The following is a 72089-nucleotide window of genomic DNA, read 5'->3' as shown; positions in this document are numbered from 1 at the left end:
GTATTCTTGCGGACCAACCTGCTCAACGATTTCCGGAGAATACAAGTTAATTTGCAAAAGTCAACACATATAATATTGGTGAGTTCATAAACATGTTTGAGTAAAATGTTTTGTATTACTTTGTAAACACCAGAAAATCTAATATTTTCTAAATAGCGGTTTGACATATTTGTGTCTGATCTTGTATTAATGCATGTGTGTTAATATTTGAAAATGTATGAAGTGAATGATCCCAGACAATCCGATATTATCTGTTTATAAAACGTTGTGGTCTTAACACCTTAAAACTGAGTACCAGTGCATGTATGTTACCGTGTTACAAAACTATAAATGTATTCTGTAAATTTTATAATGGAGTTAATTTCTCTAAGTGAGTCGTTATCATCATACTTGATAATGACTGATCCGCCTGTCATGATGTTTTTCAGATGTCGACTTGTTTAAAGTAAGGTTTGTCACCCTAGACTGGCCTAGTTTAATTGTAGGAAACAGCTCAGGTGTGGGGTGTCACCCCCGTATATATCTGTACATAAACTCCCGCTCTCCCTCTAGGAGACTCTGGTTATAACTACATGCAACGGTTGTACACTCGATGGGTGTCAAACGAAGTGTCTCATCAGATCCTTGACTGAGTTTACATGAATATTGAATTGCACAGTGTATATTGTTTATGTGTATGTTTTAAGTTTACGAAGCCAAATGAGTATGTATGTGAATGTGTGAGGCCTAACAAGCATGTAAAAGGACAACTAAGGCCCACTAAGCATGTAATGTATATTCCAGGCCCAATAAGCATGCAAAAGGACAACTAAGGCCCACTAAGCATGTAATGTATATTCCAGACCCAATAAGCATGCAAAAGGACAACTAAGGCCCACTAAGCATGTAATGTATATTACAGGCCTAAAAAGCATGCAAAAGGACAACTAAGTCCCACTAAGCATGTAATGTATATTCCAGGCCCAATAAACACGTAAAAGGACAACTAAGGCCCATTAAGCATGTAATGTATATTCTAGGCCCAATAAAAATGCAAAAGGACAACTAAGGCCTACTAAGCATGTAATGTATATTCCAGGCCCAATAAGAATGCAAAAGGACAACTAAGGCCCACTAAGAATGTAATGTATATTCCAAGTCCAATAAGCATGCAAAAGGACAACTCCGGCCCACTAAGCATGTAATGTATATTCCAGGCCCAATAAGCATGCAAAAGGACAACTACGGCCCACTAAGCATGTAATGTATATCCCAGGGCCAATAAGCATGCAAAAGGACAACTAAGGCTCACTAAGCGTGTAAGGTATATTCTAGGCCCAATAAGCATATAAAAGGACAACTAAGGCCCACTAGGCATATAATGTATATTCCAGGCCTAATAAAAGTGAGTTTAACGTATTTGACTCGTTTGTTATTGTAATGCTCGTTCTTGTTCAATCATTTTCTAAAATGACATAAAAAGGGCCACTTTTTGTAATACTGGCATCTTTGGTCCATTGGACTAAAAATTTACAACTTAGGCATAATTTTGGTAAAAATGACATTTTAGGTCCCTTAGGTCCAAAAGATTACATTTAACGGATTGGTTTAAATAAAATAGCATTTTTACCCACTTTTGTTAAAAATGTCATTTTTGGCCCGATTTTATGAAAATTGACATTTTCGGCCCATTTAACCGAAAATTTACATTTTGATCCAAATTTGTTTGAAGTAACAATTAAGACAAATGTCAAATTTTTACAAATAAGCCGATAAAAACCATGAAAGCCCATTTTGAGACCCATTTTGTGAAAATTTACACTTTTGGCCCCTTTTGAACCACAAAAATCATATAAAGACCTATTTTTATTTAGAAATGACTCTTTTGGTCCCTTCAAACCCGTGAGTTAACATAAGACCCTCGTGTTTTGTTTATTTTGTCAAGAACTACCCCTTTTTGGTTTTGTTTTGTTTTCTAGAGTACCTTAACATGTTTACTCCTTTCACTTTGTTGTAAGTTGTAAAATATGTTTTAGTTTACTAACATCACGAATTTTTGGTAGAGTTTTCGAGATTTATGAAGTTTCACTACATAATATCAACATACAACATAGAAACACACATATTCATGCATAGACACATAGATCTAACACATTGCAACTTGTATCCTCCCCAAAAGCAATATAAAACCGAAAACAGGGGGTATGAACTCACTTTGGGGTTTGGGTCGGTTTTGATGAATAGATATGAGAGAGATTTCGGCCCTAGAAAGCTCCCTTGATTAGATCTCGAACTTATGGGGTTTCTAAGGAACATGAATCATTAAATGAAGTGTTAAGAGAAGTAAGTTTAACAAGAACATGAAGTTAAACCCCATGTGTAACACCATAAAAATTTGAACAATTTTTCACTTTGGAAAACTCATAGAGTATCATTCACATTCATAAAAAGAAAAATTGTATCAACATTGTATTAGTATAAAACCCCAAGATCAAAATATATAAACTCCAATGTGCGTGTGTACGAATCATGCCGGCGCCTTCCCGCGATCATCACTGGGACCTGAAACACATAACACATAACACTGTAAGCATAAATGCTTAGTGAGTTCCCCCAAAATACCACTCTAACACATAATTGCCACTCGAGGCTGTAACTTTGTCGACCCTTAGGTCAATGTGTCTCAGTGGGGCCCTCTAGCCCTAACTCTCTGTGGGCCCTCTGGCCCTAACTCTATGGACCCGATGGTCCTAACTTTGTAACTCTGAATCATGCATATCACATATCAAAATAAATCACAACACATAAATAACATGCAAATACACTGGCATATAACTCTAGAATACTCTGTCACATAACGCTGCATCTCAGAATCGGGGAACGCCACCCAGTACGCGGCGCATACTGGGATTACGCCCGGCGTACTCCCCAGTTTCAACCCCTTAGCTCTTGAGGTCTTAACGAGTTAAGACCCACGTCCAATTTCTGGATCTGACCACATCTAAGCCTCTTAATCCATAAAGTTGATGACTTTAAGCCTTTGCATGGCTGAACAAGCCACCAACTCCCATAATATTCCATCCTCTAACTCTAGAAGGCTTATTACTCAAGCATGACCTCAAACTAACAACCAAAATGGAAACTTTATGGTTCTAAATCACTAATATCACTGAAAAGGGACAGATCTCGGACCATGGAGCACCTTATACTTATAAAGTCTCCACCTTTGGGATTTTTAACCCTAGAAATGGCACATGAAACAACCACCAAAAGAAGAGGAAAGTTTTGAACTTTATACCTCTTAGTGTAGCCCCTTTATCTGTAGATCTTAGATCCAAAATGGCACCTCAAGCTTTAGCTTCCAAGAGCTCCTTTCCTTCTTCTTCACTAAGTCACCAAAGCACAATTAGTTGCAACAACACTCACACACACTAAGGACGATGGGAAGCTCTCTCTTAGGGTTTCACTCACTGATATGGAGGCTGAGAAATGAGCCTTAGCACCCTTTAAATAGTGCACAAGACGGATTAGGGTTTTTGCACCTAGGCCGGGTACGCCCGACGTAACTCTGGGTACACCCAACGTACCTTGGCGACTCCGCGTCCAAACTAAGCGAATGAGTACGCGCAGCGTACCCCTATGGTACGCCCAGCGTACTCACTTGCTAGGTTCCCTCCACTCAAGGACTAATCATGACCAATTGACAAAGAATAAGGGTGAAAGAAATGCACCTGAATCTTGGGGTGTTACAATTCTCCCCCACTAGAACCAGACTTCGCCCCCGAAGTCTCATTCCTCGAACAACTCTGGATGCTGCCCTCGCATCTCCGACTCTGACTCTCAAGTCATCTCGGACCCCTTCCGATGTTGCCACTGAACTAAAACCAGAGGCACTTCCTTGTTCCTCAAAACCTTGATCTTCTGATCCCTGATCGCCACCGGTTTCTCAGCATAATTCAGGCTCGCATCCACCTGAATATCCTCCAATGGTACCACTGCCGACTCATCGGCTGTACACTTTCACAACTACGACACGTGAAAGGTGTCATGAATCTGACCCAACTCTGCAGGTAGCTCCAACCGGTAGGCTACCCTGCCTACCCTCGCGATCACTCTGAAGGGACCGATATATCGGGGTCCCAACTTGCCCCTCTTATTGAATCAGATCACTCCTTTCCAAGGAGAGACCTTCAGGAGAACGAAGTCGCCGACCTGGAACTCGAGCTCGGACCGGCGCCTGTCCGCATAACTCTTCTGACGACTCTGAGCGGTCAATAACCTCTGCCTGACCTGCTGTATCTACTCAGTCGTCTGAAGCACGATCTCTGTACTACCCATCACACGCTGCCCCACTTCTCCCTAGCAAATGGGGGTCCGACACCTCCTCCCATACAACAACTCACAGGGTGGCATACCAATGCTCGAATGATGGCTGTTGTTGTAGGCAAACTCCGCCAAGGGTAAGTACGTGTCCCAACTCCCACCGAAATCCAAAAGACATGCCCGAAGCATATCCTCGAGCGTCTGAATCGTCCGCTCGCTCTGTCCGTCAGTCTGGGGGTGGTACGCGGTACTAAAATGCAGTCTAGTACCCAATTCCTCATGGAATTTCTTCCAAAATCTAGAAGTGAAACGCACATCTCGGTCTGAGACAATCGAGATCGGCACTCCATGCCGTGATACTACTTCCCTCACATACATCTCTGCCAACTTCTCTGCGGAAGAGCTCTCGCTAATAGCGAGGAAATGAGCGCTCTTCGTCAACCGGTCTACCATCACCCAAATTGCATCGACGCCCCTCGCAGTCCTCGACAATTTGGTGATAAAGTCCATGGCAATCTGTTCCCACTTCCACTCGGGAATCTCTAACGGCTACAAATTTCTGTGCGGTCTCTGGTGCTCGGCCTTAACCCTGCGACAGGTTAGGCACCTCTCCACGAACCATGCAACGTCCCTGTTCATACAGGGCCATCAATACTCCCTTTTCAGGTCCAAATACATCTTAGTGGCCTCGTGATGGATCGAGAACTTCGATCGATGAGCCTCTTTCATCAAAATGGTACGCGTTCCGCCCACATGCGGCACCCAAATCCGACCCTGATACGTCATAAGCCCCCGACTTTCGGTAACGAACTCTGATACTTGCCTTATAACCCGCTCTCTCTTCTGGTTTTCTGGTCTCATGGCCTCGGCCTGAGCTCCTCGAATGGTGTCCAACACCGGAGTCATCACTATCAATCTCATACAAATGTCACGCATCGAAACACTCTCCGCCCTACGACTCAATGCATCGGCTACCACGTTGGCTTTCCCCGGGTGATACAAGATCTCGCAATCATAATCATTTACCACATCCAACCATCTCCTCTATCGCATATTCAGGTTGGGCTGATCCATCAAGTACTTCAGGCTCTTGTGATCCGTGTATATGGTACACCGGACCCCATATAGATTGTGACGCCAGATCTTGAGGGCGAACACTACTGCCCCCAACTCTAAATCATGGGTAGGATACCTCGTCTCATGAGGCTTCAGCTGCCTCGATGCATACGCTATCACATGGCCTCTCTGCATAAGCACTGCTCCCAACCCTGATATCGATGCGTCACAATATACCACAAAATCCTCCATTCCCTCCGGAACGGCTAACACCGGGGCCTCGCATGATCTCTGGCGAAGTGTCTCGAAGGAGGCCTGCTGCTCTGGACCCCAAGCAAAAACTACACCCTTCCGGTTCAACTTGGTGAGTGGCACGGCGATCTTGGAGAAATCCCTGATGAATCTCCGATAATAGCATGCCAGTCCTAGAAAACTCCTGATCCCGTGGGTGACCTTGGCACCTCCCAACTCATCACCGCCTCAATTTTGTCCGGGTCGGCCAATATCCCTTTTTGGTTAACGAGATGTCCCAGGAACTGGACCTCTCGTAACCAGAAATCACACTTGGAGAACTTGGCATAAAGCCTCTCCGATTTCAAGACCCCTAGGATCTCCCTCAGATGCTCCTCATGCTGCTCTGTAGATCTCGAATACACCAAAATGATGTCGATGAATACGATCACCGAGCGATCCAACATCGGTCTACACACCCTGTTCATGAGATCCATGAACATCGCTGGTGCGTTGGTGAGGCCAAAAGGCATCACCACGAACTCGTAATGCCCGTAATGAGTCCTAAACGTTGTCTTTTGGATATCCTCATCTCACACCCTCACCTGATGACATCCAGACCTCAAATCGATCTTGGAGAACCAAGATGCTCCCTGCAACTGATCGAACAAATCGTCAATCCTCGGCAACGGGTAACGGTTCTTGACCGTCAATTTGTTCAACTCCCAGTAATCAATGCGCGCACATCCGGTGTGAACCATCCTTTTTCTTGACAAAAAGGATAGGAGCTCCCCACGGCGAACTACTCGGCCAAATAAACCCCTTTCCCAGTAGCTTCTGAAGCTGCTAGGATAACTCTTGCATCTCTGGAGGCGCAAGGCGCTAGGGCGCCTTGGCGATAGGCGCGGCCCGCGAAACCGAATCGATACTGAACTCCACCTGCCTCTTAGGAGGTACGCCCGGCAACTCCTCCAGGAGTACATCCGGGAACTCACGCACTATCGGAACCTCTCCCATAGACCTCATTCTCTCTGACTTAACCCTCACGTCCATCACATATGCTATGAATCCCTTACATCCCTATTGTAGACTCTGCCTCGCCCTGGCGGCTGAGCAAAATGCTGAACCGGAACGTGTACCCTCGTCGTATACCGTAAGAACTCCCCCACTAGGGTCTCGCATGGTCACCAGCTATCGCTCGCAGTCGATGATAGCTCCAAATCGGCTCAACCAGTCCATGCCCACGATAACACAGACATCTCCCATCGCAATGGGGACTAAATCGATCGGAAACTCTACCCCGAAAATCTCGAGTACACAACCTCGAATTACCTCGATGGCATACACCGCTCTCTCATCCGCTATGGAAACTCTCAGAGGTCGACTTAACGCCTCTCGACTAATACTGATGTATCGGCTAAAGGCCAACGATACAAAAGATCGACTCGCACCCGAGTCAAATAACACTAGAGCAGGTACAGAATTCACAAGGAAAGTACCTACGCGTAACATAATCTATGCACAATATCACAATATACAAAAGAATACATGAAAGAGTACATACCGGCCATGACATCGGGCACTACGCGGACCTCCTCCGCAGTCAACTGGAAGGCTCTCCCGCGTGCCTTCGGTGCCTCGACCTTTGCAGGCCGAACATCCGCAGCTCTCACCGCAGCAGGGGCCGATCCCGGAGATGCTCCCTGTGCTGACCCTCGCAACTGTGGACACTCTACCTTCTAGTGTCCAGTCTGGTTGCAATGAAAGCAGACTGAAAAACCCTTGAGTCAATCCTTGGCCATGTGCCCCTCCTTGCCACACTTGTAGCAAGACCCTGCTCTACATATCTCATCGTGCTTCTTGCCGCACTTGCCACAAGTACGGCCCTTCTGGTTCCCAGATCTCGAATCAGCGGGTTTGGCCCGCTTGGCTGCCGGCTGAGACTGAGCCGGCCGCCGATCCTTTCCCTGAGACTCAGCCTTCTCCCTAGCTTGGGTCTCCAACTCTATTTCCCTCTTCCGGGTATTTGCCTGAAGCTTAGCAAATGTCCGGTATGATGAGTTCGCCACGAACTCTCGTATATCCCTCCTCAACACACTCAAATACCGGCTCATATGTGCCTTCTCGGAGGACACGTGCTCTGGGCATAACATCACCCTCTCATGGAACTTCCGAGTAATCGCTGTAACCGACTCAGTACCCTGCTTGAGGGTCAAAAACTGTTGTGCCAATCGCTCCCTCTCCACCTGGGGAACGTACTCATCTTGGAACATAGCAGTGAACCTCTCCCAGGTTACTGCAGCAAGCTCAGCAGGCGTGTAGTGCGCTATCACAAACTTCCACCAATCCTTCGCTCCCAAGCGAAGATGGTTCAGTGCAAACCGAACTCTCAAATGCTCATGGGATGAGCAGGTAAAGAAACACCCCTCAATGTCTGATATCCATCTCATTGCTGCAATTGGGTCCTGGGTCCCATCGAACTCTGGTGGTTTCGTGCTGCTGAATTCCCGGAACAGCAATGCATCAGCACCCTACGGTCTCGTCGCAGTTATAGCTGCAGTGGCCGCAGAGGATTTCACCAAGATAGCAGTTTCGCTCACCCGACTGACCAAGAAGTCGGTGGTATTTCGTTGGGGTCCTGAGCAGCATGCAACATTTGAGACCCTCAGACAGAGATTATGCGAGGCGCCGATTCTTACCCTGCTAGAGGGAGTAGAGGATTATGTAGTCTACTGTGACGCTTCGATCATAGGTATGGGAGCGGTTTTGATGCAGCGAGGCCACATGATAGCTTACGCCACTAGAAAGTTGAAGCCTCACGAAGCTAACTATTCGACACATGACTTAGAGTTGGGGGCGGTAATTTTTTCCCTCAAGATTTGGCGACATTACCTCTATGAGGTCCGTTGTACCATTTACACGGATCACAAGAGTTTGAGGTACCTCATGGATCAGCCGAATCTGAACATGAGGCAGCGCCGATGGTTAGACGTGGTAAAGAATTATGACTGTGACATCCTTTATCATCTGGGAAAGGTCAATGTAGTGGCCGACGCCCTGAGCCGCAAGGTAGTAGCAGCCATATGTCTGAGGATGACAATGATTAATCCATTGTTGGAGCAGATTAGAGGCACATGTTGAGGGATTGAAGGAGGAGATGCAGAAGGGTGAGAGGATTGTGGGATGAGTAGCTTCCTTTGACTATGACAGTAGAGGATTGTTGACCCTTCATGAGAGAATTTGGGTACTGTACTGGGGCGGAGTATGGTAGGTATTAATGGACGAGGCTCACAAGTCTCGGTTCTCCATCCACCAAGGGGCAACGAAGATGTACAAAGATCTTTGACCCGATTATTGGTGGCCTTGCATGAAGTGGGACGTAGCTTGGTACATGGAGAGATGCCTGACCTACAGGAAGGTCACGGTGGAGCATCAGAGACCCCACGGCAAGATGCAGCCATTAGACATTCCCGTATGAAAATGGGAGGATATCACTATGGATTTCATCACTAAGCTTCCTAGGACCGCACATGGAGTTGATTCGATTTGGGTCATTGTGGATCGGCTGACCAAGAGCGTGCATTTCATACCGATTCAGAAGTACATATCGGTCAAGAAGCTATCCGATATTTATGTGCGCGAGGTAGTGGCATGGCATGGAGTGCCTGTATCAGTAGTATCATATCGAGACGTCCGGTTCACTTCCAGGTTTTAGAAGTGGTTTCATGACGAGATGGGGACTCATCTTCACTTCAGCACCGCTTTCCACCCTCAGACAGATGGGCAGAGCGAGAGGACGATTCAGACTCTCGAGGACATGCTTCAAGCATGCGTCCTAGACTTCGGTGGCAGTTGGGATACGTATCTTCCATTAGCGGAATTTTCGTATAACAATAGTTACCACGCCATAATTGATCGCCTTCCCTTCGAGATACTCTATGGGAAGAAGTGTAGGACCCCGATTTGTTGAGGCGAGGTTGGTCAGAGAGTCATCGAGAGTACTGAGGTGGTGCTCAAGACCACAAAGTTGATCCATCAGGTCCGTAGCAGACTGCAGACTGCGTAGAGTCGGCAGAAGAGTTACACCAATAGGAGGCATTCGGACTTGGAGTTTTAGATGGGTGATATGGTCCTCCTGAAAGTGTCACCCTGGAAGGGTGTCATCAGGTTCTGGAAGAGAGGTAAGTGGGGCCCCAGGTTCATTGGTCCCTTTAGGGTTTTAGCCCAGGTGGGTCGAGGTTGCTTACCGTTTGGTTCTTCCAGCAGAGCTTAGCCAGATCCACAACACTTTCCACGTTTCTTAGTTGCGGAAGTATTTGGTGGATGAGTCAGCAGTGCTACCATTGGAGGATATTCAGGTTGATAGCAGCCTGAATTATATTAAGAGACCAGTTGCGATCTTAGATCGGAAGATGAAGACCTTGGGGAACAAGGTGGTTCAGTTAGTGAAGGTGTAGTGGCAGCACCAGAAGGGTTCAGAGTGGACGTGGGAGACTGAGGAAGAGATGAGGGAGCACTATCCGGAGTTATTTTCAGGAACAGTACCAGTAGACTTCGAGGACGAAGTCCAAGATAAGTGGGGGAGAATTTTAACGCCCCATTTTTGGTATGTAATTTAAATATAGTATTTTCCTTTCTTAAGAGGAACTCGACGAGTCGGTAGCCTGACTCGTCGAGTAGAGACGAGATTTGCACGCATTTTTAGCAAGCGACTCGACGAGTCCGCATTTCGCACTTGGCGAGTCCGCCAGTCTGGATGAAACCCCAAATCCCAAGGTTTGTACCCTATTTAAACGTCATTATAGCCTCCCATCCCAGCCTCCAGCATCTCTAGAGCATTTCTCTATAAACCCTAGTCCCCATTGTTGAGCTTGAGTGTTTTTTGCTAGCTTAGAAGTTGTAGAAGAGAAGGAAGGAAAGAAGACCAATAGAAGAGAAAGGAGATCCAGAAACTAGCTTCCATTTGCTACATATTCTGGTAATAAAGTTATCACCTTGCTTATTCTTCCATTAAACCCTCTTTTATGCTTGTTTATGTTTCTCTTGGAACTTTATATTATTCAACTCGAGAATTGAACTCTCCTTAGGATGGAAACCATAGATCTGGATGTTATTGAGCTCTAGGAGCTCAATGTAACTACCTTTATGCAAGTATAGCCTTGTTCCAAACCCTAAGTGCTTATTGTTGGATGATTTTGGTGTTTAAGCCCCATTCTATTGTGCATGCACGTAAAGTTGGAAACTTTACATGTAAAACCAGACCTAGAAGCCAAGATCTATGATTTGGATGCACTAAAATCGACTAGAATCGATTGTATAGTAATGGCATGCATGAAAAACGACGATTTGTTCATACAACCCGGCGAGTCACAGACTGTACGTGTTCATATGATGAAGGAGAACTCGACGAGTTGTTCATACAACTCGGCGAGTCGGATGAAGTTAGACTCCATGTTAGTATTGAAGAAGAACTCGTCGAGTCTTTGCCAAACTCGACGAGTTGAAGGGGTAGGGGATTAGAAAGGATGATAGGGACTCGGCGAGTTGGCGGCCCAACTCGGCGAGTCCGGTCAACTAAAAGTTGACTTTGAACAGGAAGTTGACTTTGACTAGGATGTTGACTTTAACCAAGGGTAAAATAGTCATTTTACCATGTCGGCCCGTTTACTTCCGGTAGGAACGGGTCTACGACCACAATGTCGGCCCGTTTAGTTAGCAGTAGTTCCATACTTTGGTCTGATGCAGTAGTTCAGTGTGCTTGATGTCTTTGTGATTCAAGCATGTCTTTGTGTTATGTGTTCCGGACTTCGGTCCAATGCAGTATGAGGTATATGTGTGTCTGCTAGTAGTTATGATTATGTTATGCTATGTTTAGTCAGTTCCGGACTTCGGTCCATTGCAGAGGGCAAGGCCCTGGTTAGTTCCGGTCTTCGGTCCGATGCAGAGGGTAAGGCCCTGGTTAGTTCCGGACTTTGGTCCGATGCAGTTTCCGGACTTCGGTCTGATGCAGAGGGAAAGGCCCTGGTTAGTTCTAGACTTCGGTCTGATGCAGTTTCCGAACTTCGGTCTGATGCAGTGGGCTAGGCCCAGTAGTTGCTTTATATGTTATTGTTTGGTATTTGGTAGTTTGGGGGAGCTCACTAAGCTTTGTGCTTACAGTTTCAGTTTTTGGTTTCAGGTACTTCTGCTAGTAAGGTGAAGAGCTCGAGATGATGGCATGACACACACCATAGCTTAAATTTATCCTGGGAGTTTTATCGGATATTTTTGATATGTTTTGACGTCAGTTGAATTGAATCATTCACTTTTACATTTGAATACATGTGATTCGTGGTTTTACTATATGATGATTGATTCATGGTTTTGGTAATGTTTAAAACAAAAAAAAAATTGGGTTGTATTTTTGGGATGTTTCATTATAGATGAATTTTCAAGCTTTACGTGGGTAGTGTTTCTAAGAATGGAAAGTTATGTCGCTGATGGAATCATTGCTCTCATTAAGCAACGGGAAGTCCTCTATGATCACAAAGTAAAGTAATTGCGTAGTGATCATGGTACTGCATTCATAAACTCTTATCTTGAAGATTTTTGGTCTATCTTAGGAATCTCTCAGAACTTGTTGGTGGTTAGAACTCCCCAACAAAATGGTATTGTAGAATGAAGAAACAAAAATCTCATAGAAGCTGGAAGAACTGTGGTTGTCAAAGCTGATCTTTCATTTTCATTTTGGGCTGAAGTCATCAATACAACATGTTATACCCAAAACCTGTCTATTATTTGTCAAACGTCATGAGAAAACTGCTTATGAGTTATTAAAAGGAAGAAAACCAAACATTTCTTATTTTCATGTGTCTGGATGTGTTTGTTACATCTTGAATCAAAGAGATCAGTGTTCAAAGTTAGAGGCTAAAGTTGGCGAGGGAGTGTTTCTATGATACTCTAGCATGTCCAAGGCTTTCAAGGTATGTAATCTTTCAAGGAAAATTATTGAAGAAAAAATTCAAGTCATATTTGATGAGGAATCATTCATTCATGATCGAGTTGGGCACCCATAATCAATTCAGAATGAACTTACCAACAGTCCTTTAGAACATGTTCCTGAGGTCTTATCAAATGATGTTGATCCCATTGTTCCCAATATTGATCAATTAATCATTCCACAACCTATCTCTAAAGATCAACCTGTCATTCCCGAAGAGTTTGATCCACTCAATCATGAATACTCTACACAAAGCAATACAAATGAAGGTTCCAACCAAGAATCCTTCGAGATCATTATGAATCTCAAATCATTGGAGATGTAAAATCTGGGTTTCTCACTCGTAGAAAAGTCGGTAGCAAGTTTTGCATGTTTCTTAATTTCGTCTCAATGATTGAACCAAAGAATGGCATTGATGCATTGAAAGAGGCTGATTGGATTAAGACCATGCAAGATGAGCTGAATGAATTCGAACGTCATCGTGTGTGGACTCTTGTTCTCGAACCTCAAGGAAAGACTATCATTGGTACTCGCTGGATATTCAGGAACAAAATGGATGAAGATGGAACCGACATAAGGAACAAAGCTAGACTTATAGTTGAAGGTTTTTGTCAGCTTGAAGGGTTAGACGATGATGAAACATTTGCACCAGTTACAAGACTTGAATCAATTCATCTGTTTCTAGATTTTTCCTCTTTCAAATCCTATAAAGTCTACCAAATAGATGTCAAGACTATTGCAAGTAAACATGATTATGATTCAACAAGGTTTTATTATTTATTTTACATTTCTGTTATAATTGTTGTTCCAAGATTATTTTGTTTTAACTTATCATGTTGCACATTTAATTATTGTTAAGCAATATAATATACTATGAAGAACTTAATTATTTTGCAACTTAACTTATTTACTTACAAAATTCTCTCAACGGTTGGTAAATCCATAGTGGTTGTTTTTAAATGTATCCAACAGTGTGGGTAGTTTAAATAGAGCTCCCATACTCATTGTAGACAAGTATCACCAATGTTCTCAAACGATGACAAGATAATTAAAAAGATTAAGAAAAGATGTTTGGAGATCTATTGAAGAAGGAGCACATCTACATGTCCTAACATTGATAACTAACGAAGCAATAGTACGAGGAGGTTTTACTATGTCCAGATCCATAGCTGGTGATATCTCCATGATGGAAAACGGTCAGATAATTTTAGTTCCTAAGCCTTATGGGAAGAGCATGAACGAAATTGAGGCCATAAGGGGTCCTATTTATAGTTTAGGTAACTTAAGGACAAAGCAATAGTGGAATGACTAAATAATATATATAATCTCAAATCAAATCCTTTCCTTATCTACATCAGGGAGGCTTCTAGAAGCCCTAAGGAGGCTCCGAAAACCGTCCACCTCTTGGATGGTTCTAGAATTGCTTCTATTATTCAACTATTGAATAATTACAATTCACCCCTTGCATCTTTAATTAATTCCAATTAATTCCAGATTAATTCTAGATTAATTCTGATTAATAATTAATTAATTTAATTGATTTCATATTAATTTATTAATCATATTAATTAAAAAATCAATTTTATAACAACTGATCCCATGTTAATTTATTAATTATATAATAAATCAATATATCACTAATCTACTTCCAATTAATATATTATTCACATTATATCAAAACAAATCATATATATATATATATATATATATATATATATATATATATATATATATATATCCTAATATCATTTCTAGCTATTTCAAGTTATGAGGGCAACCCAAAAGGAACTTTGTTAATAATTCAAGATTATACTAATTTAGTTATTAGCTTAGACACCTAATCTAACAATCTCTCACTTAGATAAGTTTAAAACTAAATTATAGGTATAACTTCTAAGTCAAATAGCAAAGTGTGCTTTCCAAAGCAACTGCCAAACTCTGATCCGATCAGACATTGGTGCTATGATAAGTGATCAAATATTCCTTTTTTCTGCAAAATATCTTTTGGGCATGAGACATGGATCATAATCAATCTCTTCGCCCACGATTCTATTTTCCGATATCCGATTTATGATGACTAGATTCAGACTACTAATTAAACACATGAATTCAATCTGGGCAAGGCCTTGCATATGAATGTCATCATCAAATCATTAAGGAGCCCAAATATACCGCTTTTCCCGTTAGGGCAAAAGGAACAAATAAAATTTGACTTATATGTTTGTATCTTTTACTCACCAAATCATGCATGACACTATGTTTTATAACATAACGTGAATGATTTGTTTACGTAATACCAATGTACAACCGAGTTGAAATTATAACTCATATATCTCCATTTCAAGACTATAAGATATTATCGTCTTAGAATTACTTGTGATAAAAATCATGAAGTAATTCTTTGAGCGTAGGTTTATCCAGTATTCAAAATCCTCATTTTCTAAGTACTCATGAACATTATAACAACCATTTCAATTTCTAATATGTTGGATTAGTTTTCTAATCCTATAACTATAGTTGGTATATACTTGAATTGGTAGTTGCACAGTCCTTTTGGGTTGCCCTCAAAACTAGCAACTAGACATGATGACTTTTGGATAGAGATGTTGAATTTATTATTTGATTAATAAATTGAAATAAATGATATATTAATATATTATGAAAATAATATATTAATTAGATATAGTAATATTTAAATAATATTTAATCAGAAATTAGTTGGAATTAATTTTGGTATGAAAAGAATTAATTAAAAGTGTAGAGGCTAAAGTGAAATTGTTCAATAGTTGAACAAGAGGTTCTAGAACCTTCCTAGGGAAGAAGGTGGACAGTATTTAGATGGATAATCTAGGGTTTCTAGATTATCCTATGTGGATAAATATGGAGCTGGATAATTACCAATTTGAAATAATAATATTGTATTTAGATTAGGGTTATCTAGGGCATCCTTGTTGCCCTACAAATAGGCCGTCACCCCTAAGGAATTTTGGCCACTTGAAACCCTAAAGGAATAGCCGAAATTCCTAGCTCTCCCTCTCCTCTCTCCTCTATCACCCTCTTGCTTGTGTTGGGTGTTAACCACTAGAGGCGTGACACATGTGATGTTGCTCTCAAGGTTTCAAGATGACTAGGATTCATTGTTATTTCTCTATATCAATTAGTGTATGTTTTCCTAACCCTAATTATTAATTTAAAAATTAGTATATGCCTCCAAGTCTTTTCCATTTGATGTTCAAAAGTTGTATGTTCAATTAGAGAAAACATAGATCAAGAATTAGGGCTGCATGCACACATAGGTTTTTGTTTGTTATGCTCAAAACCCATAAGTGGTATCATAGCCTTGGCTTGTTCTCTATTGAATTGATTACAATTGTTTGAATCTGATCAATTAGGGTTTATGGCAATTAGATCTTTTTAGACTAAGGGATTTTCGTAGTTAGGGTTTCTTAGGCCCTAAGTTTAGAAAATAAGGAAATGGTTTTAACTTTTTCTCTTTCCCTATGAATTTCGAAATTGGGGTTTCCTTAACCCTCAAGAATTTCGAAAATGGCAAGGATTGAAATCATTGCCTTCCTCCCAAAGATAAGCAAATTTTCGAAAATTAGGGTTATCTTAGTTTTGGTAATTATATGTTTATTTTATTAATTGGATAATTATAAATTTTGTTTGAACTCTCCAATTATTTTAGAAAACTAAGGGGAGCGGATTAGGATTAAATTATCGTGATTAATTTTATTGGGTAATCCTTAATTAATTTAATAAATAAATTAAATGTTTAATTAACAGATAATTACTAAATCATTTGATTTTGAAATTTTAAATTTAAATTATTTTTTTTAATTTTTAAATATAAAATTTAAAAACCCTAGTATTTTGAAAAGTTTAAAATACACCTTATAGTATATGTAAAATTAAATGTTTAATATTTACTATATGTATAAGACAAGTCAGTCGAACACCTATTACGCCTCATTCACGAAGACGATTTATAAGTGGGGTATAAGGAATCTGCGTATAAAATGGTAATTGAATGTGTGTCCACTCTCACCCACCACTTCCTTGATTTGTCGAGGGTCGTTATTCGAACGGTTTTGATAGGAAAAATAAAGTAACTAAATTTATTTTATAAATTTCTCAATCTTATTTACTTTACGAAAAATATGTATTTGTATGCTAACCCATGAAATTGCACATTTCACTTTATAAGTTGTTAGTGGAGTGTGTGTGTGGTTAACCGACACACTAATAGGGACTAATAAAAAGTGACAATGGGTGTCCATAAATTATCATTGATTAATGGAGTGCATGTGGCTAACCATCACATTAAAATGAGATGATAAATAACATCGAGAGTACCAAGCTAATTTGCATGGTTATTCACATCTTGTTTGTGATCCTCGGTATCCCAGTCACAAATGGAAGAGAATAATCAAGATTAAACATGCCACTGAATAGTTCAATGAATCTCAAAAGATCTACGAATTTCATTAAAAAACCTAATTCGTTCGAATTTTGTTTTTTGTAGTGAAATTGGTAAATCATCATTTACGTAACTTTATATAATTTACAATTAGATTACGGCATCCCTTTTCTAAGTTGTTAGTTATCTAGTTGGATCCTAGCCTTAATATTTCATTTGGGTGTTATATTGAGGATTATTCTTATCTAACCAATACTATTTTTCTTCTCTTTCAGATGTCTACTCCAAATGATGCTTATGGTTCCTCCTTCTCTAACAACAACTTCTCACTATTGAACATTTTCCCGACAGTTACTTTTGATGGCACAAATTATAATGATTGGATGCGAAACATCAAAATGGCTCTATGATTCGAGGACAAGGAGTATGTGCTTGAAAAGGAACTTCTCAATATTCATGAAACAAAAGCTACTGTTTCAGAACTAGTTGAGTATAGGAAGGTCTGGGTCTTTTCCTTGGCGGCATAGTTCTGTCATAAGTTTGTAAAAATGATCGGATGGTAAGTTCCCAATAGTAAAGACAAGTCGGTTGTTATTGAACTAGATTTTTCTGTATTATGCTCCAACTTAAGAATGTCTTGCATGTAATTCATAAAGGAAGTCCATATGAATGAATCTCATGAGTTTAGTAGGTTTTGTACGGGCGTTAAGATTTATTCAACTTAGGATCATGTTTGTCCAAACACACTTAGCTGAGGATTTTTGATGGGATCCAGTGCATTAGTGCTGGTATGATCGCACCCTATAGGTCTACAAAGAAGGCACCCTTTCACCAAAATGTTTAAAGGTGAGACGATAATGAGTCGTTACAAAGGGCTATGTGTCACGAGTTTTCTAACTAAGTTTATCTTAGTTCATTTTGTAACGTATTTCGGTTGCTTTATGGTGTCCTGAAAAAGTTTCTTAACGAGAGCCTATATATGATAAATTCATGTATTTTAGTAGTTCTGTGCCCAAGTGAAACCTTGTAATTTGACCCAAGCTAGGTCCTTATAGTGACCAATTGATGTATGCTTAGTTACATAATAAAGACTGAATAGAACTTGGAGTCTGTTAGGTATGTCCTAAGCCTATCTTGTTAATATGATTCTAGTAATTATGGTTTCAGCGAAAATTTTGACTTCGATGCAGGCCTACCTCACATCTATGCAAGGAAAAGTTTTGATAGCAACTAGATCTCTTGATTAGTATAACCCCTTAAATCACAGTGTCGTGTTTACACCTAGAATAGAGTAGCACCAACGTGTACTCATGATCTTAATTTAAAGGGTCTCGTGAGCGGTATGGATTCACTTACGATGATCCGTCCCTTGTGATGCCCGAGGCAAAATCAATTCACCTTGCAGCTTTGCAACTCGACGCATGGCTGCAATCATCCCCTCCTTGAATGTCGTGTGTCTACCCTGTTACTCTCTTACTTCTGCCCAAGCGGGGATAAGGTCCCAAGGAGAGAGTTCGCCTCTGAAATAGTAGTCTCTTTCCGAGTCTCGGATACGTGAGACGGTGGGGTCCGTAGTAGCGCGCAACTTTCAAACTCGGTTTGCAGTCTCCCTGTGTTAATCCCCGATGTTCGCGATCCGCCGGGTCTTCGCCGGGAGGGCTCTGTCAATCGTTCCCCCGTGGTTGAGGTCATAGCACCCTCGTTGGTCTCCACATGGTGGTTGCTGTAATTGCTGTCGACTTCAACCCTCGATCATGGTTGCCCAACGGGGCACATGTTCGATGTAGTTGAAACGGTTTGCGGGAACCCTTTCTATGCATGGAGGGTTGATTTCCTCTGGTTCCGCTTCTGATTCTCCTCATAACCATCCCCCGTTTCTCTGGATGGAAAAGTGGGGGTCGTCTGGTAAGTTGGATCTTGTTATGTTATACGTGCGAGAATAGGAGTAAGAAGATAATTATTGGACGAACTATCTAGATAATTATTAGATGATCTTTATCAGTTAATTCAATACTTGTGTAGTGTATACCAATTATATGAAATCAAGACAGGATAGTCCTTCGAATAGGTAACTCGAACTCAAAATCCACAATCCAACGAGAGCAGGAAGTAAAGCAACGGTCACGGATTCTGAGTCTATAACGCCTAAATTTCATATAACCTTGGCGTATCCACTTAACAACTATTGACCTACTTGATAGAGACCTGTTTAGTTCTCATGTAGGTACTTATAGTAACACAAAATACTCCCATAGTGTTTTAAACTCATGTTCTATTCTAATGTTCTCATTGTGGTAGTGTTGGTAAGTTTTTAGACTTGTCGCCATATCACAACCATTCTTGGGTATGTGCTAATTACTCCTCGGACCAACATAGTTGATCAGGCTATGCCACTCCCAAGACTAACCATACATCCCCGAGCTTACCTATGATATTCAACAATCATTACTTTTGTTTTGTTCTAGAATGTTGCTGACCTTAGTATGTATGCATGCATGTATACTTTTAACAAGAAACTATTTATTTCTAAAAGTATAGTTGTTTTGAAAACTTTACCTGTGATATTCAATAGTTGTCACACCCCCAAACCAAGGATGGCGGAAACGTCCGGGGGGTGGCGGACTTCATGTATAGTGTAATGACCCAAATTTTCACGTCCAAAAATTTCGTTTATAAAACATAACATAGAAAACATTAACAGTTAAAACATTGTTTAGTTTAACCACTTCACATCGAAAACCAAATTGAAAACCACAACATTTGATCAACCAAAATATCAGAGTATCAATCCCAGAATAAACTCGTAACTGCGGAAACAAGAGTGTGTGTGTGACATGCTGCTACCGCGCCGACTCCTTTCCCCTGGCTGAGGAGGTACCTGAAACCAAAACTGAAAACCGTAAGCACAAAACTTAGTGAGTTCCCCCATAATACCTCATACCATGCAAGCATATAACAACAACATTCAGCTAGGAGTTACGGCCCTTGCCCACACTCGGGAAGATACGGGCCCTACCCACACTTCGCTAGCCGGGAGATACGGGCCTCGCCCACACTTGTGAAGATACGGGCCCTGCCCACACTTCGCTAGCGGGGAGGTACGGGCCTCGCCCACACTCTACTATCTGGGAGATACGGGCCTAGCCCACACTCCACTCTCAGAGAGATACGGGCCCTACCCACACTCAACCGCCAACCCATAACATACAAGTATCACACAGACAACAAGTATAAGCAACTCTATCATATTGACACATATATCATACTTAACTAAACCCAGAGATACGGGCTAGGCCCACACTCTAGTACTAGCATCTCGTCTACACGGGTCGACCTTGGTGCCTTAGACCCGTTCCTACTGGAAAGGAAACTCACCTCGAAATAACTGCTGGTCTGTGTGGGAATTGATCACCTACTACTGCTGCTGCTACTCCGGAAATCCTCCGGCTGCAATTCCCACAACATACTAAATCAAGCACTGCTAACTGTCCTTTGGGTAAAATGACCATTTTACCCCTAATCATGCCATAAGCCAAAGTCAGAGTCAACTTTCAGTTGACCCGACTCGCCGAGTTGGCTTGCCAACTCGCCGAGTCCCTGTCCAATCGACTGACCTGGGTCCCATTTCTACTCGTCGAGTTAGGCGTTGACTCGACGAGTTCTCCTTCCAAACTGATTGTTCAAGTCCTTCATCCTACTCGCCGAGTTGTATGAACAACTCGGCGAGTTCATCTTCATCCGATGAACACCATGCTGAGACTCGCTGAGTTGTATGAACAACTCGTCGAGCCTGTTCTTGATCTAAGAAGATTGCCTTGAACTCGCCGAGTCAGGGCATTGACTCGTCGAGTTCCTCCATGGGTGAGTTCGGCTTCCAACTCACTGAGTCACACCCCGTGACTCACTACTCAAACTCGACACAACGAAAAGGGGACAACTCGGAGACTCGCGAGCAGACTCGCCGAGTCAGATGAACGACTCGCCGAGTCGTCGCCATACAATCACTATATACGCGATTTTTCTTGATTCCAGTCTATTCCATTCACATATCTGGGATCCTAGAGCATGAATCACACGTAAAGTTTCCAACTTTACGTGTAGATATTCACCAATGAGGGATTTAGGGCTCAAAATGCCTCAAAAGGGTAGATCTAGATGAACAAGCAACTATGGTCCATAAAGGTAATGGATCTGAGCTCCTAGAGCTCAATCTTGCCTAGACCTAAAGGTCAATCAACTTATTACGACTTATATTGCACATACAAGCTTGGGGAAGGGCTCAAGAAAGACTTAATGGAGCAATAAGCATAAAAACAGAGGGAAAACGGGTTATACCTCAAAGAAATCACTGAGAGAACACTAAGATGCTTGGCTTCCTTCCCTTCCTCTTGATCTACTCCTCTTCCTTCTCAAAATCTTCAAGGAAACAAACTAATAAGCTTCAAACTCACAAGAAAAAAGGCTAGGACGTATGGAGAGCTTCTGAGGGCGAATGGGGTGGAGTTGGGGCGCAAATGGTCGTTTAAATAGGGTGCAAACCCTTGGAAATTAGGGTTTCATCAGACAGCGCGGACTCGCCGAGTCCAGGATATGGACTCGTCGAGTCGCCAACTTAAACGTGTCCCGGGTCCCGTCTCTACTCGGCGAGTCGAACCTATGACTCGCCGAGTCCAAGACTAAAAAAAATGGAAAATACTCAAATGAGATTTACGTACCAGGAACCAGGTGCTACAAATCTCCCCCACTTATTTTAGACTTCGTCCTCGAAGTCTGCTGCTCGATCCCGAAACAGCTCGGGGTAATGCTCTATCATTTCCTCCACCGGCTCCCAAGTCCACTCCGAACCCTTGCGGTGCTGCCATTGCACCTTCACTAGCTCCACCCTCTTGTTCCTCAAATCCTTCGACTTCCTGTCGAGGATTGCGACTGGGCGCTCAATGTAATTCAGGCTGGCATCAACCTGAATATCCTCGAACGACACTACTGCTGAATCGTCCACTAAGCACTCCACAACTAAGAAACATGGAAAGTGTTGTGGATCTGGCTGAGCTCGACTTGCAGATCCAGCCTATACGCCACCTTGCCCACCCGGGCTACAACCCTGAACGGTCCGATGAATCTCGGGCCCAACTTGCCCCGCTTCCTGAATCGAATGACGCCTTTCCAAGGCGACAACTTCAGGAGAACCAAATCCCCGACTTGGAACTCCAAGTCGAATCGACACTTGTCGGCGTAACCCTTCTCTCGACTTTGAGCAGTCTGAAGCCTGCTCCGAACCTATTGGATCCTCTCGGTCGTCTTGAGCACCACTTCGGTGCTCCCCATGACTCTCTGGCCAACTTCACCCCAACATATCGGGGTCATGCACCTCCGTCCGTACAACATCTCGAATGGAGGGCGGTCGATACTCGCGTGGTAGCTGTTGTTGTACGAGAACTCAGCCAAGGGAAGATAGGTATCCCAGCTACCACCGAAGTCCAACACGCACACCCGCAACATATCCTCCAAGGTTTGGATGGTCCGCTCGCTCTGACCATCCGTCTGCGGGTGAAAGGCGGTGCTAAAATGCAAACGAGTGCCCAACTCGTCATGAAATCTCTTCCAAAATCTGGAAGTAAAACGCACATCCCTTTCCGAGATAACCGATACTGGCACCCCGTGCCACGCCACGATCTCCTTGATATAGATGTCGGCCAATTTCTCGGCCGATATGCTCTCCTGGATCGGGATAAAGTGAGCACTCTTGGTCAATCGATCCAGGATGACCCAAATCAAATCCACTCCACGCGCGGTCCTGGGAAGCTTCGTGATAAAATCCATCGTGATATCTTCCCATTTCCACAGTGGAATATCCAACGGCTGCATCTTGCCATGCGGTCTCTGATGTTCGTCCTTGACCTTCCTGCAGGTCAAGCACCGCTCAACGTACCATGCCACATCCCGCTTCATGCAGGGCCACCAATAATCTAGACGAAGATCCCTATACATCTTAGTTGCACCGGGACGAATAGAGAACCGGGACTTGTGCGCCTCCTCCATCAAAATCTGGCGCACGCCTCCGTGATACGCCACCCACACCCTACGGTGTAGTGTCAATAGTCCTCGACTATCATAATCAAAGGAGGAAACCTGACCCACCACACGCTCGCTCTTCCGTTGCTCCTCCTTGATAGCCTCCTGTTGAGCCTCCCGAATTCGCTCCAACAGGGGAGTCACCACGGTCATCCTCATGCAAACGTCCCTGATCGGCGCCGCCTTGCGGCTAAGCGCATCGGCCACCACATTGGCCTTCCCCGGATGGTAGAGGATCTCGCAATCATAATCCTTTACCACGTCCAACCACTGACGCTGCCTCATGTTCAGATTCGGCTGATCCATGAGGTACCTCAAACTCTTGTGGTCCGTGTAAATGGTACATCGAACCCCGTAGAGGTAATGCTGCCAAATCTTGAGGGCAAAAACCACCGCCCCCAGCTCCAAATCATGCGTCGGGTAGTTCGCCTCATGAGGCTTGACCTGCCTCGAAGCGTAGGCAATGACATGCCCCCTCTGCATCAGTACTGCGCCCAACCCTGAAATAGACGCGTCACAATAAACCACAAAATCCTCTACGCCCTCTGGCAGGGCTAAGATCGGCGCCTCGCACAATCTCTGTCTCAGTGTCTCAAATGTAGCCTGCTGCTCGGGTCCCCACCGAAAGATCACGGCTTTTTTTGTCATCCGCGTCAGGGGTACGGCTATCTTGGACAAATCCTGAATAAATCTCCGATAGTAGCCTGCTAATCCCAGGAAACTCCGAATCTCAGATGGAGACTTCGGAACCTCCCATCTCATCATAGCCTCGACCTTTGCCGGATCGACCAGAATCTTGTTCCGGTTGACAAGGTGTCCGAGAAATTGTATCTCATGCAACCAAAACTCACACTTGGAGAACTTGGCATACAAGCTCTCCCTGCTCAGGGTCTCCAACACCTCTCTCAGATGCTCCTCATGCTCCTCCTGGGTCTTGGAATAAACCAAGATGTCGTCGATAAAGACTATCATAGACCGATCCAGAATCGGTCTGCATACGCGGTTCATGAGGTCCATGAACGCGGCAGGAGCATTGGTGAGCCCAAACGGCATTACCACGAACTCATAGTGGCCATAGCGCGTCCGAAACGCGGTCTTCTGCGTATCCTCCTCCCTGACCCTCATTTGATGATAACCCAAACGCAAATCAATCTTGGAGAACCAAGATGCTCCCTGAAGCTGGTCAAAGAGATCATCAATCCTTAGGAGTGGGTAACGGTTCTTCACCATTACCTTGTTCAGCTCCCGATAGTCTATGCACATCCGGTGCGACCCCTCCTTCTTCTTCACAAACAGGATCGGGGCTCCCCAGGGTGAACTACTCGGACGAATAAATACCTTGTCTAGCAGCTCCTGCAGCTGTGTAGACAACTCCTGCATCTCGGGAGGAGCCAACCGATACGGTGCCTTTGCTATCGGAGCCGCACCAGGAACAAGGTCGATCCTAAACTCCACCTATCGCTCCGGAGGTATCCCAGGAAGCTCCTCTGGGAAAACATCTGTGAAATCTCGCACCACCGGAACCTTGCTCACTGACGCCTTACCTGCCTCCCGGATATCCATCACGTACGCGACATATCCTGTGCATTCCTGCTAAAGGTACCGTCTAGCCCTCACTGCTGAACAGACTGAGGGTCCAGACTGTGGCCTCTCGCCATGAATCACTAACTCTCCCCCACCTGGGGCCCGGACTCGCACTAGCTGCTGCGCGCAATCTATCACCGCCCCATTAAGGCTCAACCAATCCATGCCTATAATCACCTTGTTCCCGCGCAACGGAATGGGAACCAAGTGTACCAAATAGCGCTCCTCAAACAACCGTAACACGCAATCCCGAAACACCATCGATGCTCGCATCGATCGATCATCAGCAATCTCTACCTCCAAAGGGCAATCCAACGTGCTCGAAGACTCAGGAAACTTCTTGCTAAGCGCAAGGGAAACAAAGGATCGGGAGGCACCCGAGTCGAACAACACCTGAACTGGAATGCCGTTCACATGGAACGATCCCGTCACCACATCGGGTGCGGCGCGTGCCTCCTCGGTAGTCAGCTGAAATGCCCGGCTCCTCACCACCGGAGCCTCTGCCTTGCCCTGCCGGCCATCCGTGATCCGCAGGGTCACTGGAGCTGGCGCCTTCATTAGCGCTGAAACTGTCAACTGGGGGCAATTGACCTTCTTGTGGCCCCTCTGGTTACAGTGAAAACACAACAACTCCGATGTTTAAATAGATGAAACTGGAGTAGTACAATCCCTGCTAAGGTGCCCTGCCTTGCCGCACTTGTAGCAGCCTGCTGATCCTATCCTACATGCTCCCTCATGCGTCCTGCCGCATTTCCCACAGCGGCCAGGTCCCCCTTGGCCTTTCGGCCTCCCATCTGATCCCCGGGACTTCTTCCCTGAAGCCCCAATCACCTTCCCCGCCTCTGCTTTCCTCTTCCGAATGTGCTCTAAATCAATCTCCCTTTCCCTCGCCCTGGCGATCATGGACTCCAGGGTAGGGCAAGCTGAAAAGCTAACATGCTCCCGGATGTCAGCCCGAAGCATATCATGATAACGGGTCCTCCTCATATCCTCGTCACCTGCATACTGGGGCACCAACAAATCCCTCTCACAGAACTTGGCAGTGATCTCCGCCACAGTCTCCGTCGTCTGCCTCATGTCCAAAAACTCCCTGGCCAGCTGCTAAAGCTCGACAGCCGGCGCAAACTCTACCCTGAACCTGGTCACAAAGTCCGACCATGTCATAGCCTCAATAGCTGAGGCTCCCAACGATTCACCCACTGACTCCCACGAATCTCGAGCTCGGTCTCGTAAACACCCTGCTGCATACCTCACCTTCGACCCCTCGGGGCAGAAGCTAGTCAACTGTGCAGACTCGATGTCTGCAATCCATCGTCTGGTGGCAATGGGGTCTTTCACCCTGTGGAAATCCAACGCACCACTACCTCTGAAGTCCTTAAAGGACAGTGTGCGAGATCCCGATTGGCCAGATGCCATGTCGCTCCTGAATGCCCTGAGGCGATCCTCCATCAACTCGATGATCCCTTCCTTGATCGACCCGAAGATAATGGGGGTCGACTCAAGGATACCCCTGGTGATCTCTGACGCGATGAACTCGCGTAGTCCCTCATCTACCGGCTCGGAACCTGATCCCAAACCTGACCCCTCTCCTGAACCGCCATCTATTGGCCTCGATCGTAGTACCACCATTCTCCAATACATAAATAACAATCATTAGTGATACTGATACTTCTTGAGGGATCATATCTACCACAAGTTTCCTGGTCTCATCTTGGCCTCCCTTGGTTCGGGTACGGATCCTCTGCTTTCAGTAGTACGGGCCCATACTACCTTCCACATCTATCCGTACCTTCTTGAAGGTATGCCTTGACTCCACCAGATCCCTTTCACTATCGCTGATCATTGCTATACTCATCCTAGGCTTTCCCTAGGGAAATCTCCGACTCTATTCTATCCAGTCCTCAGCTGTTACAGGCCTCCTTGTAATGCCAGTTAGCCATTACCTGAATACCATCACATGTGGTGAGGCTCGGATAATCCTTCGAGTAACAGGCTCATCCCTATAACAGTTAGACTCAAACGAGAGCTGCGCAATAGGGCCAAATCCAGCACTCTAAGATTATTCAACCCTGATCACATGTGACGTGACGTATTCACCTAATGGCTAACTCCCACCACTCAGAGTCCCACAAAGCACAAAGCAAGCAGCATTCGAACTAAGGGAACAATCTCAAGCAAATCCGCTCTCATAGAGAAAAACTGATCTAGCATACAGAGCTAAACTCATACTATCAGGCATAACCTAACAGTTTATCCTACTGCTGTCTACTCGATTCTAGCATGCAATTCTCATACAACTGAAACACATAAAGCAGGCACATAAGGCATCACTCCTAGATCCTTAGTCCTATTCTAGCATGTTGTTCTACAAAAGCTGATAAACATAACATAAACTTGTATGGGTACTTTGGGGAATACTTACTGGAGCTCGGCCGGTCGCGCACATCACACACTTCGTTCTTCTTCAAAACTCTTTCCTCAATTTTAGAAAACATTTTCTTTTAGAAAATCTTTTAATCCCTCGATTTGAGTCCAGACACCCCCGAAGGTGTGTCCGAATCCCTCAAACCAGGGCTCTGATACCAACTTGTAACGACCCAAATTTTCACGTCCAAAAATTTCGTTTATAAAACATAACATAGAAAACATTAACAGTTAAAACATTGTTTAGTTGAACCACTTCACATCGAAAACCAAATTGAAAACCACAACATTTGATCAACCAAAATATTAGAGTATCAATCCCAGAAGAAACTCGTAACTGCGGAAACAAGAGAGTGTGTGTGACACGCTGCTACCGCGACAGCTCCTTTCCCCTGGCTGAGGAGGTACCTGAAACCAAAACTGAAAACCGTAAGCACAAAGCTTAGTGAGTTCCCCCATAATACCTCATACCATGCAAGCATATAACAACAACATTCAGCTAGGAGTTACGGGCCTCGCCCACACTTAGGAAGATACGGGCCCTGCCCACACTTCGCTAGCTGGGAGATACGGGCCTCGCCCACACTTGTGAAGATACGGGCCCTGCCCACACTTCGCTAGCCGGGAGGTACGGGCCTTGCCCACACTCTACTATCTGGGAGATACGGGCCTAGCCCACACTCCACTCTCGGAGAGATACGGGCCCTACCCACACTCAACCGCCAACCCATAACATACAAGTATCACACAGACAACAAGTATAAGCAACTCTATCATATTGACACATATATCATACTTGACTAAACCCAGAGATATGGTCTCGGCCCACACTCTAGTACTAGCATCTCGTCTACACGGGTCGGCCTTGGTGCCTTAGACCCGTTCCTACTGGAAAGGAAACTCACCTCGAAATAACTGTTGGTCTGTATGGGAATTGATCACCTACTACTGCTGCTGCCACTCCGGAAATGCTCTGGCTGCAATTCCCACAACATACTAAATCAAGCACTGCTAACTGTCCTTTGGGTAAAATGACCATTTTACCCCTAATCATGCCATAAGCCAAAGTCAGAGTCAACTTTCAGTTGACCCGACTCGCCGAGTCCCTATCCAATCGACTGACTTGGGTCCCATTTCTACTCGTCGAGTTAGGCGTTGACTCGACGAGTTCTCCTTCCAAACTGATTGTTCAAGTCCTTCATCCTACTCGCCGAGTTGTATGAACAACTCGGCGAGTTCATCTTCATCCGATGAACACCATGCTGAGACTCGCCAAGTTGTATGAACAACTCGTCGAGCTTGTTCTTGATCTAAGAAGATTGCCTTGAACTCGCCGAGTCAGGGCATTGACTCGTCGAGTTCCTCCATGGGTGAGTTCGGCTTCCAACTCACTGAGTCACACCCCGTGACTCACTACTCAAACTCGACACAACGAAAAGGGGACAACTCGGAGACTCGCGAGCAGACTCGCCGAGTCGTCGCCATACAATCACTATATACGCGATTTTTCTTGATTCCAGTCTATTCCATTCACAGATCTGGATTCCTAGAGCATGAATCACACGTAAAGTTTCCAACTTTACGTGTAGATATTCACCAATGAGGGATTTAGGGCTCAAAATGCCTCAAAAGGGTAGATCTAGATGAACAAGCAACTATGGTCCATAAAGGTAATGGATCTGAGCTCCTCTTGCCTAGACCTAAAGGCCAATCAACTTATTACGACTTATATTGCACATACAAGCTTGGGGAAGGGCTCAAGAAAGACTTAATGGAGCAATAAGCATAAAAATAGAGGGAAAACGGGTTATACCTCAAAGAAATCACTGAGGGAACACTAAGATGCTTGGCTTCCTTCCCTTCCTCTTGATCTACTCCTCTTCCTTCTCAAAATCTTCAAGGAAACAAACTAATAAGCTTCATACTCACAAGAACAAAGGCTAGGACGTATGGAGAGCTTCTGAGGGCGAATGGGGTGGAGTTGGGACGCAAATGGTCGTTTAAATAGGGTGCAAACCCTTGGAAATTAGGGTTTCATCAGACAGCGCGGACTTGCCGAGTCCAGGATATAGACTCGTCGAGTCGCCAACTTAAACGTGTCCCGGGTCCCGTCTCTACTCGGCGAGTCGAACCTATGACTCGCCGAGTCCAAGACTAAAAAAAATGGAAAATACTCAAATGAGATTTACGTACCAGGAACCAGGTGCTACATATAGTATCACAACAACGAGTATAATAGTGCTCAAAGTAAATACAACCATCATAAATATAATTGAAAAGTTACACCAAAGTATATGTTTACATGTTTCAAAATCAATTACTTTATGATGACAAAATAAATTGTTTGACAATTTAACGTCCCATCCTCAAAGCGCTGATGTTTTCCTGTTTCACTGATTTCCTGAGAATACAAGTAGTTTTGAAAAAGTGTCAACAATTAAGTTGGTGAATTCATAAGAGTTTTGTTTGAGGAAGAAACCGTTTCCTTGTAAAAGCGATAGAGTTTGATTTCCAGAAAATCCAATATTTTCTTAGTTAAGTGTGAAAAGAATATTCCTATATTATGTGATAATGAACCCTAGAAAGACCCGTAGATTTCTTCTATAATCGTCCAGCGTATATAAGTTATATAAGATTTAAGTTAAATAAACCGTTGAATATAGTGGGTCTGCCCTAGGTCCACAACCAAACAAGGAATAGGAGATGAGGCGGGCCCACCAATTCTAAGTCGATCGAGACTAGATTCTTATACAACTCTAGCATATACGCTTAGCAATTATAGCTGAAGTCTAACAATTCTAGATGAAATATAGCTTTAATATCATAAAAACTATTTTATGTGAACCTGGAACTTTGTATTTATACCCTTTTTGTATAAAAACCTGGTACTTTGTATCTGTTCCCCTTTTTGTATAAACAGGTACTTTGTATTTGTACCCCCTTTTGGTATGAAACCGGTACTTTGTATTTGTACCCCTTTTCGTATGAAAACTTGGTACTTTGTATTTGTACCTCTTTTTGTATAAAAACAGTACTTTGTATTTGTAGCCCTTTTCATATGAAAACCTGGTACTTTGTATTTGTACCCCTTTTCGTATAAAACCGGTACTTTGTATTTGTACCCCTTTTCGTATAAAACCGGTACTTTGTATTTGTACCCCTTTTCGTATAAAACTGGTACTTTGTATTTGTACCCATTTTTGTATGAAAACCTTTTGTAATGTAAATGAACATGAACTATACCTATTATAGTTTATCAAAATGTTTGAAATGTATATGCAACCTAACTATACCTATTATAGTTTAGTATGTTTGTTTGTAGTGTATAAGAACCCTTTTCTATGTAAGTCGAATGTATAGTATAATATAACTATGTTTATCTTGCTTTGTTTTGTACTAATGGTAATGACGGAGGATTCTTACAATTCAGTGAATATTTTCTGTTATATAATTATACCACAACAAGGAACACATGTAAAATATGAAGTCATCAAAGATTTAACACTTTGCTCAACATGTTACAAAGTGTGTTGAAAGTTATAGGCTGTTAACTAGTTTTTAACCTTTCTACACTATTTTAGAAAAATCATACGAAGTCGAAAACTGAATCCATAAATTCTGAGAGTTCCTAGAATGTCTCTAGTTTATTCATAATTTTTATCATGATTTTTGGAAGCCTTTAACGTGTGTTAAAATGTGCATATTCACATACTGGTCCGGATTTGTTCTTGAAATTATAGGCTGTTTTGTAATCACCATAAATTGTAGAAAAATCATATGGAGTTGTGCAAGTAGTCATTTTAACGGTATAAACCTAAACTATTTACATTTAATACAGTTTTGAAAAAAAAAAATTTAAGTTGGCCAAAACAGTCCATGAATGGAGTCCAACTTTTCTGATGAAAGCTGTCAAAAGAATTTAGTTGTGTTCTTGGTGTTTTATCTTGTATTCCACCCCTTAAAACTTAAGAAAACATGAAAATATAGGGGTATGAACTCACCTTGTGTGATTTCAGTGGATGAATGTTGGAGAAGGGAAGTGTTCAACTCAAGAACACTTGAAGATGCCTTGAAGATTTTCGAGAATCTAACATCAAAGTGATGGAGTCTGTGTAAGAAATCGATGATTGGAGTAGAATGAAGTGTAATAATCACAAGGAGGATGAATTATACTTACCAAGAGTATAATAAAGCTTGATGATCAGCCTTGGAGTCTCGAAATAGAGAGAAAAAGTTTGAGAGAAAAGTGTTTGATCTTTTGTTGGAAAATAAGTGAATGAATGAAGTGTGAGGAGAGAGGATGGATGTTCCATCCCTAAGAACGTGGGATTGGCTGGTAAATGAGTGGAAAGGGCATTGAAGTGACTTAGGTAAGGTGGGGAGGTGTGGCTGGTCATAGAGTGGGTGTGGGGTGGTTGCTTGTGTCATAAGGTAAAGCAAAGTCAACACTCAACCTTTGTACTTCACCCATTCATTTCTTGGATAAGATTTGCACCAAAAACGTGGGGATTAATGAATTATGGGGCTTTAATTGATAAAATAAAGTTTTGGGTGAAAATCCCATGTTAAAACGATGAAAAACGAAGCTAAAATGAAGTCGTAATCGAAAACCGGCAAGGAAGGCTGAATCTGCGAGACCTCTCGGTCCTGGCCGAGGTTCGGTCCTAAGGCTGCTGGGCCCGTAGGCGAAATGAAGCGAAAGAGGCAGGAGGCGAAGGCGAAGGTGGAGTTCGGTTGGTCCGAGGTTCGGACCCGAGAGGGAGGGTTCGGTCCGAAGGTTGCTGCTCGGTTCGGTCCCTGGTGCCTGGTTTGGTTCTTCCTACTTCGGTTCCTCGGTTCGCAGGAGCTTCGAGTCAGCAGGGGGGTTCAGTCCCTTCTTGGACCTTCGGCTCTAAGAGGCTTCGGCCCAATAGAGGGGTTTCGGGTCTTTTAGGGTATTTTACTCGTTCTAACCCCGTTTAAACCGGTTTTTGACCCGGTTAAGGGCAGGATGACCCGGATGATTTCAAAAAGTTACGGGAACTTTTGAGAGAGCTTTGGGAGAGATTTCACATTCTTGGAGAGAGTTGGGAGAGATTTGACCTACATGGAGAGATTTGGGAGAGATTCTAAATAGAGAGAGATAGAGTGAAAACGATTGAGAGAGGTTTCATGTGTGACATTTGAGAGTGTCCGGTTTCGCAAAGCAAGGTCCGTAAACCCCGTTAAGCCAAGTTTAAGGATCTTACACACTCCCGATGAGTATGCTACATTATTTTATGGGTTTGGTTAATTACAAAACGTCGTTTTAGGTTTAATGAAATCTAGATATACGAACTTTTCAATTGATGATTTCTCATTAGCATAGCGATTTGTATAGTAATTTTCTAACGTAAGCCCTAGTACCCAAGGGTTAATTGAGTCGACCGGTTTGACTTGTTGAATTTGACTTGACTAGAAATTTTACGGTTGTCACTGTCTTGCACTCATTGCCCAATTGTTCTGATCAATTTATCTTAACTTATCATTTTACCAAACAAGAGACCACATTGGCTCGAATTCAGAACCTCCTGCGAACTGTTGAAACAGTAATAAAAGGAAAAGGTGTTGCCTCCATTCTTGTTGTGGCTCCTAAGGACAATGGAAATAGAGGAAAGGTCCACCCAAACAGAATTTCAAGGGAAAGTCCCAAGTTAGGTCATCAAGCAATTGACCCAAAGGTAAATCCAGTTCTGACGCTCCCCCTGCCTCCGATCCTAAAGAGGCTACTTGCTTCAACTGCCACAAGAAAGGGCATTGGAAATGAAGCTGCCTGAAATACTTGCAAGACATAAAGGATGGAAAAATGACACCAACCTCAGCAAGTATTTACACTATCTTATCTAAAAACACATCATATTCCCATTCTTGGGTCCTTGATACAAGATGTGGTTTTCACATTTGCTCTGATTTGCAGGGGCTAAGAAAAAGTGATGATGTGGAGCATGGAAGGAAGAACTTGATCATGGGAAATAGGCGATCTTCACCTGTTACCAAGATTGGAGTTCATAACTGAGTGCTTAGTAGTGGGTTAGTTTTAGATTTGATAAACTATTTCTACTCTTCAGAGATGACATGAAACATCATTTCATTTCATACTTTATCTGAACAAGGTTTTAGATATTCTTTTGATAATGACAATGGATCTATTTCTGCTTTTAAAAGTGGTGTATGTTATTTAGAAGCTTTACCTTGTGATGGTGTGTATGAAACTGTGATGCTTGTAGAAAATTTAGGTAATAGTGTTTTACAAATTGATTCGTCTAATGGTTTATAAAAAGCATACTTGTAGCATTGTCGTCTTGAACATGTCAACAAGAAACGCATCGCCCAACTCTAAAAGGATGGAGTGATGGAATCATTTGACTTAAGGTTAAATGATACGTGCAAGTCTTGTTTACTTGGAAAGATGAAAAAAATCACCTTTCACTGGTTCTTGTGAAAGAAGTGAAGGATTATTAGATCTCATATACATAGATGTGTGTGGGCCCTTCAGATCCACCATAAGGGATACAAATCGATTCTATATGACTTTTGCTGATGATTATAGCAGATATAGTTAAATCTAATTAATCAAGCATAACTCAGAAACATTTGAAAAGTTCAAAGAGTTTAGACAAGAAGTCAAGAATCAATTAGGCAGGAATGTCAAGATGCTTGGATCCGATAGAGGCGGTGGGTATCTTAGTATTGAATTCCATGACAACCTCAAGGAATGTGTAATATTTTCACAATTAACACCTCCTAAGACACCATAACTTAATGGTGTGGCTGAGAGGCATAATCAAACCATGTTAGACACAATTCGTTCCATGATGAGTCGAGCTTCACTTCCAATCTCATTTTAGGGGTATGCCTTAGAGACTGCTGCCCATATTCTTAATCATGCCCCAACTAAGAAGGTTTCCAAAACACCTCATGAAATGTGGACAACGAAGGTTCCCTTGTTAGCACATATCAAGGTTTGGGGTTGTGAAGCTTTCATTAGACGAGAGACACATGACAAGCTTGAACCTCAAAGAGAGAGACGTATTTTCAACGGTTACCCACAAAAATCATTTGGATATTTATTCTAAAGACCTAGTGACAACGTGGTCTTCATAGCATGAAGAGGATTCCGTCGCAAGAGAGAGCTCATATGCAAAGAGGTTAGTAGGAGTACTATTGATCTTGAGGAAATTCAAGAGAAAAATGTTGAAAGAACCTCTGAAAATGCTAGGGCTCAACATGAGGAAGAAATTCCAGTTGAACCAATTGACAAGTCATTACCTCTTATGCATTCTAGTATATTTAGCGTTCCGCATGTGTTGTATGGTTTCCATATAACGACAAATGGTGATACATTTATAAGTGATAGTACACTGGTAGATTTAGATGCACCTGCTAACTACAAGGAAGCAATGGCGGGCCCTAAGGTTGCCAAGTGGAAAGAGGCTATAGACAGCGAGATCAAGTCCATGTATGACAACAAAGTTTGGAATTTTATTGAAAATGTATCAGGTCATAAGACAGTTGGGTGCAAATGGATCTTCAAAAATAAGAATAAAATGGATGGAAAGGTACACACTTTCAAAGCTCGATTGGTAGTGAAGGGCTTTACTCAAACCCCATGGGTTGACTATGATGGGACCTTGTCACTAGTAGCTAAGATTAAATCTATTAGGGTGATGCTAACCATAGAGGCATTTCATGACTATGAAATTTAGCAGATGGATGTCAAATACACTTTCCTTAATGGGAAGTTGGCTGAAGATGTTCACATAAGTCAGCCAGAAGGTTTTGTCGATGCAAAGTATCCCAATAGAGTATGTAAGCTTGAGGAATCAATATATGGATTGAAACAAGCTTCTTGCAGATGGAATCTTTGCTTTAATGAAAAAGTCAAAGAGTTTGGCTTCTCTACGAGTGAATATGAATCTTGTGTATATGTTAAAGCTAGTGGGGGTATACTAACCTTCCTAGTATTGTATGTCGATGACATACTTCTTATAGGAAAGGACATTCAAACTTTTTGAGAAGTTATGTCTTGGCTTGGAAAGTGTTTCGCTATGAAGGATCTGGGAGAGGCTACTTATATTCTGGGGATAAGGGTTAAATGATAAGACCAGAAGGATAAAGTTTCCAACATTAACCGATAAGACCATCCAAAAGGTCAAAAGTTTAAACCCTAGATTTAAAGGGGCTAAAAAATGACATGACTTCCCCCATTATGCACTTAACCCAAAAGTCCATAGCTCATTTAATCCAGAACATATTCTAATACCTAATCCAACAAAAACGTTGGTGCTTTATAGACATGTCAAATGCATGTCTTGAAGCCACAATGAGCCAAAAGAGGGTTTTTTTCCATTGAAATCCCATGCATGATTCAAAACCCCACAAGAATCTAGATCCATCCCAACAACTATGTTAAATGTCCTAAAGATCCACAAAGTTGCAAACTTTATAAGATCCTAACACTCTAACCCACAAGAACATGAAGATTTATGGACAAAACATAAGATCTAGCAACCTAACATGATTAAAAAAATGAGTCTTGAACACTTACAAGGGTCCAGAAGATTGCTAACACCAAGGATGACGACTAGCTAGCTGAGTCGTAGATGGCTTCTTCTTTCTTCCTTCCAAGGCTTCAGGAACACTAACAAAGGTTGGAAATGAGATAGAGATGGATTTAGGGTTTCACACGTCTGATGGAGGCTGATGATGAGCAAACCCTAGCCCCCTCATTCATTTAAATAGGGAACAAAACCCAGAGAATATGGTTTCTGACTTGCTAGCTGCCACGTCGTGGCTTATACTACCACACCGTGATGGCTTAAATGAAACATACGGGCAAATACTGACTTGCCACGTCATGGTGCCTAACCACCATGTCATGGCGATCCTATACGATGCCAAAATTTGTAAATTGCAAAGTAACCCGAGATTCGGATGTTACACATTTTTTAGAGCTACATATTTGATTCATAACATTTACGATATCATCATCTTTTCTTAGTAATGTTACATTAAAATGATTTGTGATTCCAAAGATATCAGCCATAAAGTGCATATTAAGCAAAAATCAAATGATTTTAATGACTTCAAGAAGCGAACAACTTCATATTTACGATCACAACTACTATTCTCATTACCAAGGTCTTCAAGTACCTCACAAATTGAAGGATATATGGTCTTATATATATATATATATATATATATATATATATATATATATATATATATATATATATATATATATATATATATATATATATATATATATATATATATATATATATAATCTAGAACAGTAGTCGTCTACTCAAATATTGGTTCCCTACGATAGCGAGGGCCGAGACCGCAAGAGTTGTAGGACACAATGAAATGAAAGGGAAGAGAACGAGACAATGGATCGATTTTAATTTACATGAGTTGGATTGGGGTTTTTCTTTTAAATTTGGGTTATTTTTTAATAGAGAAAATTTGGACCTTAAAATATTTGGTATATTTATTTCATTTTGTACAGTACTCGAGTACTACAAGATATGTCCTAATTTTGTTCAACGGAGTGACTAACTTTTTTTTTCTAAAGAACTCTAAAAAAATTAAAAAATTCGGTTGGTCCAAAGACACCTCTAGCCATAGCTTAAATTTGCTCATGCACCCAACTCCAACACATCGTTGGTCATAATACCGGCAAAGTCTCCGACCACCACCAACATTAAAAGCTGAATCGAAAATCAAAATCTCCACAACGAATCCGAGTAAGAAAAGGAAAGAGGCAACCCCTTCCCCCTGGACTAGTGGGGTTTTTGATCTTTTCTTCTTTGTAAACATCACAGTCACTATTTGTTTCATCCTGCACACCCATTCCACAAACGTTAATGGTGCTGCTTTTAGCTTTGGCCACAATTAGTGGAACACCAGAAGCTTCATCGTGCTTATCATCACAATGGCAAATGATATCATTGTTGTTATTTGGATTAATTTTTTCCATAACCTACACGAGAAAAAAAAAATCAAACTCCGCCAAAAGAAATGATCAGTCGTGATAAATTCATGATCTCGTTTGTTACGTAGGTTGATTACAACCTTGAAATGTGTCACTAAACCATGGAGTAATGAAGTTAGGATCTTATGGGAAGTTTGTTTTGAATTTTTAATATTGCTAACAAATATTTTCAAATTGAATTAATACGATCTTAAGGAAACAAACAGAGTTTAATACATATCTTAAGGAAATATTTTTTATTTTCAAGTATTATCCGTAAGTTACATATAGCTCAAAGTAATATATTTGAAAGGATTTGAGGGCGATGGCTTAGATATGGACGACAATGTTAAATTGTCAAAGAACGTCGCAAAGCCGTGTACCCGTAGATTTATAAAAATAAAAGTAAAGCATATAACAAAAGCAGCAAATTGTATCCAAACATGCCTAGTTTTATTTAATTTTCATTTTACAATATAGATTATATAAATCATGCTCATAACCGAACATTTTCAATATTTTAGTATCTGAAAACTGAAGCATTTCATTTATCAATAGTGGTTTATAATTTATAAATGAACGGTGGTAAATAAACCCTAATAAAAAAAATACATATGTGTTTGTATGGTCCACTGTGTGAATGTGAGAAGATTGCTTTACCATCACTTTTATTTATAGCATATCAAACGAAAGTTTTTGTTAGAGGCCAAATAGTCACAATCAACAATCTAATGGTGCTTTTTATCATACGCGTGAATTGCTTTTTCGGTCAATATACATAATGTTTAAATTATACTAAATGTTTTTTATATTATATATTTTTCATATACTATCTCCTTTTAATTAACAATGTTTTTGCTTACTTTATTATTTTTAACTAATTATTTTATATAATTTGAAACTCCAGCATTAAATAACATTGAAGTTGAGTTGGTAAAGATTGTATGTTTTCCTTTCATACCCCTAATTGTTTATTGACCCCAGACTTTTATTTCTTGACTTTTTTTATTATCTATTTATTTTTAATATTTTTGATAAATGCATAGTGTTATTGTTAACAAAAAAAATATTTTTATTTTCGTTTGGACTTTTTTGTGTTCAGTATTGTATTATTTTTTTTGTTTGGAGTATCCATGTATTATTTTTTTTGGATTATCCTAATATTATTATTATTTTCGCTCCAACTATCTTTGCGTTGTTTTTTTATTGGATTATCCATTTGTTACTTTTTTAGTACAAACTGTTTTGTATTATTTTTTTTATTTCCGACTATCCATGTGCTGTTTTTCCGTTTGGACTATTCACATGTTAGTTTTTTCGTCCCAACTATCATTTTGTTATTTTCTGTTCTGACTATCCTTACCTTGTTTTTTTTCGGTCGAATTATCCACGAGTTATTTTTTTCATTCGTAGTATTTCTATGTTATTGTTTCGTTCCGATTATCTCTATGTTATTTTCCATTTCGACTATTCATATGCTATTTTTTTTTCAATGAGACTATATTTGTGTTTTTTTTCATTCCGTCTATCATTATGTTGTTTTTTCCATCGGATTATCTTCATGTTATTTTTTTCATTGAGACTATCTCTGTCCGAACGAAAAAAATAGCACAGAGATAGTCAAAATGAAAATATAACACATAAATAGACGGGAAGAGAAAATAACATAAAGATGGTACGAACAAAAAAATAATATAAGTATAATCCGATCGGAAAAAAGAATGATACAAGGATAGTTCGAACGAAAAATTACCCAATATTAGTACGGATGAAAAAAATAACACAAGGATAATCCAGATGAAAATATAACATATAGATAGTCCGAACCTCTATATATATATATATATATATATATATATATATATATATATATATATATATATATATATATATATATATATATATATATATATAGTCCAACCGAAAAATAAAAATACAATTATATATAAAATATTGTTTTTCTAAAACACAAATAATTAAAAGTGGTTGTTAGGTGATAACGGATACCTAATATGGGATACATAAGCAATTAGGGGTATAAAAAGACAGTTGGAAAATCGTTTAATACTCCGAACAAAAAAATAACGGGGTCAAATCAAAACACAGTTGTTAGTTTATAGCGGCAATTAGGGGTTGATACTACATCTTTTTTTTTTTTAGGATTATCCCAATGTTTTTGTCCCAATATTATTATTTTGTTTAATACTCTGAACAAAAAAAAAATAACAGGCCAAATCAAAAAAATAACAGAAAAGTAGTGGCATTTAGTGGTATTAAAAGACAATTGGAAAATAATACAAAAGTAGTGGTTGATACTCCTGACTTTTTTTCTATAAAAACAAAACACAATTTGAAAATTATTATTTTGTCCCAATTATTATTTTGACATGTTTGATAAAAGTAGTTATTAACTCATAATTGGTAGTTATAACTTTTATTTATTATAAGAATGTTTGACAAATATAACTAAAAACTTCTAAAATATATAAAATCATATCAAAAGACAATTGTTTAGAAAACATCCATATATAAAAATATTTTTAAGAAAAACTCTGAAAATGAATTTAAAAAACACAGTAACATTTTGTTAAACACTATAAGAAGTGGTTTTTAAATTTATAACATTTTGTTTAAACGAAAAGCTAAATGATCGTAATGACAAACAAAATTTTTTGTTTAAATTAGAACGTTTTGTAAAAAAACTAGAAGCTAGAAACTTATAAACGTTTCCAAATGATCCATATCAAACACCCTTTTAATTTATATATGGTTAGTGCTAAATAAACCCTACGAAGACATGTGTATGTTAGGTCCACTTTGTGAATGAGATAAGGTCCGTTTAATATTTCCGTTAAGAGCAATATTAATAAGAGCTTTTCCTAAAGGATAAATAGTAATAACCAACATCAAAAAGAGATTTTTACTATTGGAGTAATGAATTGCATTCAAAATGTTTAAATTTTACTAAATCTATTGTTTTTAAATTTTATGTTTGCCATAATAAATCCTTTTTATTTAAGAATTTTTTCTTTACTGTTAAAAATGAAGGTGGCGGTTGGCTGTGAAGAATCACCCTCTTTTTGTGAAAGTTATAAAAGCAGTTCATAATATCTGAGGAACTGGAAGTAGACGACATGTTGCATGTCATAGAATCTTAAAATGGTGGAATGTTATGCACGAGAAAGGTATTGTTCTTCATTCTTGTTTAACTCTTAGGAATGGAGAGGATACCTTCTTTGGAAGGATAATTGGTATCAAAATGTCCATCTTTCTATATATGCTCTTCCAAATAGAGAGACATATAGATTTTTTGATAAAAGACCAACGGGGAAATGATGATTAGATGTGGGATTGCAAAGAGAAATTAATCAGCATGTGGAAACTTTACAATTTCAAGAATTGAGTCTTTTATTGGTCAACTTTAATATGAATTCTAAGTCGGATAGATGGAAATGGGAGTTGTCGATGATGATCATTTTATACTAAACAATACTATACGGTTTATATGGTCCAAATTTTGTAAACACATTCTCCTATTTTGTTTAAAGAACAAGGTGGATCATAGTATGTGCTAAGAAAAGTAAGCATTTTTCTTGGCGTCTTTCAGTTTTGCAAAAGGATTTGTGAACCTAGAGACCAAAAGGATTTGTTGCCCTTTCAGTTTTGCAACCTCACTGTGATATAGATGTAGGATCACTAATTCTACTCCTAAACTAAAACTTGAACCTTCAAACTTTTGGTCATGGTACTTTTCCACCAAACTTGATATGATTAGGCCCCAAGGCCATTAAAAAGCATATCTTATGAGAAATAAAAAAATCAAGGGGAAGGTCTATGTGTATTTTTTACTGTTTGTATTGAATAACGAAAACTAATTGAAATTTACTATTGCATATATTTTTATATTAACAATTGCTTTCAGGTGTAATACTTGTAATAAATAATTCAACATAACTGACTACTTAGCGTACCTGAGGTTTCGACGATTCTGCATGTTCTGAAGATTCTGCAAGTTCCTGAACCATGCATATAAACAATGTTACATGGCAGCGTTAATAACCAAAAAATTTCAACGCCAGCCAATCTAATTGTTTACCATGCATATAAAAATAAATAAACACAAAAGTACCACATACCACTTAATTTTTAAAAGTAACTTACTTGCAATTCCAAAGCTTTTTCAAGTTTTTTTATGACCAAACCCATTGAGGGTCGTTGATTTCGATCATTTTGCAAGCATAGATAAGCAATCCCCGCAAACCTATTCAAGCTATTCGAGTCTATTTGGTTCTTCAAATCATGATCAATAATATCATTTAAATTTCCTTTTTCACAGTAGCTTTGGGCTAGAGGGGCTAGAAACCTCCGTTCATCACTTACGTTAATGAAGCCAGGTCTCCCGCATAAAACTTCAAACAATACAACACCAAATGAATAAATATCCGACTCTTTTGTGAGGATCCCTGTATCGATATATACCGGATCACAATAACCATATGTACCACTACCATTAGTAATGAGATAACTCTCATTTTCATTTGCACGACCAATCTTGGAAAGTCCAAGATCAGATATCATGGCTTTGAAGTTATGATCTAACAGAATATTTCCACTCTTAATATCCCTATGGATAACTCTATGATTTTCTGCAACATGGTTATGAAGATAATCCAAACCACGGGCTGCATCGATGCATATCTTGATCCGTTGCTTCCATGGTAGTGGAAAGATGGGATTTGCCATACTTAGGTATCTGTCGAGGCTTCCATACACTGCATACTCGTAAATAAGGATCTTTTCATTGCCTTCTTCGCAATAACCAAGAAGGGAGACTAGGTTTGGATGTTTATAGCGGGATAGCAATTGAATCTCTGTTAAGAACTCTTTAAGACCTTGACCAGAATGGCCAATCTTTTTTAGTCTCTTTACAGCAACCGGGGTTAGTTTACCGCTAAGTAACAGTTCTCCTTTATAGACGTCGCCATATCCACCGCTTCCGATAATGGTTGTGAAGTTTCTGGTGGCTATTTCAATGTCTCGAAAGGGTATTTTGAGGTGCTGTGACTTTATGATGACTGACATTAGTTTTGTGTAATACGAAAAATATGGCGCTTAAGAGTTAAAGATAAAAGAAATGATACACAAAACGATTGTGTCGGAAGGAATGATGCACAGATGCGTATGGATGATGAAACCAGGCGCAGATATGTTTTACATTAAAGAAAAGCAAACGGTTTATAAAGACATAGTGAACGTGTTGCTATGTTGCATATCCTCGTAGACTTTGGTCATAAAGAAAAAGCAAGCGTGTTTTTGCTTATTTTATTCATCTTGTCATTGGCTTGCATTTTAACGGAAACTCTTAAGAAATTTATTAGTGCCCACTATGGTCCACATGTCACAGGTACAAACTAGAGAAATCATAACATATTATAAAGACTAAATTGCACAAATGGTCCCCATAGTTTGCTCAAAATTGCCACTTTGATCCAAAAAGGTTTGGACTAGCACCACAAGTCCAAAGTTTTGATTTTGTTGCGATTTTGGTCCGATTTGATATGATTTTTTTTAAATGACGAGTGTGCCCTTCATTTTGCCTTTTCTTTATTTTTTTTAATTACTTTAATGTTTTCTGCTTAAAAGGAAAATAAAAATAAAATTAAACCCTCAACCCACCCTCTCACTCTTAGCTTACTAACACTCTCCCTCTCTCTTTTCATTTGCTACCGGAGCACCACTGTTGGTGCCACGCATTTCACCGGAGCAACCCATTTAGCCGGAGCACCACCATTGGTGTCACCCATTTAGCTACCGCCTAACAACTCAAAACCACCGCCACTCTAATATGCAACTCGAAGAACGAAGGTCCGACTCCATCTTCCTTAGAAAACCCCAGGTTTCCACCACCAATTGGGAACCCTGACCCTAGCCGCCGCTAAATCTAAACCATGACGAACGATATGGCGAGGTAGGGAGGCCCTAAATGACCGATTAGAGCGACAATTTTGAACAAATCTCCATCGTCTTTCCAAATCCGACGAGAAGGTGACACCAGACTATGGTGGTGCTGGCATCGTCATCCACAAAATCGCTGGGGCGCTGTAAAGATGTTGCAGATTTGGAGCTTCGGAGGGGGTTGAGGTACCGGCGATGACACCACCCTTTAAGTTTTTTGAAACCCTAGTCGGTTCGTGTGTGTTCTTGTATATATCAGATTTCTTATTTTGTGTATAAAATCTTCAATAGATGTATGTTTTTGGCATTAGAAAATCTTTAGGTTTTGTATGTGTTGTTATATCTTAAATTTCAGAATTTTGTCTGTGTATTCATCTGGAGAAGAGAGTGGTGTTGTTGACCGGAAAATCGAGGGTGGTGGCGGTCATAACCGGTGGTGCTTCCATGGGTTGACCGGAGTCGACATTACTAACCGGTGGTGGTAGTTTTACCGAAGGACGACGAAGAATAGGGAAGAAGGGGTCTAGAAGCAGGGAACATAATAGAAGAGGGGAGGGTTTAAGGGTTTAATTTTATTTTTTATTTTTCTTTTAATCAGAAAAACATTAAAGTAATTTTAAAAAAATGAAAAAATGAAAAAAAAATGAAGGTCAAACTCGTCATTTACAAAAACTCAAAACAAATCGGGTCAAACTCGCAACAAAATGAAAACTTTGGATCTGTGGTACTAGTCCAAACATTTTTGGACCAAAATGACAATTTTAGCAAACCACAGGGACCATTTGTGCAGTTTAGTCTATTATAAATAAATATATACAAAATGTAACTTACATTTTCTCTCACAAATTTACTGTAGCTAAAAGTGCTACATAAAATACATAGCTTACAAGCCTGATTTGTGGTTCAAATATGTTGTCGCCACTCGCCACACATCTTTCAATTGTTTTGAATTGAACTTAAAGAATTGGTCCTTACAGTTTTGTATTCTATTCTTAAATTATCCGCCTTGTCCGTTTTCTTTCAACTTTTACCTTTACAACTAACTTAACTTGTCATTTGCAACCTTTTTCCTTTTTTATTGGTTTTTTACCCTTATATTCCATAAGTTATTTCTCCTTCTCCACAATACCCTTTTTATTTTTTTACTTGCCATTTGCATCATTATAACTTTTTTTTTTCATCTTTTTTCCTGAAAATCTATATTTTTGTAAATACAATTTACAAGACCGGTATATACAATAGTATCGGCCTATATATTTTGCTAGCAACAAATACAACGATACACACATTTTATCAATACAATTGTTAAATTAAATTAAAAAACAAATTAGTAGGCAAAAAACTAGATATAAATTGTATAAAATAGTTCATAAACTCTTCTCAAATTTACTTATAATGCTTATTATGATACTTCTTTTTACATTTATGGCCTCTACATTCTTATGGATTATTCATAAACAATCTAACTTACAAAAATAGTCCCTAAAATCTTTTTAACTTTTGATAATTCATATAACGTTTCATTTCTTTTAAACTTTTTGTGTTTTCTAAAGTTGTAATATACACAAGAAAACCACAAGTAAGAACCCGCAACAAAGTGGGGGATCAAATACTAGTTTTATAACTTCTACAACTTTTTTCCGTTAATATTATTTATGTGTTCATTGTAACATGTGGCTAGTAACTTAGAATAATGTTTGGAGGGAGTTGAGGAGACAAAGGTGTTCGGCATCCTTGTTGTTGGCCTCCGCATACCGATGCATACTGTCTCACCTTCTTAGCAAAGTAAGAAAATATGCATTATTCAGCCCCTACAAGCCGAGCCTCTCTCCTCTTGACAAAGGTTTGGCACATGTCGACAAGGATTTGGACCTAAAAACGTAATGAGACAACTCAGAAAAGGATTTGTCCATCCAACTTCACCTTAACTTCACCTTACCTAATTTGTTTTACCTACTACAAGAATAATAGGCAATAGCGGCGACACTTTTAGCGGCGACATTAAACAAACGCGTTTTGTCGCCGCTAAAAGTGTCCGTCGCCGCTAAAGGCTTATGTTGGCAATCCGCGTCATTTCAACTATAACCGTCGATTTAGGCGATGTTCCAACGACTAGGAGGACGTAGAAAATCCCGCATTGTCTTCCCTCCGGTTTGTCGCCGCTAAAGGCTATCCGTCGCCGCTATTGCCTGTTCTGGCGATCCGCGTCATTTCAACCTCAGCCATCGATTTAAGCGATGGTCCAACGACGTAGGAAACCCCATATTGTTTTCCCTCCGATGTGTCACCGCTAAAGGCTGCCCGTCGCTGCTAAAGAGCGTCGTCAACAAAATCTGCTTCGTCTTCACTTTCTTCCCTGATCTTCTGTTTCTTCTTTCTTCTCTCTGCTCACCACCGTCGATCTCATCATATTTTCACTGAATTCTTCGATATTCACCCCTCTTCCTCTCAATTTTTCCCATTTTCATTTCCTTTTCTCTTCTCCGTACTAAATTTGTCTTGGTTGTCGGAATTTTGAGATCCCCCACCGTTCTCTCCGGAGTTTACTGCCACCACCACTGTTCATGACGAAATTTTGATAATTTTGATATTTTAGATATGTATTTGTATGTGTATTTGTTTTTGTAGATGTGGATATGTATTTGTATGTATATGTGTATCTTGAGTGTATTTTATGTATGTATATGTGTTTTTCTATGATGATTTATATGTATATGTGTATTTTGTATGTGAATTATGTATGTGTATGTGTTTTTATATGCAAATGTGTATTTTATGTGTGTATTTGTATGTATAAAAATACATATAAATAGCAGTGACACCTTTAGTGGCGACAAATAGTATTAACAGCAACACACCTTTAGCGGCGACTCACTTTTAACGTCGAAATAAGGCAATAGTGACGACCAGTGGAGCATTAGTCACGAACCAACAACAGAGACCCTTTAGCGGCGACAAATCGCCGCTAATACTTGAATTTCTTGTAGTGCCTGAATAAAAAAAGAAAAAAAAACAGGTATATTTGAACTCGTCAACCCAGCTGAACCAACCAAAGTTCCAGATCCAATTATAGCCTCACAAATTTTTTGTTTAGAATTTTAGTTCAATTTATACTATTTTACGGTTCTTATCCTAAAGATGGACGTAGGAATATGCAACAGTAAGTCCATCAATAACTTATTTTTCCTAAATTCTCACCAATATGGTCAGTTTATTTTGTTTTCACTACGTTTCCGAGTTTCCGGGTTTAGATTCGGTTTTACGATGTAAAGTAAACCTAAAACTATTTTTTTTTAAACCACCTCAGTTCCTTATATTATATAAAGCTGAAGATGGCTCATGTTTTGATCCCACAAATTATGTGGGACTCAAAGCTATAGTTTTAATAATGTCCCGTTATTTTAAGGTCTAATACGAAAAATAAAAATGAACCCTTATATATATATATATATATATATATATATATATATATATATATATATATATATATATATATATATATATATATATCACACGAATGGTTTCTATGGTTTAGAGTAATTTGCGTATTTGGTCCCTAATTTATTTTTTAACTCGGAAGGTCTCTATTGTTTGTTTTGGTTACGTGCTTAGTCTCTGTCTTACCTAAAAAGACTATTTGTGTCATTGATTTTTTAATTTAATTAAATAAACATACCTCCAACCTCACTCCCTCACCTTACCTTACATAACCCACTATTTTTCCCTATTTAAATAATAGTCTTTTTAGGCAAGACATGGATCAAACGCGTAACAAAAACAAACAATAGGGACCATGCGCGTAACAAAAACAAACAATAGGGACCTTCCGAGTTAAAAAAATAAGTTAGGGACCAAACGCGCAAATTACCCAAACCATAAGAACCATTCGTGTAATTTACTATATATATATATATATATATATATATATATATATATATATATATATATATATATATATATATATATATATATATATATATATATATATATATATATATATACACAAATTTCATTAATACTATGATAAATCATTAAACGCTATAAAAACAACTAAAACAAAAGAATGATAATATGATATGTAATCTTACATAGTTACATAAATTATGTCTCTTTTAGCATTTTTGGAAGACTCGAATATGGGATCGGAATGGCAGACTTGCACAACACTTGACTAATTGAGTATTTTTATTTAATAAGTGAAATTAGAATTGAAATATGAAACATTGAAACTTACAGAAAAATATACGAATCGAGTTACAGAAGAAAAAAAAGGTAGTTTGCATTTGTAAATTGCCAGGAAAAAGAAAATTGAAATTGTGTTTCTATGTGTGAATTGCGTTTGCAACTTGCCGACAAAGGGCTAAAATAATAATAATAATAAAATAAATAAATAAATAAATAAGAACTTAGTTTGATAATTCCAAACTCATGAATTGGGTTAGATAAAAGGGAGAAAAAACGTAATGGAACGACCTTATGAATTAGTTAATGGGAGAGTTAACAAAGAAATATAAAGTGAAACTCATTGGTGAAAAGGCAAAAGTATATGAAATGACTGTCAAAATATTTTTACAAATTTGTTTTGCATCTTATAGAATTTTAGCTGTGTTGCAATTATCTGGCTGTCATCATATAGATTTGGATTAGGATTATATTTATTGTTTTCTAGTTTCTAGTCTCTTAGATATTATCTTTTCTTTGCTTGTTTATGAGGCCTATATTCTTGTATTAAACCTTTGCCATTGTGCGTAATCAATGATGAGAATCTCGGAGAGAACTCCGATTTTAGTATAAATTCTGTTTTCTTATTAGTTTTGTGAATTTGCTCAGTTTGTAATGTTGATTACAAAATTTCCAACTTTTCTTATTTATATTATTAGAACTTGTTTTTTTTTTCTTTGCACAACTTCGTATACATATTTTTTCAACCATTACTTTTTATAAATATTTCAGATTTTTTACAACTTTGAGTTATTATTATTTTTTTAAAAATTAATATTTAGTACAATTTTTCTTTGCGCAACTTTTTATATTTGTTTTACAACTTTCTTCGGGGAACTCGTAAAATAAAGATATCAACCATGAAAAAGAGATAATTTTTCTTTCTACTAAAGTAGATCGCTATTGTTAATATAATAATAAAAAAAAATGTTGGCGAAACATGAGGGTGAGAACTCGAATATTTCTAATGCTTTTTTTTCCAAATACAGTATACAAATGTGACATACATTATGCGCAACTTTGTGAAATCCCTTTTTGAAATAACTTGAGCTAAATAGGTTCTAAAATACAATATACAAGTGGCAAAAAGTCCCATGAAGATTAGAAGCTTTCTTGGATGATCATGTTACTACCAACGTTTCATAAAGAACTTTTCAAGAATTATGGGTCCTTCGACTTCTTTCCCTTACAAAGATGTGAAGTACAAGTGGATAGAAAATCTAAATGAAGCATTTGAGGAACAAAAGAAAAGATTATTTGAAGCTCCTATCCTTACATTATCGGACAGTATAGAAGACTTTGTAGTGTATATTGATGATTTAGGGACGGGTCTAGGGTGTGTTCTTACCCAGAGATGCAAAGTAATAACATATGCATCAAGACAAACTAAAGGTAGAAAATACGGATCATCATGGGAAAGAAAATACGGTGGTGGATGCCTTGAGGAGAAAAGAAATGAAAGAGCCAAAAAGAGAAAGGGCATGAAGAATAGAATTAGTTGTTGGAAATGGTGTTTAAAGGTAATTAACTATTTATAATATTTATAATAACAATAGAGTCCTTTTGAGTTTCCCTCATATTAATAAACTAATTTCTCCTAAATGCTTTTAAGCATTTAGAAGAAATTAGTTTATTAATATAACATGGCTTGATAAATTAGCTAGAAACTATTTTGGAATTAGTATGGAATTAATTAATTTAAAGGGCTTAAATGCTAATTAATTAATAGTTAATTAATTGGAATATTACAAAAAAACGTAGACGGATTACTTGAGCCAAATTTTAGGCTTATCTCATAAGCTTTTGGAGTTGCTTTGGGACTAAGCAATTGTAGCTTATAAATAGGATGTTAGGGATCAAACCCTATTGATCATCCATTGGATTTGAAATTTTGGCCTTCTCCTTCTTCCACTCTTGAGGATGATTTTTTAACCCTCTCTAGGGTTTGTAGATTTTAATCATCCGATCTAGTTTTCTTTTATTATTTTTATTTTTATTTATTTATTTTTTTTTTGGTAATCCTAGTTATGATACCATTAGAGGGATTCTCGTTTGGGTCTTCTCATCCAAGCGACATAGGAAGAATAAGATCTCATGCAATGATATCATTGGCATCAAAAGAGGTATGTACTTTTTCTCATCTCTTAGTAGTTGAAGTAATAACATGAAACTTAGATCCTCTATCGTGCATTAACACATGAGAATTAATGTTATGGTTTTACTGCACATAATCATGTGTTCAGATATAGAAAATATATTAGAGATATTAGAGCCTTAGTTCAAGATTACACTATTTAATCCAATTTTATTTGAATCTTGATTGTTTATTAGTTTTTTTTCAATTTTACATTATTAGGGTTAGAAAGTATGATTTTTGTTTACGATTGGTTATCTGTTTAGCTTGTGATGTAAGCAACGGTTTAATAACCATAACCCTATAAAAAGAAATTGAAAAAGAAACCTAGAAATCATGTGAGAACAATGCACCTCCTCTAGGGTGCGGTGCGCCTTGCTCGATCTTTGTCCAAATGGAACCCTAACTTGCTGTGCAAGTTTCCTAACTTGTCTTGCAAGAAACCAATCTTAATTAATAAGGTTTTAAGTCATATTTGGTCACTTTATTTTTAGTTTTTGTTCATTTGGTCACTTAACTCTATTAGGTCTATTATTGTTTTGTGTCAAATGTGTGCTATTAAAGTTTAGTTTATTCTGAATGGGCATGTCCATGATCGGAATTATTGTGATAGTCTTAGTCCATAAATAGTGTGCATGTGACATTTACTGTTACGCCTTTTTGAAGCAAGTACAGAGTAGTTCCTCCTTGAGAAGTATTCTATTGCTGTAAATAATAATCATTCGACACACTTTTGATCAATACTGTTTTTCGTCTTCAATTCATTTTGCAAATATAGAATCTATCGATCTTTATTTTTCTCACAAACTTGTTTTAAGTTTTAAAATGTCAATTAACTTCTAATTTTTTGCCAACATGGTCACTACGACCGGAAATAATAGGTTATCATTTTTTTTTGTCTATCTAAGGTCATCAAATTTTCTTTTGTTGGCTATTCCAGGTGACTAAACATTTTTTAAGCGATCATTGTCATTAAACTTTTGAAATTGTGATCATTCAGTTTTATATTTTTTTTCCACGATTCATTTTTATAACTTTATTTTTTTTACTTTCGTTGTTACAGTTTATATTTCATAATTCGTTTTTCTGTCTGCAAATTTATTGTATTTTTTCATTTTTCTTACAATATATTTTTACAACTTAACATTTATTTTTTAATTTACTTTCTTGTTTTTCCAAAATTCATTTTTACAACTTTTTTTTTTCTTTTTTTTTTATATTTTTTCATAACAAGTTTTTAGAGTTTCATATATTTGTTTAGCCAATTAAGTGTCAATACCGAACTATATAATTATTAACCCAAGTGATAATCCTAGAACTATTTATTGCTCGCACATCCAATAACATTGCATAATTAGAAACTTTCTTATATGGAAGTTTACATATTAAAACGTAACAATACCTTACATATGTTTCTCAAAGAAAAAAAACATCATTCTTTTTTTATTTTTGTTGTTGGTGTTTTTGGAGTACTAAATTTTTGTTTTGTTTTGTTATTGGCATTATGGTTCCAAAATATGATTATTTTTTGTCAATTATTATTCAACTTTATAACAAGTATTATGGATACCGTAAGTTATGTAATTATCATTTTTTTTATGTCAGAAACATATATAGGATATTGTTATTTGTCTAATAAATAAACTGTCAGAACTCAGATGAAAAAGTTGCTAGTTATGTAATGTTACTAGATGCGTTGTAACGCCCTGATTTTTAGGTAATAATTTAAATAAAAACATTTTTGGGTTTTGGCCCTACTCAACGAGTTGGTTTTCCTACTCGTCGAGTAGCAACGGGTCGGATCGCGAATTAAGTGGCCTACTCGGCGAGTCCTTTGTTGGACTTGGCGAGTAGGAGCTGGAGAGTGAAACCCTAAGTTCCGGGGTTTGCATCCCTATTTAAAGAAGCTCAAGCCTCTCTCAGTTCTTTTGTAGCCCCCTTTGCATCTCTATCTCGTGTGTGTGTGCGCCCTTTGTGTGTTGAAGTTTGAGAGAGGATTTTTGGTGGAAAATTTTGGTGAATCAAGTGATTTTGGCAAGGAGCTAGTAAGAGATCCGATTTCTTCTTCTATGGACATCTCTTGGGAAGGTAATTGACTATTTCCCTCAGTTATTTCAGTTAGACCTCATCTTTGAATGAGTTTTAGGGTTTTTGAAAGGGGATCAAGTTGGTATAGCAATCTATGGGTTAGATCTGAAGTTGTAACTTCAGATCTGGACCCCCTTTGGATTATTTGAGCATAAAGTTCCAGCTTTAGTCGAGTGTAAGGTCCCCTTGGTCCATGAGCACCCATTAAGGGCTTGGTTTTGGCATTTGGAGCTTGTAAGGCAATTCATGCACGTAAAGTTTGAAACTTTACGTGATAAGTAGGCTTAAGAAAGCTAGATCTACAATTTGGGACCTTGCCATGGCTTATAGACGTCTGCATGTTAAGTTGACTGAAGGAACTCGGCGAGTTGCAAAGCCGACTCGACGAGTCATATGAAGATATGCATTGGACCCAACGAGTTGGATGAACAACTCGACGAGTCAGTTGAAGGAAGCCGTGAACTCGACGAGTAGGTTGAACAACTCGGCGAGTTAGATAAAGTCGGTCATGAAACTCGACGAGTTGAAGAGCAACTCGACGAGTTGTATGAGTTTTAGCCAAGGACATGGTTGCATGTATACCCGTCGAGTTGCAAGGAGGAAACTCGACAGGTGGCCTTGAGACCTGATCAGGATTCGAAGGAACTCGACGAGTCACCCTGATGACTCGGTGAGTTGGTGTGTGCTTCAAAGACTCGGCGAGCCGGCGAGTGTACTCGGCGAGTGGAGGTCAACATGAACTGTTGACCTTGACCAAGGACTTTGACCTTGATCAGGGATTGACTAGTAGGTTATGGGGTGTCTCATAAGAGTAAGAACTTATGAGTATATTGTGCTATGGTTATAGGTGGTGGAGCCGGTGTCAAGTGATCTGATAGTTGGAGTTCGCATTTCTATCGACATCTGCGAGGTGAGTCATCCCCACTATATCGATAGGGTCTACGGCACCAAGGCCGACCCTTTATGGTTTAAATCCTGGGTTAGGATGGTTGTTTTGTTATTGCCATGTTAGATTTCATCCTGGTTTAGGATGGGTGTTATTTTATTGCTTGCTAGAATTTATCCTGCTTAGGATGGTTGTTATACTAGAGATCGGTAGTTACGGTATGCTGCATAAGATTCTGATCTGTTGGATTGGAATCAGGATAGATAGTATGTTATGCTTATATGGCCAGTATATGATAGTATGCGTACATGGTTAGTTACTTGTTGGCTGGGTTGAGGCGGTCCTGCTTTGTGTTGAAGGCCAACACACCCTCTGAGCGGTCCGGGGAGACTGTAGGCCCACGCGGCGGACCAGTCATGCCGAAGGCTCGGGATAGATTCAAATAGACTGTAGGCCCAGTAGGGCGGACCAGTCCGGCCGATGGGCCAGTATGTATGTTGTTTGATTGTTCGTATGGCTATGGTTTCTGTTAGTGTGTTATTGGTATTTTGGGGATAGCTCACTAAGCCCTCGGGCTTACAGTTTTCAGTTTATTATTTCAGGTACTTCAGGAGAGAGAGGGAAGGCGAAGGCGTGACCGTACCGCTCCTTATCCTTATGATCTATTTTGGGACACTCTGATGATAAATGAATTGGAAATTTCTTGTAAAAACAAATACTATTTGACTCTTTTGTTAGAATTAAAAGTTTAAATTTGGCGTAAATTTATGGTTGTTACAAGTTGGTATCAGAGCCTTGGTTTGAGCGAATTGGAGGAACACTCGTGTGAATCCAGTCTCAAACCGAGGAGATTTTTTGTGGAAATAAGTTTTAAAAATGGTTTTCAAAATAAAGGATGGAGGATGCAGAAGGTACGATCAGCTGGAGCCTGTAAGTAAGCCCCAAAATACCATACAATTATTTGACATTCTGATATGATTAGAACAGCATGCTAGTGCTAGGCTAGGTATTTTAGGAATCGCATGATAGATTGGCCTGATTGTATGATACCTATTAGCCTAGGGTTCCTTTTTATGGGATTGACATCATAACTGTAGATGTTTAGTGTATGCACCACGGCTGTGGATAGTCAAGATCTTATAGCCTGAGAATGTCCGATTCGACCTTAGTGTAGGATCGGATATTCGAAAGTCTATCGGGTCCAGCACTATGTGCAGCCAGTGTACACTAGCGCTGCAGGGGATGATGGAAGTTTCATGGATATGCGAGTGGTGCGGAACTGCAGGATCAGTTACTAGTTAGGTGATGTCCCCTGTTTTTGCGGGATGAGCGCATATTATGTTAAATACAGTTCAGGGCGTTGTGGTGATACTTGGCACAAATATGGATAGGTGTGGAAGTTCGTAGGGGCCCATACTACTGAAAGCACAGGACCCATACGCGTATCAAGGAAGTCACAACCCCTAGGGTTTGAGGGTAATTGGTCTTCCGTCATTATATAATCTGTTTGAGACACTGAGTTTGTTTGCAGTATGGTGGTGACGAGACGTGTTGCTTCGGGATCTGGATCAGGATCGGGATCAGGATCAAGGTCGGGAGACGGAGGATTGGAGGTGTAGGAGGCACTTGAGCCTGTGGTTCAGATAGGGACTGAGGAGTTAGATGTCCGGATTCGAGAGATCATGCACGATGAGATTGCTGTTGTGTTCCAAGCGCAGCTGCCAGAGATGTTTGGGTCGATTAAGACCGCGATGGTCGAGTATTTTGATGAGCGGTATGCCGCCCTAGCAGAGATTGCTGCCGCTACAGCCACTTCGGCTGTAACATCTGCGGGGGTTGGAGGAGGAGGAGCCGACAAGGCTTTCCAGTACCGGGACTTCGACAATACGAAGCCCCCGACATTTGATGGTACACAGGATGCTATTCGGGCTATGAGGTGGTTATCTGACATGGAGGGGTGTTTCTTCACGTGTTCGTGTCCTGCTGACCAGAAGGTCAGGTGTGCCTTGAACCTGCTGAGGCTTGGGGCGAAGGACTGGTGGAGGTTGACTACTGGGTTGTATACTGATGATCAGAGGGCTGCTATTACCTAGGAGCAGTTCCGGGATATGTTTCACACCCGCTACGTTCCGCGTGTGGAATGGGAGCGGCTTGCTCAGGAGTTTTTGACCTTGAGACAGGATGGAGAGTCTGTGATGGAGATTACCCGTATGTTCGCGGAGAGGGCTATGTTTTGCCCAGAGTTTGCTTTAGAGCAGTCTCAGATGACTCGTTATCTGAGTATGCTCAAGACGGATATTCGACAGTTTCTGTCTACTCAGCGATGTGATACCCTCCTGGACCTACAGGAAGTCGCGCGGCGGCGTGATTTGGAGATAGAGATGCAGCTGAAGGAGCAGCGTCAGGCACCGACATAGTCTCAGCCGGCGCCTAAGCGGTCTAAAACCGCTGATACACGGTCCGGGGGTCATCAGAGCCACACTTGTGGAAAGTGTGGCAAGGCTCATTCGGGGGTTTGTCGAGCAGGGGGTGGGTGCCACCGGTGTGGCAAGGAGGGGCATTATGCCAGGGACTGTCGTTAGTACGCCCCTCCAACAGATATAAGGATTTGTTTCCATTGTCATCAGGTTGGTCATGTGAAGACCAACTGTCCGCAGCTTGCTGCCAAGTCGGCGCAGGGTTCTGCGCCGGCTACTGTGAGGATTGGAGATGGGAGGCCAGTCAAGATGGAGCCTCCGAAGGCTTAGGGTCGTGCCTTCCAGCTCACGATCGAGGAGGCCAAGGTAGCACCAGATGTGGTTGCTGGTACGTTTTTAGTAAATTCCTTGCTTGCTTTGGTTTTATTTGACTCGGGGGCGAGTCATTCATTCGTATCTCAGACCTTCTCTAGAGGGTTCCGTGTGCTGATAGATGATCTTGAGTGCCCGTTGCGAGTTTCGATCGCCAACGAGCATGGGATTTCCGCTTCTTCGGTCTACCGAGGATGCAAGTTAAAGATTTTCGGAGTGTCTTTCCCGATAGATTTGATTCCTATTCCCATGGGGGATGTATGCGTGATTGTGGGGATGGATTGGCTTAGTAGATTTGGCGCCATGATCGACTGTGAGGGTCAGCGGGTAGTGGTTTGAACTCCAAGTGGGGGAGAACTTGTGGTATATGGTGAGGGCACCAGGCCGGGATCAGGGTTCTGTTCGGCGGCCAGAGCACGACAGTATATTCAGCACGGGTGTGCCGGTTATTTGGCATATGTGGTAGATATGTGAATTAGAGAGCAGCTCTCTATATCAAAGGTCCCGGTGGTTAGAGAATTTGTGGATGTATTTCCAGAGGAGTTACCCGGAGTGCCTCCAGTGAGGCAGGTTGAGTTTAGGATTGATCTAGTGCCAGGTGCGGCCCCTATCGCCAAGGCGCCGTACCCATTGGCACCGCCAGAAATGCAGGAGCTATCATCTCAGTTGCAGGAACTGCTGGGTAAGCAGTTTATTCGTCCGAGTAGCTCACCCTGGGGAGTACCGATCCTCTTCATCAGGAAGAAGGATGGTTCGCACAGGATGTGCATTGACTATAGGGAGTTGAATAAGTTAACGGTAAAGAACCGTTATCCGCTCCCGAGGATAGATGATCTCTTCGACCAGCTGCGGGGTGCATCTTGGTTTTCCAAGATTGATTTGAGATCAAGTTACCACCAGGTCAGGGTGAGGGAGGAAGATGTGGAGAAGACCACGTTCCGAACTCGTTATGGTCATTACGAGTTCGTGGTGATGCCATTTGGACTCACCAACACGCCAGCAATGTCCATGGATCTGATGAACTGAATCTGCAGACCGATGCTCGATCGCTCGGTCATTGTGTTTATAGATGACATCTCGGTGTATTCCAAGACCCGAGAGCATCATGAGGAGCACCTCAGGGAGCTGTTGGAGGTGCTACGACGAGAACGACTTTATGCCAAGTTCTCGAAGTGTGAGTTCTGGTTGTGGGAGGTTTAGTTCCTTGGACATCTCGTTAACCATGATGGGATTTTGGTCGATTCGGCCAATGTGGAGGTGGTCATGCAGTGGGAGGCTCCGAGATCTCCCTCAGACATCAGGAGTTTTCTGAGCTTAGCAGGGTATTATCGGAGATTCATTCATGACTTCTCCAAAATTGTTGTACCCCTCACTCGTCTAACGAGAAAGGGGGTGGACTTCCGGTGGGTCCAGGAGCAGCAGAGGGCATTTGAGACCCTCCGGCAGCGGTTATGCAAGGCGCCGGTGTTGACACTCCCCGAGGGAGTGGAGGATTTCGTGGTATATTGTGATGCGTCCATCGCAGGTTTAGGGGCAGTCCTCATGTAGAGGGGACGGGTGATAGCTTATGCATCACGACAGTTGAAACCGCATGAGACGAGATACCCCACGCACGATCTTGAGTTGGGAGCGGTGGTATTCGCTCTCAAGATTTGGAGACATTATCTGTACGGGGTCCGTTGTACCATATACACGGATCATAAGAGTTTGAGGCATATTATGGATCAGCCGAACCTGAATATGAGGAAGCGCAGGTGGCTGGATGTAGTCAAGGACTATGATTGTGAGATCCTTTACCATCCTGGTAAAGCGAATGTGGTCACGGACGTTCTGAGCCGCAAGTCAGCTGGGCCTTCTACCCCAGCCAGGTGTATGAGGATAGCGGTGGATTCCCCACTGGTGGGTTTGGTCAGAGATGCTCAGATCGAGGGTATGAGACCAGAGAACAGGAAATTGGAAAGGATTAAGGGCGAAAGCGCCCGGTTTGTTCAGGATAGCCGCGGGCTACTGACCCAATATGGTCGGGTTTGGGTTCCGATGACCGGAGGAGTTAGACAAACAGTGATGGAGGAGGCTCATCAGTCTTGTTTTTCTATTCACCCGGGGGCCACCAAGATGTACCGAGATTTGAGTTTGGGTTATTGGTGGCCTGGTATGAAGCGAGATATTGCTTGGTACGTTGAGAAGTGCTTGACCTGCAGAATGGTCAAGGCCGAGCACCAGAGGCCACATGGTAAGTTGCAGCCCCTGGAGATACCCATGTGGAAATGGGAACGGATTACGATGGACTTCATCACGAAGTTGCTGAAGAAGGCAAAGGGATTCGACGCTATATGGGTCATCGTGGATCGATTGACCAAGAGTGCCCATTTCCTAGCCATTCGGGAGAGTCCGTCGGCGGAGAAGTTGGCCGACCTATACGTCCGCGAGATCGTCTCTCGCCATGGGGTTCCAGTTTCCATAGTTTCCGATCTGGATGTACGATTTACTTCCCATTTTTGGCAGAAGTTCCACAAGGAACTAGGTACGAGACTGCATTTCAGCACAACGTTCCATCTACAGACTGATGAGCAGAGTGAGCGGACCATTCAGACCCTCAAAGATATGCTTAGGGCGTGCGTCATCGATTTCAGTGGGAGTTGGGATTCCCACCTACCGCTTGTGGAGTTCGCCTACAACAACAACTATCATTCCAGTATTGGTGCCCTGTCTTTCGAGCTGTTTTATGGGCGGAAGTGTAGGACCCCAGTCTGTTGGGGCGAGGTTGGGCACAGGGTGATGGGTCGGACAGAGGTAGTTCTGCAAACTACCGAGATGATACAAAAGATTAGAAAGCGACTGCAGACCGCTCAGAGCCGGCAGAAAAGTTATGCTGAACGGCGCCGATCTGAGCTGGAATTTCAGGTGGGTGACATGGTTCTCCTGAAGGTCTCACCCTGGAAGGGTGTGATCCGTTTCAGGAAGAGGGGAAAATTGGGTCCCTGATTCAATGGGCCGTTCAGTATTGTTGCCAGGGTTGGCAAAGTTGCTTATATGCTAGAGCTTCCGGAGGAACTTAGCCGGATCCACAGCACATTTCATGTTTCACAATTGCGAAAGTGCGTCATGGACTAGGAGGCAGTGGTGTCGTTGGACGATATCCAGGTCGACGAACGTTTGAACTATGTGGAAAGGCCTATGGCGATTTTGGAAAGAAAGAAGAAGATTTTGCGGAACAAGGAAATACCTTTGGTAAAGGTACAATGGGAACATCGGAAGGGGTCTTAGTGGACATGGGAGCCGGAGGCAGAGATGCACGAGCATTATCCGGCGCTGTTTATCCCAGCGGACTTCGAGGACGAAGTCTAGTTCAAGTGGGGGAGAGTTGTAACACCCCAATTTTTAGGTAATAATTAATAAAAACATTTTTGGGTTTTGGCCCTACTCAACGAGTTGGTTTTCCTACTCGTCGAGTAGCAACGGGTCGGATCGCGAATTAAGTGGCCTACTCGGCGAGTCCTTTGTTGGACTTGGCGAGTAGGAGCTGGAGAGTGAAACCCTAAGTTCCGGGGTTTGCATCCCTATTTAAAGAAGCTCAAGCCTCTCTCAGTTCTTTTGTAGCCCCCTTTGCATCTCTATCTCGTGTGTGTGTGCGCCCTTTGTGTGTTGAAGTTTGAGAGAGGATTTTTGGTGGAAAATTTTGGTGAATCAAGTGATTTTGGCAAGGAGCTGGTAAGAGATCCGATTTCTTCTTCTATGGACATCTCTTGGGAAGGTAATTGACTATTTCCCTCAGTTATTTCAGTTAGACCTCATCTTTGAATGAGTTTTAGGGTTTTTGAAAGGGGATCAAGTTGGTATGGCAATCTATGGGTTAGATCTGAAGTTGTAACTTCAGATCTGGACCCCCTTTGGATTATTTGAGCATAAAGTTCCAGCTTTAGTCGAGTGTAAGGTCCCCTTGGTCCATGAGCACCCATTAAGGGCTTGGTTTTGGCATTTGGAGCTTGTAAGGCAATTCATGCACGTAAAGTTTGAAACTTTACGTGATAAGTAGGCTTAAGAAAGCTAGATCTACAATTTGGGACCTTGCCATGGCTTATAGACGTCTGCATGTTAAGTTGACTGAAGGAACTCGGCGAGTCGCAAAGCCGACTCGACGAGTCATATGAAGATATGCATTAGACCCCGCGAGTTGGATGAACAACTCGGCGAGTCAGTTGAAGGAAGCCGTGAACTCGACGAGTTGGTTGAACAACTCGGCGAGTTAGATAAAGTTGGTCATGAAACTCGACGAGTTGAAGAACAACTCGGCGAGTTGTATGAGTTTTAGCCAAGGACGTGGTTGCATGTATACCCGCCGAGTTGCAAGGAGGAAACTCGACGGGTGGCCTTGAGACCTGATCAGGATTCGAAGGAAGTCGACGAGTCACCCCGATGACTCAGCGAGTTGGTGTGTGCTTCAAAGACTCGGTGAGCCGCCGACTGTACTCGGCGAGTGGAGGTCAACATGAACTGTTGACCTTGACCAAGGACTTTGACCTTGATCAGGGATTGACTAGTAGGTTATGGGGTGTCTCTAAGAGTAAGAACTTATGAGTATATTGTGCTATGGTTATAGGTGGTGGAGCCGGTGTCAAGTGATCCGATAGTTGGAGTTCGCATTTCTATCGACATATGCGAGGTGAGTTATCCCCACTATATCGATAGGGTCTACGGCACCAAGGTCGGCCCTTTATGGTTTACATCCTAGGTTAGGATGGTTGTTTTGTTATTGCCATGTTAGATTTCATCCTGGTTTAGGATGGGTGTTATTTTATTGCTTGCTAGAATTTATCCTGCTTAGGATGGTTGTTATACTAGAGATCGGTAGTTACGGTATGCTGCATAAGATTCTGATCTGTTGGATTGGAATCAGGATAGATAGTATGTTATGCTTATATGGCAAGTATATGATAGTATGCGTACATGGTTAGTTACTTGTTGGCTAGGTTGAGGCGGTCCTGCTTTGTGCTGAAGGCCAACACACCCTCTGAGTGGTCCGGGGAGACTGTAGGCGCACGCGGCGGACCAGTCATGTCGAAGGCTCGGGATAGATTCAGATAGATTGTAGGCCCAGTAGGGCGGACCAGTCCGGCCGATGGCCCAGTATGTATGTTGTTTGATTGTTCGTATGGCTATGGTTTCTGTTAGTGTGTTATTGGTATTTTGGGGATAGCTTACTAAGCCTTCGGGCTTACAGTTTTCAGTTTATTGTTTCAGGTACTTCAGGAGAGCGAAGGAAGGCGAAGGCGTGACCGTACCACTCCTCATCCTTATGATCTATTTTGGGACACTCTGATGTAAAATGAATTGGAAATGTTTTGTAAAAACAAATACTATTTGACTCTTTTGTTAGAATTAAAAGTTTAAATTTGGCGTAAATTTATGGTTGTTACATGCGTGACAAATCATAGTTGCAAGATTTCCACTTGGGTTAACAATTTTATAGTTCAATTAATTTACGTCTAATTGGTGACGCAAATATACAAAGTTCTAAATCAATTTTATAAAAGATAAAGCAGTAAACTGGATTTTGAAAAAAAAAAAGAACAAGTTACGTTGTAAAAGTAGAATGTAGAATGTAAGAAAATATGACAAACGTTCTAAAAATGAAGTTATAAAAACAAATTATGAAAAAAAAATCATATAAAAACAAATGTAAAGTAAAATAAACTTATAAGAACAAATCGTGAAAAATATGTAAAAAATAAACAAAAGTGAATTACAAAAACAAAATTTTGATATATATATATATATATATATATATATATATATATATATATATATATATATATATATATATTAGTTGTGATACCCGTATAATATACGGGTTGATTAAAACAAAATGGTAAATACAAATGATTAAACAAGAAGTTTTATTTAAATTTGAAATTTGAAATAAGTATAAATTAAAAAGAAAATGAAAAAATTAAATTAAAATTATGTGTTTAGTTATCAGACCCGTATATTAAATGTATTAATTATAACAAAATTTTAAATACAAAGGTTTCAATTGTAAATTTATTTAAAATTGAAATTGAAGTTTGAAATTTGAAATTTAAAATTTGAAATTAATATAGTTATTATGGTATATATTCAATAATAATAAATGAAGTAAATGACAAGTGGAAAATAAATATCTCAAAATTATGACAAAATGACATGTGGCATAATGAATGAGAGTGTGACAAGTGGCAAAAAAAACATTTATTTATTAAAGAGGATATATATATATATATATATATATATATATATATATATATATATATATATATATGAGTAAATTACTGAAATCGTCCCTATGGTTTGGTCAAAATTGCACGTTTGGTCCCTAACTTTTTTTTTGCACTCGGACCGTCCCTATGGTTTGATTTTGTTGCGTTTTTCGTCCCTTACGTACATAAAGTTAGAGACCAAACGTGTAATTTTGACCAAACCATAAGGACGAAAAACGCAACAACATCAAACCATAAGGACGATCCGAGTGCAAAAAAAAAGTTAGGGACCAAACCTGCAATTTTGACCAAACCATAGGGACGATTTTAGTAATTTACTCTCTCTCTCTCTCTCTCTCTCTATATATATATATATATATATATATATATATATATATATATATATATATATATAACCGAATTAACATAATTCAAATTTTTGTTGGAAAGTATTTAATTATAATTATATATTTTTAAAACGAATAAAGTCTTTGATGGCAATGGTAGGAAAATTCAACGGAATATTATTTAGTTGTCTAATGGTCATCATATTTAGAGTTGTAAGTCTCAAATTTGCTTGACGTATCAATCGGATCCAATTGATAGTGCGGAATCCCAATCAATTGGATGATGCAAGATCAAAACAAGAAGAAGGAGAAGAAGAATAAGATGAATCTATGATGTATCCAAGATTGGAATGATGAACAATACACAAGATTCACACACACTTAGCCCTTTCTCTACTTTCTTTTTCTAGAATACCTTAGAGTACACACACTTAAGCTCCTTGTCTTGACGTTTACTCTTGTCTAATTTACATTTATATTTATACTAATTGACTAAAACCCAAGGCCCAACCTGAAAACACTTTCACGTTCATAAACAGGTTCACGACCGTGAACACCCATACAGACTTAAACACCAGGCTGTTTACGGTCCTAGACTAAAAAATATTGTTTCCTAGAAAAGTAAAGTATAAACCATATTTTTTACCCAACAATCTCCCCCTTGGTTTATAGTTTTCTTTTCTTCAACCCAACAAGCTCCCCCTAAAAATGTAGCTGGCTTTTCTTGTCAATCTTCATCTGGAGCTTGGATTTAGCGTTTATCTTTGATTTCTTCACCACTTCAAGATGACCTTGATGAATCTTCAAAAAATGACTTCATCTTCAGCAGTTGGGATTTTCTTCAAAATTTGACTCTGAACGTACATTAGGTGAGGAGGCTTGATGTACTGATTCTTGAAAGATAGCGCTTTCAGCTTGAGAATCTTCTGAGAGAATATCTGAGAGAATGAATCTTCTGGATCACTTCAGCAAGTACAAAGATAGCAGCAAATTGATTGAGGAGGCTTCAATGCAACTTATCACATAATCTTCAGGTCAGCTTCACCTTGCTTCTGGGGTTGAAAGATTTTATGTTGAAAAATGATCTTCACTTCTTGTTCCTTCGAATGAATGCTCTTTAACAATCACCAATGCATCTTGAGAAGTAACCATTGACTAAAAAAACATACTAGCATACATATCGGGTCCATAATCATCAGATTGGATTACCCACGGTATGTTGGCCTGCCGCCTCAACCCAACCGCTCTTTCTGAGCGTCCATGCATACAACTTACAGCCGGCCCACACCCGATATCTTAGTGTACAATACCCAACATGTCAGCCTCAACCTAACCCACCACCATATGTTGACATATAACAAACAAGGATCATGTAGGCACATAATATAGGCAATTATAAATCATATGGCTCACTACCGCCTACTAGACCTCCCACATCACATTACTCCACTCCTAGAAACCTCCAAGGAATGCGTAATCATAAGTAACTAGAGGTGAGATAGTCATCCAAACAGATGATCCTACTCTAGAGCGACAACCAAGCGAGGAGCATGCAAGAAATCCTAAATCAAGAGTTCTCAGGCAATGTTACATGACTACATACAACCCCCAGGCCACTCCATTACACAATAACTAGCTTGCTAGTACTCAAACTAACATACCACTGCTAATGCATCCTATAACACAAGGATATATATATATATATATATATATATATATATATATATATATATATATATATATATATATATATATATATATATATATCAGATCACTATTACCTAACAACATCCTACATACAAGGATACAATACTAACTCTACAAGGAATATGTAACTGTATGTACCTAGAGGTAAGATAGGCATCCTAAAAATGATCCTACTATAGAGCCACAAGCAAACGAGGAACATGCAAGAAAGCCTAGATCAAAAGTTCTCAGTCTATCCTATACGACTATATACAGTCTTTAGGGAATTCTTCTAACAAATGATAACCAAAACTAGTGGGTCGGCATTGGTGCCTTCAACCCATGGGTACAATGAGTAAAACTCACCTTAATTGAAGAAACTGGAAACACTGCGATGCGCTCCCTTTCTACACTGGTTGCTCCCTCAAATCCACTAACACCAAAACCAGGTAGAATCTTAATCAACAGTCTAAAACACTCAAGTTTGACCCAAAGTAAAACCTAGTAAAAAAGTCAATGGTCAATGGAAGTCAAAGAAAGTCAAAGTCTAATGTAGGCTGAGTAGGCCATGTATTCTCCATTTATATGCATGTTGCACGAGAGTCGGACCCAGTACATGTTGCTTACTCCCTAGGTACACCCTGCGTACTTACGTCCAAAATAAGTTCTTTATTTAGTGATTATTCCCTTAAGACCTTTCATCCTACACTTAGATCTAGTCCCAAATGACATCATAAATCATAAAGTTTCCAATTTTTTGAGTTTACATGGCTATAAAGAGTCCAAATGCAAAACCCTAACTCGTCCTAAGATTGTAAGCGTTAAAACTCATGCATGAATTGAAGGAAAAGATCAAAATTACATTTTTATGACCTAACACCGTTAAATACACCTAAAATGCACCATATAAGATCTAGAACAACTCATACTCAAATGTACCAACTTATGGGACAAAACGGACATAAATTTAACATCTAAGCCAAATATATCACTAGAGGCATAAAGGCACAAACTTTATACCTTATGGAGATGAATGAGGGATAAGCACTTCCATATCCATAGTTGCTTCAAGATTACAAGCACCACCACCAACTTCTTCTTTGTTCAAAGGTACCAAAAAGAACACTTTAAGATCCCAATGCACCAAATTGGGGTTAGGGTTTCAAGGAGGACGTTTGGGGGAATGGAGGTTGAGAATGGAAGGGGCTTATGAAGATTAATGTGCTTAAATAGGGCTTAAAACCCTAATTTTAGGGTTTGCACACTGGTCAAGTATGCCCAAAGTACTCTTATTTATGCCAATGTAAGTCATTAAATCTCGTTACTCCCTGCTTAACTCTTATTTACCCCCTACGTAAACGAAAGATCCACCACTTCCACTTTAACATCAAATGACTATAACTTCTTCGTTTCCACTCCGTTTTCGGCGTTCTTTATATGCATGTAAAGGTATTGCAGAGCCCCACAATCCTATCTAACTATTTTTAACTAAACACATCTCAAACTAAAATCCTTAACATATGCAAGAAACTCGATCTATAACTTTACCCTTTCTACCCTTTGGTCTAACTCACACTTCAAGGGTTTGATCTCATAACCTACATTACCACCTCCCAATGGGTCTAAAATTTACTTCCTTAAGGCCCAAATCCTTTACATGATCGACCTTCGGTCCACAATCCTAAATTAAGAAATGACCAGAAACCGGGTGTTACAAATTGCGCGTAGCGCACCCTCAAATTTCCCCTGTATGTATCTTCGATTTGAAGTTCATTTCTCACCCCATTTCCACTTAATATCTCTGACATTCTCTTGTAACGCTAGCTCCTTTACTCCCTAGTTCTCGAATACATTAGAGAAGCCCGGTGGCAATAGAGAGTCTAAGAAATAGAAGTTCCTGGGTTAGAGTTCTACCCGTACAATTACCGATTCCCTTTAGAAAACTCTTTAAGTTATGTTATGCTTATCTTAATTCAAGTATAAGTTATATTTATGTTCATAGTCTTTATTATGAACATATTAATAATATTTATTAATGATTCCAAGTCATTATACTGATTGATCATGTTACGAGAATGATGTGGAGGCTAGATGATAAATGTACCTAAAAAGCAACCCCTGATCCCCTCATATTTCACCTAAGAATAATGATTAAATGTTACGATACAATGGAATTTGTAACAACTTGGTATTGTTTTCTTATTTATTTATTTATTTTTTTGTCATTTCTTAGCTGGCATGAATTTTGGGACATCGAACAATGGAATATATCAAACTTGGTATTTTGAACACTTTTTGTGTATTTTGAAACTTAATTGTAATGCTGTTTTTTATGCCTGCATTTGAATATGATTATGGGATAATGACTTAGGAGGGTAATAACGTTTCCCATTTGTCCATTTTAGGTCCTTAATGTTTTTTTTGTGTATATTACACCATTAAGGTTCTTATAACCGTTTAAAAATAGTCATTTTACCGGCTCCTTCATGTTAAACCATTACGTGGATGATTAGTTGGCATTATTTAGGTGTTGCGTGTGTATTTATCTCCATAAATTAGGGCAAGACAAATCCCCCATCTCTATCTCTTCACTCTCACTATTCTTTCTTCGAGCAACCCCGATCAGATCAGATGGCTAAAGATGATGCATTGGTCATTGAAGTCCAGTACAACGGGCACTTCTTCCCGAGCCCATTTACGTATTTTGATCCAGATAAAAAGGAGATAAGGTACGCCGATTTCAGGGACAAAGGGTATTCTGAATTCATTGCTCACCTAGAGCTGATTACTAGAAGGATGTGCAAAGATGTATACTATTGTCCAGACGGCCAAACATTATGTCAAGGATTGGCCACATTGCAAAACGATTGTGATTATCATGAATTTCTTGAGTATCTTCATGACAAAAAGAAAGTAACTGTGTATGTGGACCATATGCATGAACCCCTGTTTGACTAAATTGAAATGGAAGAGCATGAAGTTGAAGATGATACCAACTCCAACGAAGATGAAGTTGATGTAATAGATAAAGAGGGTTGGGAACAAGAGATGGATGATGAGGAGTTTTCTATGAAAAGGGAAAGAGGAAGTATTCAAATTATTCAGAAGAAAGACATGTTTTTGAACAAAATTTGTCCAAATGATGAAGTAGAAGAAGATCCTAATGTTGAGCAACTACCTCCTGTATACCCTGTGCACAATTCTGAGCAACAATGGGATCGAATGGCTCCTATGTTAGGTATGAAATTCACCAATCCTAGTGAACTCAAACATTATCTTACCAACTATGCTGTTAAGCATGGTTATGATTTGTGGTATGAAAAGAATGATAAAAACAGTCTTCTGGTGAAGTGTTGCAAAGGTAAAGAACCTACATGTCCTTTTAGGTTATGGGCTTCTTGGATGCAAGAGGAAAGGAATTTTTAGATTAAGTCACTTAAATCAACTCATAACTGTGGTAGAGTTTTTAAAATAGGCTTAGTGACTTACAAGTGGATAGGGAAACAATTTTTCAATGTACTTCTAGAAAACCCCAAGCTTAGTTTGAGGAAGCTGAAAGCTCAAATCTCAAACACATACAACATCATAGTTAGCATTGGACAATGTAGAAATGCAAAAAGGTTTGCATTGTCTGAGATTGAAGGCACTCTGAAAGAGCATTATAGTAGGTTGTGGGACTATGGCATAGAAATCAAAAGAGCTAATCCGGGATCAACTGTAAGCATGGAAGTGGACCATATGGCTGATGGAAGTACAATGTTCAAATGGTTCTATGTATGCTTCAGAGGTGTAAGAGATGGTTGGTAGAGGGGTGTAGAAGAGTCATTGGGATTGACGGATGCTTTCTCAAAGGAATTTGCAAGGGCAAACTCTTAGCTGCAATGGGTAGGGATTCCAATAACCACATGTTCCCTATAGCTTGGGCTGTTGTAACTGTTGAGAGCAAAGAAACATGGAAATGGTTCCTTGATCTACTGATGGATGATATTGAAAGAGGCAATGGAAATGGACTTACTCTTCTCTCTGATGGACACAAGGTACTACTCATGTTTACTCTTAACTTTATAGTTTAATAATTATTTAACATTGTAAATTGGGCAGAGTTTATTGAATCTATCAAGGAAAGGGTTCCTCATGCTGAGCACAGATTATGTGCTAGGCACATACTAGCCAACTTCAACACAAGGTTCAAAGGTGAGCATTTTATCAAGCCATTTTGGAGGGCTGTGAAGGCTACCACAAAACAGAAACATGAAGCTGCTATGCAAGAGATCAAAGAATTAGATAATAGGGCATTTAATTATCTCATGGAGAGGGACCCTAAATGTTATTGCAGGGCTTTTCAAGTAGAAGGGGTATTATGTGATGCTATTGAAAATGGAATTTCAGAGAGTTTTAATGCTGAAATAGTTGAGGCTAGACATAAACCAATAATAACAATGTTGGAGGATATCAGGGTTTATGTGATGTAGAGGTTATACTATTAGAGGACTAAGGGAGAGTCTTGGGATTTAACTATATGCCCATCCATTAGGAAGGAAATAACAGATTTGAAGGACAAACAGAGGTAAGAATGTTTGTATTTACTTGTTATTTAGCATAAATATACATTTGTTCATGTGCTCTTACTTGTTTAATATTTATGTATAGATTTTGGGCAGTGTACCCTTGTGGATATCAACAATTTGAGGTGGTGTAATTGATGGGTTTTAGCCATAAGAACTTTCCTATGTGCGCATGCAAAACCCTAATGCTTGGATCTAGGCTTTCTAATTAAACATGCTTTGAATCCAAGACTTCTAATGGCTAATTAGGTTAAATAACAACATTGAAACAGATCTAGAACCATACTTTTGAGTTCCTTGTTGATCTTGTGGTCTTGGAGCTTCTAGAGTCACAAATGTCACTCCTCTAATGACTTACAAACACCAATAGCAAGGAAGATGATTTAGGAGAGAGGAGAGGGGAGGAAATCGGCCAGGGTTCTCTTACTTTAGGTGAGGTGCCGATTTCCCTTTCCCATGGGATCTATTTATACTTGTAGACTCCTTAAGGGTTACAACCTAAACCCTAATTGGATAATCTTCTCTTAAGGCTATCCAAATCCTTTCCTTAGATAAGCCATGGACGAATTTAGCTATCCTTTAGCTTCTAGAATTCGTCCCTAGTATATCTATAAGGATTTATAGTCTAAAGCTTAACTATCAAACAATTGACAGTTTATACCCCTTTATTTAATTAACCTCTTTAAGTCACCAAATTAATTCCAATTAATTCTATGACTTATATTAATCAAATAACAATATATTATTCTTTATATTATTCTCATAATATATTAATAATATTTACTCTCTCCTAATAAATCATCCTATCAAGTTGCTATGGTGAAGGCAACCCAAAAGGACCATGCACAACCGGGTCAAATACTTTCCTAATATAGTTGCAGCCTTAGACACTATTCCAACAGTCTCCCACTTGGATAAGTCTAGCAACTATATGCACAAGTACAATTCGGTTTGCAATCGTAGCTCTCAAAGACACTGTCAAACTCTGATCTAATCAATCTTGTCCTTTAGATAAGGGATCGTACAGTCCTCTGTTAGATATCATGCTGACAATCCTATGGAATAGTTAGTCAAGCATTTAGGTTTCTCGATCTCTGATTTATTCGACATAGAACTTAATCGAACACATCAATTCAGTTCTGACCGGGCCCGACACATAAGTCAAATCAAATCATCGAGCGGCCGAGATATCGCTTTTACCTTCTTAGATAAAAGTTACAGATAAACTTCGACTTATATGCATTTACTTATTCATTAACCAACTATACACAACAATGCGTTTTATATCACCGAGTTACTGATGCGTTTTCTCATTATCAATGTACAATCAATTAACAAATAACAGACCATATATCTAGGTTTTAAGACTATATGATATTATCGTCTTGCGATCATCCTTTTATATCATATTCCATAAGGTGATTCCAGCAAGCGCGGGTTTGTTCCAATGCTCAAAACTAGTTCATAAGCACTCATGAACGTTGCAGCAACCCTTTGCTATGTCTAACACCATTTAGACAATCTACACACCAATTCATGACAATCTTCATTCATATCTACTTCCAACATATGAACGATTGTGGACAATTTGAACAATTCCATTATTCCTAGTAATTTCAATTATTCTGGAAGTCAAAACATGCAAAGTGAAACAATAATTAAACAATTAACATAAGACAGTAACATTACTCATAAAAAAAACTCCTTTATTTAATCATCAAATGTTAATTACATTTATCTATTACACGTTTCTAATACTATCTAATCTATGCTAATATCATCCTTCAGCCCAATACTCCTAGCATGCTGCAAGTGCTTAACCCTACTCAGTCCCTTTGTAAGCAGATCTGCTGGGTTATCTTCTGATGATATCCTCTTCACTACGAGTTGTCCTTCTTCTACACGATGTCTAATGAAGTGATATTTTCTGTCGATATGTCTTGATCTACCATGATCCCTCGGTTCCTTGGTCAAGGCAACCGCTCCTTCGTTATCACAGAAAATCTCCATGGGCTCCTTTATGGCAGGTACTACTCCAAGATCACCGATGAAGTTCTGTAGCCATATTGCCTCCTTCGACGCTTCGCTCGCTGCAATGTACTCTGATTCGCACGTTGAATCAGCTACGGTCTCCTGCTTGGAACTCTTCCATGTCACTGCTCCTCCATTTAGGGTAAAGACCCAGCCCGACTGCGAACGGTAGTTGTACCTGTCGGTCTGAAAACTGGCGTCACTATACCCTCGCACCTTCAAGTCATCACTTCCTCCGAGGCTTAAGAACCATTCCTTCGTCCTCCGAAGGTACTTAAGGATATTCTTCACCGCAATCCAATGTGCTCTGCCAGGGTTCCCTTGATATCTACTAACCATGCTCAAAGCGAAGGCTACATCAGGGTGAGTACAAGTCATAGCGTACATGATTGAGCCAACTACGGAAGCGTATGGTACTCGGCTCATTTCTGCTATCTCAGCTTCGGTACTCGGACTTTGAGTCTTACTCAACTTGGCATTACTTTGTATCGGTAATTCTCCCTTCTTTGAGTTTTCCATACTAAAACGTTTTAGTACCTTCTCTAAGTAAGTATTTTGACTAAGTCCAATTAGTCTCTTACTTCTTTCTCTTACTATCCTTATTCCCAAAATGTAAGAAGCCTCTCCGAGGTCCTTCATAGCGAAGCACTTCCCGAGCCAGGACTTAACCTCCTGCAGAGTCGGGATGTCGTTTCCTATGAGTAATATGTCATCGACATATAGAACGAGGAAGCTTACTATACTCCCACTGGCTTTGACATATACACAAGACTTGTCTTCGCTTCGTATAAATCCAAACTCTTTGACTTTCTCATCGAAGCAAAGATTCCATCTGCGAGACGCTTGCTTAAGTCTATAAATGGACTTCTCAAGCTTACACACTCTATTCGGATGCTTCGGATCCACAAACCCCTCTGTCTGAGCCATGTAAACATCCTCAGCCAACTTCCCATTAAGGAAAGCGGTCTTGACATCCATGCCAAATCTCATAATCATGAAATGCGGCAATAGCTAGCATCACTCTAATAGATTTAATCTTCACAACTGGCGAGAAGGTCTCATCATAGTCAACTCTGGGAGTTTGAGTAAAGCCCTTCGCAACCAATCGCACTTTATATGTGTGCACGTTTCCATCCACGTCGGTCTTCTTCTTGAAGATCCACTTGCACCCAACGGTCCTACGTCCGGGTACATAATCAACCAAATTCCAAACTTGGTTATCATACATGGATTGGATCTCGCTATCCATTGCCTCTTTCCACTTTGCAGACTTCGGGCTTGCCATGGCTTCCTTATAGCTATTAGGTTCATCAAGATTTATTAGTGTACCATCACTAATATACGTGTCCCCTTCGGTAGTAATATGAAAACCATAAAACTGGGGTAGAACTCTAACTCTATCGGAACGTCTAAGAGGTAAGGATTCGTCAATTGGTTCAACCGGAGTTTCCTCCTCGGGTTGAGTGCCAGCGGTAGAGGTTCCTTCATCTATCGACTCTTGAATCTATTCAAGTTTGATTTGCCTCCCACTGTCTCCTTGGCTTATGAGTTCTTGCTCTCGGAAAACTCCTCTCCTCGCAACGAAGACAACATTGTCCTTCGGTCTATAGAAGACATATCCAAAGGATGTCTGCGGGTAGCCGATGAAAATACATCGCTCACTTCGAGGTTCAAGCTTGTCGTGAGTATCTCGTCTTACGAAAGCCTCGCAACCCCAAACCTTAATATGTGCCAACGAGGGAGCTTTCCCTGTCCACATCTCGTGAGGTGTTTTGGCAACCTTCTTGGTAGGGACTCGGTTAAGGATATGGGCGGCAGTCTCTAAGGCATACCCCCAGAAAGAGATAGGTAGTGAAGCACGACTCATCATAGAGCGAACCATATCCAATAAGGTTCGATTACGCCTTTCTGCCACACCATTCAACTGCGGTGTCCTAGGAGGCGTCAATTGCGAAACTATTCCACACTCCTTGAGATAATCGTGGAATTCAAGACTTAGGTACTCTCCTCCTCGATCGGATCGAAGCATCTTGATTTTCCTGCCCAATTGATTCTCCACTTCATTCTTGAACTCTTTGAACTTTTCAAA

At 40.1% G+C, this 72089-nt stretch overlaps 2 protein-coding genes across 4 annotated transcripts; one reads left to right on the top strand and one right to left on the bottom strand.

Annotated features, from left to right (window-relative positions):
- Window positions 1-29304: 29304 nt before the first annotated feature.
- On the bottom strand, window positions 29305-42286 carry LOC145052933 (putative receptor-like protein kinase At5g39000). Of its 3 annotated transcripts, none has more exons than XM_079000862.1 (3): window positions 41224-42286; window positions 41034-41078; window positions 29305-29469 (listed from the first exon to the last, which is right to left on the bottom strand). In XM_079000862.1, exons 1-3 carry the CDS (start codon window positions 42142-42144, stop codon window positions 29386-29388), a joined length of 1050 nt encoding a protein of 349 aa, XP_078856988.1. In that variant the 5' UTR covers window positions 42145-42286; the 3' UTR covers window positions 29305-29385. The 3 variants fall into 3 exon arrangements, with proteins under 3 accessions (XP_078856988.1, XP_078856986.1, XP_078856987.1); XM_079000860.1 differs by lacking the exon at window positions 29305-29469 and adding an exon at window positions 36554-37071 and having other exon boundaries at window positions 41224-42285; XM_079000861.1 differs by lacking the exon at window positions 29305-29469 and adding an exon at window positions 36554-36930 and having other exon boundaries at window positions 41224-42285.
- A 24082-nt stretch (window positions 42287-66368) lies between these two features.
- On the top strand, window positions 66369-67876 carry LOC145049782 (uncharacterized). The gene is made up of 4 exons (XM_078998140.1): window positions 66369-66765; window positions 66880-67121; window positions 67190-67400; window positions 67506-67876. The coding sequence occupies exons 1-4, from the start codon at window positions 66369-66371 to the stop codon at window positions 67874-67876; spliced, it is 1221 nt and encodes a 406-aa protein (XP_078854266.1).
- Window positions 67877-72089: the final 4213 nt, after the last annotated feature.

This window comes from Lactuca serriola, chromosome 5, assembly GCF_051521515.1.
Source record: "Lactuca serriola cultivar US96UC23 chromosome 5, Lser_US96UC23_V15, whole genome shotgun sequence".
Taxonomy (NCBI): domain Eukaryota; kingdom Viridiplantae; phylum Streptophyta; class Magnoliopsida; order Asterales; family Asteraceae; genus Lactuca; species Lactuca serriola.
This window is presented reverse-complemented; position numbering and strand designations above follow the sequence as displayed.

Excerpts from the sequence above, each read along its gene's own strand:
- LOC145052933 (XM_079000860.1), bottom strand. The coding sequence starts at position 42,144 with ATGTCAGTCATCATAAAGTCACAGCACCTCAAAATACCCTTTCGAGAC. Across the intron at positions 41,079-41,223 it reads AAAAAGCTTTGGAATTGCAA|GAACTTGCAGAATCTTCAGA; the intron begins GTAAGTTACTTT and ends TGCATGGTTCAG. Across the intron at positions 37,072-41,033 it reads CAGAATCGTCGAAACCTCAG|GTTATGGAAAAAATTAATCC; the intron begins GTACGCTAAGTA and ends TTTCTCGTGTAG.
- LOC145049782 (XM_078998140.1), top strand. The coding sequence starts at position 66,369 with ATGGAAGAGCATGAAGTTGAAGATGATACCAACTCCAACGAAGATGAA. Across the intron at positions 66,766-66,879 it reads TCTGGTGAAGTGTTGCAAAG|GCTTAGTGACTTACAAGTGG; the intron begins GTAAAGAACCTA and ends TTTTTAAAATAG. Across the intron at positions 67,401-67,505 it reads GATGGATGATATTGAAAGAG|AGTTTATTGAATCTATCAAG; the intron begins GCAATGGAAATG and ends TAAATTGGGCAG.